Genomic DNA, 58,653 nt, shown 5'->3' with positions numbered 1-58,653 from the left:
ACTTCAGTCCACAAAGGGCCAAAATTCACTTTAAACATGTGTTGCTGTTTAAAGGTAGTAATGCCAATATGAGTCATGTTTACATTGGCCATTTGCAACTAACTTTGGAACAGCCAATGACAGACAAGTGAATTCATAAGTTAGATTGCAGATAGATTTTATCTACATTGGACTGAGTTTATCTTGGTTTTGCAACAGAATCTAAATATCTTTGCCATTTAAATTAAAAATAGAGTTCGCAATTCAGTACAGATTGAATTTTGTAATCTCTCTATAACTTGGTTATTTTGGTACAAAACTTACAAATTAAACATATGACATTTGCATTGTATAGTTTATTCCTTAAATTGTATTTCTGTTGCTTATTTTGTAAATGAGACAAAATGCTTATATTTATGACGATACAAAATATTATCAATCATAAAATGGATATGTTCTATCTTTTGAATTGGCAAGCTAAAAATGAGATATAAACTAAACACTTAAGTTTAAAGTTACAGCTAAAGATAATTTTGTAAAATCGCTGTTACAATGACTTTATAAGGAGTGCATTCATAATTTAAGTTTTTTTTGCATTAAGCTTGTAGTATAATTTGTAGCTCTGCCCTCTCAAAGATTTCGTATTGAAAGAAAATATAAGAACTTATATTTTAAATAGCATCTGTTTAAAAAGAAGGGGTCACCTATTTAAGACAGACGAGAATTTTTCTGAGGGTTGTGAATCTTTGGAACTTTCTTCCTGAGGAGATGGCAGAATTGGGGAGCCTTTTGTATATTTTTAAACAGATTCTTGATGAGCAAGAGGACTTGACAGGTCATCAGAACTGGCAGGAATAATAAAGTCAGTCATAATCCCATTGAATAGTGGAGTAGTTTTGATAGGCTGAGTGGCTTACTCTTGCTCCAGGTTCTGTAGGTTTTTATGTACCTTTTGTAACCACCGAAGGTCCAAATCGCAATGTGCAGAAGTATAGTATAACGGTGCAAGTTAATTCTGAAATGCAACTAAACAAGGCCTTGATTTACAGTGGCCACAGAAAAGTTGATGGATTCATGGGATTCATAAATTATCAGGAGGAGTATTAGAATCTAATGAAATGGCATTTGATTTTCTTGAAACAAATTTTCAACTTACATCTGAACCAGATATATTTTCAATGGAGTGGCCATACCACTGCCCAGAGCCAGGTTTGGGAAGCTGAACCATATTTTCCAGTTCAGGTCTCCTTTAAATGATGCCAGTGAGGTGAGGGGCCAAAAGAGCACCCTGCTTGGTAGCTTACCAGTTGTGGGAAGACCTAAGTTATGCGTCAGTCCACCAACACAGAGCTGCCGTGGCCTGAAGGATCTATTTGCGCCTGAATGAACAGTCTTGCTCTTTGGTGCTCTCAAAGTAAATGCCCCAAAGAGGATTTTAGGGTCCTTTCACAAGTGGTTATCAATGGTACATTCAAGTATCATTGGCTAAGCCACTCCAAATCTGTTACAAATGGACTGAGCATGTGTGGCCCATATGCAGAAAATTTCAAAATGAGAACCTAAAGCGCACACTTCCATATGTAAGTAGCCTTGCGTGGGCAAAGACAGTAGGAGGCACTTTTAATTTTAATTGCTCACAACTTTTTTTAAAATTCATTCATGAGATGAGGCCAGCATTTATTGTCCATCCCTAATTGTTGCCCATTGAATGTCCCAGTTAAGAGTCAGCCTTGTTCCTGTGGGACTGCAGTCACCTGCGGGCTAGACCAGTTAAGGATGTCATTTGTGAATCAGATGGGGTTTTTCCTGACAATTGACAATGGATTCAGGTCACCATTAGACTCTTAATTCCAGATTTTAATTGAATTCAAATTCTACCATCTGCCATGGCAGAATTCAAACTCACGCTTCCCGAAAATTGCTGACGTCTCTGAATTAACAATTCAGCAATAAAACCACTAGACCATTGCCTCCCCTGTAATGTCGCCCATCCAGGTGTAGACAAGCTGCCAGCTGGTGAAGATTGAGAAGCCTTTGATTTCCAAATAAGTGATAGTAAAGAAGGGTGTAATTTTTCATGTCAAGCCTGGGGAAATACTTCTATCTTTTGTTCCACAAAGGAAGATTTGAGACTCGGACAGCTCCTTCAGTCTTCAGACACTTGCAATGCTGCTTCTGCAGGGAAGTATTTGATGGATTGTCTTGTTCAGGCCCCAGTTTTCAAAAGATGAGTTTGGTTCTGCTGTATACTATAAACTGGTATAAAGTTGAGGCATCTATCTGCGCTAGGTGGCACTTCATCTGCTTGTAGAACTCTACAAGTTAACGTCACAAAAGGTAAAAAAATAATTGGAATCTGAACACGTAAGTAACCTGTTTACCAGTCTAGTTGGATAGATCAAAATGGACCCCTACTTAGTTTCAATTCAAGATGAATCACTTTTGCTCAATATGTACAGAATTAAAAAATTTCCACCAAGCTTGATTTATCATGTCCTACTTATTTCTTTTCTATTATGGCAATTATTTGGAATGTCTGTGATTTATTTGATATGTTTTTTTTTCCTTCATGACTGTTATTTCCATTTTGAAAGACCCTCTTTGAAAAGATGCTTCAAAATCATCACTAGTGCAACTAGAGTAAAGCCTGGAAAATCTTCACTCTTTTTGTTAGTAGTGTTTAAATTTTCATTGTATTTCGAGGAGGTTTTATCATTTGCAAATGGGTGCTAATAAAAGGACTGAGTTCAATAAATTTCTATGTTTTTAACTTATGCAGCTGAACTGAGGTTATTACCTCTTGTAAAAATGTGCAATATCAGCCAGAGTTGATACTTGTCTACTCTCAGCACTCAAACCAGTGATAGCACAGATTTGTTGCCATAATGTATGGAAGATATTTGAACAGTTTTGTTTAGTGAAAGAGTAATATTTTCAAGGCGGATGCTTTACTTCAACATAACATTTTCAGACCGCAATCACCAAACACACACACAATTTAAAAATAAAAGCCAAGCCTGAAGCATTAATTGATCTTCACAAAATAAATATTTCTATTTAAATTAGGTCTGATCTATTACAATAATCAATTTAATCTTCTATGCAGCGGTGTAGTTCAGATTTTTTAATTGAACTGAAGAAGCGTTAAACTTTTTTTGTTCCTTTTAAGTGTACGCATATTAATTATCTGAATAGTAGCAAAAGGTGTTTTTAAAGAACGATTTAATTAATGGTTGTATATTATGTATTTAATTTGATTTCAACAAATCTAATTACAATATTTTGAAAGTAAATGATGGAGACTGAACAGTTCTGCTTTCTCAACTCTGTAATTAAGAACTGTTGTATGAAATTACTAAAATGTAACTCTAAGATCATGTGAAAGTGCTGTGTATTAATGTGTTTTTATCAAATTGTGTTCACTTTTGAGAGGTTATAACCACCTCTAGATCAAAATTGAATGAAGAAACTATTTTTAAAGAGATGCCTGCTGGTGGGTAGTTGCTATAAGTGAAAAATACAAGAATTGAAGTTAATTTAGAAATGCTGTAAGAGATTGAATTGGTAAAATATGTTGCTGAAACAGTTATGATACATTTTAATCAAAACAATTGTATCAGTACTGTTAGGGATGTTGACTATAATGAAGTTATAAACTTGCAGATATTTTGAAGAAAAAAATTGTTTTATCCTAGTTTCTTTACTTCAACAATGAATACAATTTATTCACATGCAAGTGATGAACCCTAGGTTTGAAAAATAGAGGAACAGGGAAAGGCAAAACACGAACACAAACTCATACATAAACATTACTTTCTGGAAACTGTTTGCATATTTTAAATAAAGGGGGCTTCACTCCGCCCTCAACAGCAGGAGCACCTTGAAGGTGCATTCAGACAAAACTTCCTCAGGAATTTGTGAAGTTAAGTTCTGTGTTTTTATATTTTAAATTTAGATTGTTTCAATGCTACTAATATTGTATAACATTTTATTAGATAATGCCTTTCAATACAGTGATCCTAAACCACATTCAACATAATAAGACCATAATCTTAATGTGCCTAACTGTTAAGTTTTTAAAAAAAAGTTTTTCGACAATAATTTCTAGTAATGTATAACACATGGATTAAGGAATGGGAAACATAGGAAGGGAGCAACAAATTCCTTGTGACAAGCTCATCTATCAAATGGTGTAAGTTCTGTGTGATACCATGTTCCTTTCTAAACAGGTTCAGGAGAATTTGGTCCCCTCTATTCCCAACTTCCACTGCTGGGCTTCAGACATAACACTTCTGGGTTTCTGGAGGAACACACAATACTGTATTTAACTGAGAAGTGCCACTCTGGATCTCAGCAAATGAGGAGGCTATTGCTTGGATTTAAGATGATAGTGAAAGATACATTTGTATTAAACACAGAACTTGCAAAATGTTTCATGTAAGAACTCCATTAATAGGAGCAAAAACTATATTAAAAAAAAGTGCACAGAATTTACAAAAGAGGATATATTAACTTGTCTATGAGGAAGGTGGGCTATGCTTTATAATATTGTATTGAAGATATTTTCTGCTTTATCTGATTTACTTATTTTTATTTGGCTAATTGCATACTTTTAGGTGCTAAGAGGTTAAATCAATTGATTTGACTATATCCAGTGATTGCTTGCTATTTTTTCTGGAGGAATTCTGTATCTTCTAAACTAAGTATCACTTGGTTCCACTAGTATGAAGTGCTTTCCATGTGAAGCTAATTAGTTCATGTACTTTGCTTTTATTATATTAACAAAATAATTATGTTGTTGAAATAATATTACAACATGTTTGACTCCAGATAAATATATCATTTGCACATTGAAATTCCAAAGCATGTAGCAAACCTTATTTCAGTGTACAGATAGAATTGCTGAAAACATTGTTAGATGTGAATATTATATCCAGGTTCAGTTTTTCTAGTTATGATGAGTGAAATGAATGTAGTCTGAAAATTGGTTTAGACTTGATTATATTTGCATTTTTTTTGTTTGAATTGAAAGAGGAAGAAAATTCTAGGGTATAAGATGGAATCTTCCCCATTTTCAATTCATGCTTATCAAATGAGATTCTTGACGTCTGGTCACCATCACTCAGATTGACTTTTCTCACACAGCCTTCTGCTCTCTGCCTTGTTCATTAAGCAGCTGGGCTCTTCAGTGCCCTTTCTGCTTATAAATTTGGCACAAGGGGCAAACAAATATACCATGGCTCATACCTTCCATATTGCTGGTTCCATATTTAAACCCCAGCTGCACACCTTTCAGATGCTGCAAGCCAGGATCCAGCTCTCACTGTAGTCTTCTACCATTGTGGCACAGAAAGAACAGCTCTTTTCCTGTTTTGCTGACAGGCACCTGGGAGGTGCTGATGAACAGGAGAAGAGAACCGGCTTTGTGCAGTTGACCACTACAGGAGGCCACACCACCACATATTGTCAGCCTAGGGCATTGATAGCAACCCAGGTCATTGCTGTCCTAGGTTAAAAGAAACACCAAGCACTGTAGGAAGAAAGTGTGTAAACCTCAGTGCACTGCAAGGTGAAGTGCCTCCACCTTCTCTCTGCCACCTCGCATTTGCATGGCCACTATTCACTCCAACTCTGACACCATTCAGTATTTTACCAGGCTCATGAACTACACTCTCCTAATTGGGCAGTTAAGAGTTAACCACATTGCTATGCATCAGGATTCACATGTAGGGCAGACAAGGCAAGGTTGACAGATTTCTTTCCAGAAAGGGCATTAGTGAACCGGATGGGCTTTTAGACAATCAACAATGGTGACCATTAGATTGGTTTGCAAATTTAGGCATCTAATAGAATTCAAATGTCACCATCTGCATTTGGGATTTGAGCTCAGAACATTAATCTAGAGTTCTGGATTAGCACTTCAGTGAAATTATCACTACACAGACACCTGCCCAAGCTGTAAAAGTGCATGATGGTGACTGAACAACTCCCAACATCACATTCCCAAACTGCTAAAATTTCCTGCACTGCCTACTCGATCACAGAGATCACCTCACCACCCCTCCTTTGCATCTACCAATAATTACTCCTATATCCACCTCCATCAGATTCAGTGCCTGACTTTGACTTCTTGCAGGAAAAAATGGTCTACAACTGGGCAGAGAGGACTGAAATTGGCCGGGATTGAAGATATCCTTTTTCATCACTCCATAAGAGAACAAATTTATAGAAATGTCAGGAGAAGAGCATGAGAGCTGCTTTGAGGTCAGGAAATCTCAACAGCCTACTAATAAATTGAGTAAGCTTTATTGTACTGCACTGCTATCCAATTAACAACTAATCTGGACATGTTTTCATCCCTCTTGCACGATTAATTTCCTCTTTTATGCAAGTTCTCCGACAATCTAGGCATCTCCATAAGAAAGAAACCAGTGCCAGAAATCCTCAGCTTTTCCACCTTTTGAGGCTGAAGCCACTGAACCCTCAAAGGATGCCTTTACCAGCTAAGAGGCCTTCACCTCTTTTGATCAGATTCGGGGTCACAACCTGTTGAGCATATCATAGACACCTCTCTGCAACTGACTGTGGAAGAAATATTCCAGGTCTCTGGCACTCAATAGACTGGAGACCAATAACAGGTTCAAAGGTTATGGGGGCAGGCCTGGAAAACGAAATTGAGATCAAAGTGAGATCAGCAAGGATGATATTGAATGACCGAGCAGGCTTAAGGGACTTTTAGCTCTTGTTTGTCTCAGAATACATTCGCGTAGTGAGCCCTTATCAATTACAATTCATTTTCAGCAGGAGCGGTGAGAGCGAGGATCGGGGGCAGCTGGGAAGGTAAGTTTCCCTCTAAAAGGACTCAGTGGCAGTGGTGGGAGTGAGGAGCTAAGTGGAAGCGATCACCTCTGAAAAGGTGAGTGAATGGATATATATTTGGGCAGCAGTTGAATGAGTGACCAAAAGGCAGAGAAAGAGCAGGAAGACCGAGCAGGAGGGAAGAGTTCAGATGTTTGGGACATTGGGACCATTTCTTGGGGAGGTGGGACTATTACAAATTGGATGGTCTAGACCAGGGCAAGACTGGAATCAATGTCATAGTGTGTGCTTTTGCTAACACTGTTGGGGAGTGTTTAAACTAATGTGGCAGAGGGATGGGAACTAAATGAGGAGGATAGTGGAAAGGAAGGAAGGAAGTAGTAACTAAAGCCTGTATGAAACTAGATAATGAAGTTAATGAGACTAAGGGAAAGAGGAAGCATGGAGAAGATAATGAATGCAAAGGGATAGGTGGTCTGAGGTAATTAGTTTTAATGTGTGAAGTGTAGTAGATAAAACGGATTAACTTGGGGCTTGAATTACTACCTGGGAGTATTATTTAGTGCTATTACTGATACTTGGTTGAGAGAAGGGCATGATTGGCAACACAATATCTCAGGATATAGATGCCTGAGGCTGGATGGAGAGGGAAATAAAAGGCGTGGAGGAGTTGCATTGCTGGGATATCACAGCTGTGCTGAAGGAGGGCACTATGGAGGACCCAAGCAGTGAGGCAATATGGACAGCTCAGAAACAGGAAGAGTGCAGTAACAATGTTGGGGCTGTATGACAGGCCTCCCAATAGTGAGTGTGAGATAGAGGTACAAATATTTAAATAGATTATGAAAAGATGTAGGAGCAACAGGGTGGTGTGATAGATTTTAATTTTCATGACATTGACTGGGATTCACTTAATGATAGAGGTCTAGATGGAGCAGAATTTATAAGGAGCATCCAGGAAGGTTCAATAGAGCAGTATGTAAATAGTCCAACTCAGGAAGGGGTCATATGGACCTGGTGTTGGGGAATGAGCCCAGTCAGGTGGTTGTAGTTTCAGTAGGGTGTTACTTTGGGAATACTGATCACAATTCTATGTTTTGGAGTACTCGTGGACAAAGATGAGAATGACCCTGAAGGTAAAGTGCTAAATTGAGGTAAGGCCAACTATACCAAAATTCGGTTGGAGCTAGGGAATGTGGATTGGGAGCAGTTGTTTGAAGATATCAAATCTGGATCTATGTGGAGGCTTTTAAAGAGAGGTTGATTAAAGTGCAGAACAGACATATATTCCTGTGAAAATGAAGGATAGAAATGGCAAGATTAGGGACCCATGGATGATAGGTGAAATTGAGATACTAGCTAAGAGAAAAAAGAAAGCATACATAAGGTCAAGACAACTGAAAACAGACAAAGCTTTGGAAGAATATCTGGGAAGTAGGACCAATCTGAAATGAGAAATTAAGGGGGCAAAAAGGGGTCATGAAATATCTTAAGTAAACAGGGTTAAGGAAAATCTCAAAGCCTTTTATTTGTATATCAAGGAGCAAGCGGGTCACCAGAGAAAGGGTTGGCCCACTCGAGAACAAAGGAGGGAAGTCATGCATGGAGTCAGAAAAAATGAGTGAGATTCTTAATGAGTACTTCGCATTGATATTCACTGAGGAGAGGGACATGATAAATATTGAGGTTAGGGATAGTTTGATTACTCTAGGTCAAGTCGGCACAAAGAGGGAGGAAGTGTTGGGTATTCTAAAAGGCATTAAAGTAGACAAATCCCTAGGTCCAGATGGGATCTACCTCAGGTTACCGAGGAAAACGAAAGAGGATATAGCTGGGGGCTTAATTTTTGCAGCATCTTTGAACACAAGTGAGGCCCTGGAGGACTGGAGAATTGCTAATGTTGTCCCCTTGTTTAAGAAGGGTAGCAGGGATGATCTAGGTAATTTATAGACTGGTTCACCTGACATTGGTGCTAGGGAAGTTGCTGGAGAAGATATTGAGGGATAGGATCTATTCCCATTTGGAAGAAAATGGGCTTATCAGTGATTGGCAACATGGATTTATGAGGAAGTGACAAAATTGATTGAGGGGAGGGTTATAGATGTCATATACATGGACTTCAGTAAGGCATTTAATAAGGTTCCCCATGGTAGGCGAATGGAGAAAGTGAGGTCTCATGGGGTCCAGGGTGTTCTAGTTTGATGGATTGAGAACTGGTTGGGCAGCAGGATACAGAGTAGTAGTGGAAGGGAGTTGCTCAAAATGGAGAACTGTGACCAGTGGTGTTCCACAGGAATCTGTGCTGGGACCACTGTTATTTGTGATATACATAAATGATCTGGAGGAAGGTATAGCAAGTTTATAGATGATGCTAAGATGACAGAGTAGCAGATAGTGAAGGGAGGTGTCAGAAAATGCAGCAGAATATTGTTAGATTGGAGAGTTAGGCAGCGAAATGGGAGATGCAGTTCAATCAGGACAATGCGAAGTGATGCATTTTGGAAGATCCAGTTCAAAAGGAAGCTATACAGTAAATGGAAAAGTCCTGGGGAAAATTGATGCACAGACAGACCTGGGTGTTCAGATGCATTGTACCCTGAAGGTGGCACCGCAGGTCGATAGAGTAGTCAAGAAGGCATATGGTAAGCTTTCCTTCATCAGAAGGGGTACTGAGTACAAGAGTTGGCAGGTCATGTTACAGTTGCATTGGTTTGGCTGTACTTGGAATACTGCATACAGTTCTGGTCGTCACATTACCAAAAGGATCTGAATTCTTGAGAGAAGGTGCAGAGGAAGTTCACCAGGATGTTGCTTGGTATGGAGGACACTAGCAATTAAGAGAGATTGAGTAGATTAGGATTATTTTTACCAAAAAGACAGGAGTTGAGAGGGACCTGATTGAGGTCTACAAAATCATGAGAATTATAAAAAGAAGCTTTTTCCCAGAGTGGAGGACACAGTTACCAGGGGTCTCGAGTTCAAGGTGAGAGGGGAAAAGTTCAGGAGAGATATGTGTGGACAGTTCTTTACAGAGAGGGTGGTGGGTGAATGGAATGTGTTGCCAGTGGTGGTGGCAGACCCAGGCACGTTGGCATCATTTAAGATGTATCTAGACAGATCTGGGAATGGACAGGGAGCAGAGGGATACAGATCCTTAGAAAATAGGTGACAGATTTAGATGGAGGATCTGGATCGGCACAGGCTTGGAGGGCTGAAAGCCTGTTACTGTGCTGTAATTGTCTTTGTTCTAATTACCTATTATTCCAAAACCTGCTGAAGTTCACATTGAGAAGGGAGTGCCTACATCTGGGCTGGACACTCAACAGTCCTGGGCCCTCTAGAAAACCTCTTGGGATGACTGCCCAAATATTCCAGGGCAATCATGAAACAAGTTCCTACCACCATGTTAGGACTAAAGTTAGGAGTGCACTTTAACATTATGGGAGAGAGCTGAAGATTTAAAAAAATACCAAGGGCACATGGGTTGCTTGGTGACACTTCATTGTAAATAGCCTATCACTTTTGTAACTGGATCTTCATTTACACACTTAAACGTCCAGTGTCTTTTTGGCTGTTGGACGTAATTAAGTTGTAACCTTGAGAGATGAGCAGTGTCTTCAGACATCCCAACATTGAAAGAAGTAGTAGTGGCTAAGCTTTGCTCACCTCTCACAAGCTAGCAACTGCTTGACTGATGGGAGCCTAAACTTCAGATGTCAGGGATCCTCAAAGCTTCTTGAACTGCAACCATCTATTTGGTGTGCATAAACTCATAATGCCATTAGGAATGGAACAGAGTTCCAAGGTTTTGAAGGAACAGCCATATACTTCCAGGTCAGGATGGTGAGTGGCTTAGAAGGGAGTTTGCAGGTGATGGTGTTCCCATGTATCTGCTGCCCTTGTCCTTTTTCTAGGTGCAAATGGTTATGAGTTTGTGAGGTACTGTCTACGGACCTTTGTTGAATTTCTACCGTGCATCTTGTAGATGGTACAGGCTGCTGGTAGTGACTGAATGGCACCACATCTATAAATGGTCTGATTTGTTCTGGATGTCATCCAGTTTCTTGTGTTACTGGAGTTGCATTCACCAGGCATGTGGAGAGTATTTTGTCGCACTCCTGAATTTTGCCTTGTAGATGGTGGACAAGCTTTGGAGAGTCAGGAAGTGAGTTACTTGCTGCAGAAATCCTATTCTCTAATCTGTTCTAACTACATTTTATACTTTCAGTTTATGGTGGGGACTTCAATGATGGTTTTGACATTGAATGTCAAGGGATGATAGTTAGATTCTCTCTCTCTTTGGAAATGGTCATTACCTTGTGTCTGCGTGATCTGAATGTTACTTGTTACTGTCGGCCCAAGCCTAGATATTGTCCAGGTCTTTCTGAATTTGGACTTGGACTGTGTTGGTATCTGAGGAGATGTACTTGGTGCAATCATCAGTAAACTCTCAGACTTCTGCACTAATCATAGAATGCCTACAGTGTGGAAACAGGCCATTTAGTCCATTGAGTCTATACTGGTGCTCAGAGGAGCATTTCCCTCACCCCGCAAAGACTCACCCCTACCCTGTAACCCTGCATTTCCCATGGCTAATCCATCTAGCTTGCATATCCCTGGACACTGTAGGCAATTTAGCATGGTCAATCCATCTCAGTTGCACATCTTTGGACTGTGGGAGGACACCAGAACACCCAAAGAAAACCCACACGGAGGAGAATGTGCATACTTGACACTGTTGCCTGAGCGTGGAATCAAACCTGGGTCCTTGGTGCTGTGACGCAGCAGTGCTGACCACCTAGCAGCCCTGGAGGTAATGATGGAGGGAAGGTCAATTAAAGCAGCTGAAGATGATTGAGTTGCGGACACACCACAAGGAACTCCTGCAGAAATGTCCTGGAGCTAGATGATTTTTGGAGATCAATCACAACCATCCAGAATTATTTGAGGACATAACAAGCAGATTAGACCAAGGAGAATTAATGCATGTTGTCTCCCTGGACTTCAAGAAGGCCTTTGACAACGTGTAACGCAGGAAGCTGCTTAGTAAGATAAGGGCCCATGGTGATCGAGGCAAGGTGCTAGCAGAAAGCAGAGAGTGGGGACATAAGGGTCCTTCTCAGGGTGGCAGCCATTGACAAGTGATGCAAACTTAACCAGAATGCCCTCAGTTCCTTTATCTAGATCATTAATGCATAAAGTGAAAAGTTGTGGTTCCAACACTGAGCCTTGCGGAACACTACTTATCACCAGCTGCCACCCTGAGAAGGGCCCTTTTATCCCCCCTCTCTGCTTCCTGCTAGAGAGCCAAGCATCTATCCATGCTAGCACCTTTCTTCTGACACCATGGATCCTTATCTTATTCAGCAGCCTCCTTGCATGGCACCGTATCAAAGGCCTTCTTGAAGTCCAGGTAGACAACATCCATTGGCTGTCCTTGTTACTTCCTTGTTACTTGCTTGTTACTTCCCTCAAAGAATTCTCACAGATTTGTCAGGCATGACCCCCCCCCCCCCCCCCCCCCCCAAACCTTGATGAAACCATGCTGACTTTGCTCTATTTTATCATACAGTTCCAATTATTCAGAAATCTCATCCTTCACAATGGATTCCAGGATCTTACCCATGACTGAGGTTAGGCTAATCGGTCTGTAATGTTCCATCTTCTGCCTTACTGCCTTTTTAAACAGGGGTGTCACGTTATCCATTTTCCATCCTCTGGGACCCTCCCTGATTGTAGTGATTCCTGAAAGATCTACTAATACCTCAACTAGCTCATCAGCTATCTCCCTTAGAACTCTGGAGTGTCCTCCATCTGGTGCAATTGATTATTTTTAATCTTCATTTGTGGGACTTGGGTGTTGCTCACTAGCTAGCATTGATAGCCCATCCCTATTTGCCCTTGAGAAAGTGGTGGTGAGCTGCCATCTTGAATCGCTAGAGTTCACTTGTGGGTTGACCCACAATGCTGGTAGCAAGGGGATGATTATGAAACAACAGCTGTACATTTCCAAGTCAGGGTGGTGAGTGGCTTGGAGGGGAACGTGCAGGTGGTGTTCCAAAGTACCTGCTGTCCTTGTCCTTCTAGATTGAAGTGGTCATGGGTTTGGAAGGTACTGTCTAAGGATTTTTGGTGAATTTCTGCAGTGCATCTTGTTGATAATACTGCTGTTACTGAGCACTGATGGTGGAGGGATTGACTGTTTGTAGATGTGGTGCCAATCAAGCGGGTTGTTTTGTCCTGGATGGCATCAAGCTCCTCGAGTGTTTTTGGAGCTGCACCCGTCCAGGTGAGTGGGTAGTATTGCATCACACTCCTGACTTGTGCCTTGTAGATGGTGGATAGATTTTGGGGTTTCAGGATGTGAGTTACTCGCTGTTGTATCCCTAGTTTCTGACCTGCTCTTGTAGACATTGTGTTTATGTGATGCGTCCAGTTGAGTTTCTAGTCAATGGTTACCCCAAGGCTGTTCACAGTGCAGGATTCAATGATGGCATTACTGTTGAATGTCAAGGGGTGGTGGTGGTGGTGGTTCGAATGTTTCTTAGTGGTGATGGTCATTGGCATTTGTGTGGCGCAAATGTTAATTGCCACTTGTCAGCCAAAGCTTGGCTATTATCCAGGTCTTGTTGCATTTGAGCACGGACTCAGTATCTGAGGAGTTGTGAATGGTGCTGAACACTGTGCAATCATCGGCAAACATCCCCACTTCTGACCTTATGATGGAGAGAAGGTCATTGATGAAGCAGTTGGAGATTGTTGGGCCAAGGACACTAACCAGAGGGACTCCTGCAGAGAAATCCTGGAGCTGAGATGACTGACCCTCCACAACCACAACAATTTTCCTTTGTCCCAGGTATATTCTAACCAGGGGAGTTTTTGCCCCCTGATACTCATTGATTCCAGTTTTGCCAGGGCTCCTTGACACCATACTCAGTCAAATGTGGCCTTGATGTCAAGGGATGTCACTCTCATCTCTCCTCTGGAATTCAGCTCTTTTGTTCATGTTTGACCCAAGGCTGTAATGAGATCAGGAGCTGAGTGACCCTGGTGAAACACAAACTGGGCATCACTGAGCAGGTGCTGCTTGGTAGCACTGTTGATGATCCCTTCCATCACTTTACTGGTGATGTACACTGAGCAGTAATTGGCTGGGTTGGATTTTTCCTGCTTTTTGTATATAGAACATACTTGGGCAGTTTTCCACATTGTTGGGTAGATGCCAATGTTGTAATTGTACTAGAAGAGCTTGGTTTGGGAGAGTGGTAAGTTCTGGAGCACATGTCTTCAGTACTATTGCCAGAATGTTATCAGGGCCTATTGCCTTTGCAGTATTCAGTGCTTCCAGCCATTTCTTGCTATCACGTGACTTATGCACCTTCAGGCCATTCAGTTTTTCTTGTACCTTCTCCTTGGCTGATGACCACCATACTCAGCTCTGTCCTCACTCCCTTGAAATTTTGTGAAATCACATCAGTCTTCATAGTAGAAGACATGAGTAAAGTAATTATCAGGTCCTCAGCCATTCCTTTGTTTGCCACTACTAACTCTCCTGCGTCATTTTCCAGCAGCCCAATGTCCACTTTGCCTCTCCTTTGCCCTTTGTACATTTAAAGAAATTCCACAAGTCTTCCTTTTATTACTGGCTGGGTTACCCTCTTATTTAATCTTCTCCCTCCTTCTTTCTTTCTTTTTTGTTGCTCCCTGTTGGTCTTCCTAAGCTTCCCAATTCTCTGGGAATCCATCTTCACATTATATGCTTTCTCTATTGCTTTTAATGATATCCCTATGACTTTCCTAGTCAGCCATGGTCACCTCATCCTCCCTGTAGCATACTTCATTATTCTCTGGATGAATCACTGCTGAATTACTCCCAAAAACTTAATCATGATGATGTTTGCTGTTGTCTATAAGAGGCATTCCCAGGTTTCCTGGTGTGGCTTTGCCTTCCTTATGCTGTGTCAAGGCCTAGGCAGTGGGCCGCAATGGAGGTAATTGAGAATGGGCAGTTGTGTAAGTCTGGTTGCAAAGTATCTGGAAGAGTAAGTGAACATTTTTTGATCTGATCATCAGCAGACAGTGGTGTTCCTGTCATAAATTCTGGGTAACAGTCTCGATACCAGATGTGTTTGCAAACTAAGTTTATATACTGAAACTGCCAGAATTTGAACATGCACTGTCCAGATTACTAGTCCTGTATCATGATTGCTACTCAAATGCACCTGAAATGCCTGTCCTATTTTGAATCTGTAGAATCTTAAATGTCTTTATGAAAAAGATTATAATAGAAGGAATAATACATGATAACACAGAGGAATAGAACACTCAATTGGACATATGAACAATCTGCAAATGTATGTCATGGTTGCACAGTATTGTGCTTACCGGCCCATTAGCTTCCCTCTGTTGGAGTGCTGGAGTTAGGAAACTGGGGAAAGAAAAATTGCAGGCTTCTGCATATTTCTGACTCCTGACTCTCCCACATTTTCTGTGTTGCCCTTAGAGTGAAGTACATTGTGAATCGTTCAGCATCAAGCACAATAAAAGGGAAATGGCATATATACATTGGGCTAATGTACAATTTCTGCATTCTTCTGAGGCTGGGCTGGAGTAAAGTCGAGAGTGTGGTGCTGGAAAAACACAGCCAGTGTCAGGCAGCATCTGAGGAGCAGGAGAATCAACGCTTCGGGCACACCCCCTCCCCCCCAATCACTAATTCCATTCCTGACGAAGGGCTTATGCCCAACATGTCAACTCTCTTGCTCCTCGGATGCTGCTTGACCGACTATACTTTCCTAGCACCACACTCTCAACTCTGATCTCCAGCATCTGCAGTTCTCACTTTTTCTCCTGGGCTGGTGTAAAAAATATTACACCAGAATTACAACAGAGCCAAAACCATTCTTTCAGTTGGCAGGGTTGGGACCTGCTGCTGTGGTTAGTAATTACATACGCAGCAATCTGACCTGAAATCCCAAGGAAGGACCCACATCAAAAAAATGTTCTGATAAAATGGAAAGAGAATACTTCCTGAGTTTTTTTTGTTCTTACTTGTGCTTGACAAATGGAATTGGGGTTTAAAATTAAAATTTTCTTGTAATTGATTGAAATGTTTTAGCCATGGTACACTGGTTGGAAAAGTTGACACAACTACTTAAAGTTTAACAGCAGTCTTTCACTTTTATTGTTTGAGATGAATACAAGGTAGCTGCTTGCAATGTTGCCAGGTATGAAACTTCTGAAAAACACCTCTTTCTGTAGATTGTGTAGAATTATTAACTATTTATGGAATATACTGAAATAATAGAGGTGTTGCTGTGACACCAGATTTAGCTCAGAACATGTATGTTCTGGTCATAAATAAAAAGTACCCTTATTGATTTCTGTTTTGTTCCTCCAACGTAGGTAGTCTTGGCACAACATATTACAGAGTCATAAAATCTTTAGGATTCAACTTTAATATCCCTCAGGAATAAAAGCTTATGCGTTTTGTCCATAATTTCTTTTCCATAGGCTCTTATGTCGCATCTATCCTTCCCTCCTCTGTTATTGAATGTTAGTTTTGTCTGGGCAGTCTGTTTCCTATCTCTCCATAACTTTTTGTTCCATTAGTATGAATTTTGTTTGCCCAAGCTTTAATGTAAAATTAGGTAAGGTTGTGCCCCTAATCTCTAACTACGCTGATGCCACAGCATGGTGCCTAAATGTGTACTACTACCCATCACAATTTTTCCATGTTAATTTTCTAAGCCATAGCCGAGCAGCTACGTGATATTGGATATTTTAGCATGTGTGGGTTGACAAGATTATATTTGCATACAATAGGATATTCGGATTGCCATAACTCATGAGTTTTCTACTAATACTGAGGAAATGGAAACAATGGTAAACCCAATGTAATAGTTCACTGCGACAACATGCATTGCAGATGCAAGGCTGCAACAACACAAAGGTTGGGACCTAAATATTCAAGAGTTCATGGAATGATAAAAATTGAGGAAATGGCAGGGGAGCCATGATCCTATCCTTTGTTGAAGCAGGCCAAACAGGTTAACTAATCTATTCCTGCTCCTAATTCGTGCATTCATACCTTTCTGATCCGAGCTGGTGTAACTACGGGACAAGTTTGATCCCAGAATGAAACCTGACTTGATAGAACAAAGAAAATTTACAGCCCAGGAACAGGCCCTTCGGCCCTCCAAGCCTGTGCAAATGCAAGCCCACTGTCTAAACCTATCGCCCAATTTCTAAGCATCCCACCTACTCGTGCATCTGTCCAGTTGCATCTTAAATGAATCTCTCATGCCTGTCTCTACTACCTCTGCAGGCAACGCGTTCCAGGCACCTATCACCCTCTGTGTAAAGTACTTGTTGTGTGTATCCCCCTTAGACTTTTCTCCTCTCATCTTGAACGTGTGACCTCTCATTATTGATTCCCTCACCCTGGGAAAAAGGTTATCTCTATCTATTCTGTCTATACCCTTCATGATTTTATAGACCTCAATCAGGTCCCCCCTCAATCTCCTTTTTTCTAATGAAAACAATCCTAACCTACACAAACTCTCTTCATAGCTAGCACCTACCATACCAGGCAACATCCTCATGAACCTTCTCTGCGCTCTCTCCCTTTTGGTAATATGGCGACAAGAACTATACATAGTATTCTAAATGCTGATGAACCAAAGTCCTGTACAATTTTATGATGACCTGCCAGCTCTTATACTCAATACCCTGTTTGAAGCTGAAAATGTGTTGCTGGAAAAGCGCAGCAGGTCAGGCAGCATCCGAGGAGCAGGAGAGTCGACATTTCGGGCATGAGCCCTTCTTCATTCCTGAAGAAGGACTCATGCCCGAAAAGTCGACTCTCCTGCTCCTCGGATGCTGCCTGACCTGCTGCACTTTTCCAGCAACACATTTTCAGCTCTGATCTCCAGCATCTGCAGTCCTCACTTTTTACCCTGTTTGATGAAGGCAAGCATACTATATGCCTCCTTATTAGAGACCACTCTATCCACCTGTGCAGCCAACGTCAGGGTACTCCCAGATTGCTCTGCTCATCAACTTTTCCCAAGGCTCCGTTTACAATGTAGTTTGCTGTAGAATTAGACCTTCCAAAATGCATCACCTCACATTTGCCCAGATTGAACTCCAATTGCCACTTCTCTGCCCAAGTTTCCAGTCCATCTATATTCTCCTGTATTCTTTGACTGTCTCCTATGCTTTCTGCTACTCCATCAATCTTTGTGTCATCTGCAAGCTTATGATTAGACCACCAATGCCCTCTTCCAGATCGTTTATATATATCACAAGCAACAGTGACCCGAGCACTGATCCCTGTGGAACACCACTGGTCACCTTTCTCCATTTTGAGAAACTCCCTTCAATTACTACTCTCTGTTTCCTGTTGCTCAACCAGTTCTTTATCCACCTAACTAGAACACCCTGCACGCCATGTGATTTCACTTTCTTCATTAGTCTACAATGGGGAACCTTATCAAACACCTTACTAAAGTCCATGGATATGACAGCTATGGACCTTCCTTCGTCTATCAACTTGGTCACTTCCTCAAAGAACTATATTTTGGTAAGGCACAATCTTCCCTGCACAAAACCATGTTGCTTATCACTGATAAGCCCATTCTCTTCCTATCTTTCAGTAGCTTCTTCAACAACTTTCCCACCACTGATGTCAGGCTCACTGATTTGTAGTTACCTGGAATATCCCTCCTTGAAGAGGACGACAGCATCAGCAACTCTCCAGTCCTCGACACTTCACGTATGTTTAAGGATGCTACAAAGATATCCATCAGGGTCCCAGTTATCTCCTCCCTTGCTTCCCTCAGCAACCTGTAACAGATCCCATCTGGTCCTGAGGATTTGTACACCTTAATATCTTTCAGCCTACCCAACACATCCTCCCGCCTTATGTCAGCGTGATCCAGAGTAAACAAACTTCTATCTCTAATCTCAACATTCATCATGTCCCTCTCCTCAGTGAACACTGATGCAAAGTAATCATTGAGAATCTCACCCATTTTCTCAGGTTTGACACACAATCTTCTTTCCTTATCCTTTAGTGGACCAACCCTTTCTCTAGTTACCCTCTTGCTTCTTATTCTTGATTAAAAGGCCTTGAGAGTCTCCTAAATTCTGCTCGCTAAAGTTATTTCATGACCCCCTTTAGCCTGCTTGATTCCTCATTTATGATTGGTCCTACTCTTCCAATATTCCACCAAAGCCTGTTCTGTTCTGTTAGCTGCCTGGGCCTTATGTACGTTTCCCTTTTTCTCTTGGCTAGTTGCACAATTTCTGCTGTCATCCACGGATCATGAATCTTGCCTTTCCTATCCCTCCTTTTCAAAGGGACTTGCCTATCCTGCACTATCTTTGACCTATCTTTGAAAACCTCCCACATATCACATGTGGACTTCACTTCAAATAGCTGTGTCCAATCCACATTTCCCAGCTCCTGCCAAATTTGGACATATTTGGCCTTGGCCCAGCTTAGTATTCTTCCCTTAGGATCACTCTGTCATCTTTGTCTACGAGTATTCTTAAGCTTTCAGAATTGTGGTCGCTGTTCCCAAAGAATTCCCCCACTGCAACTTCTATCATCTGGCCTGGCTCATTCCCCAACACCAGGGCCAATATGGCCCCTTACCTATTTGGATTATTGACATACTGCTCTAGAAAACTTTCCTGGATGCTCCTTACAAATTCTGTCCCATCCAGACTTCTGACACTAAGTGTATACCAGTCAATGTTGGGAAAATTACAATCTCCCATCACCACCACCCCACTTGCCTCTATTTCTTTCTGTAATCTGTTTACGTATTTGTTCTTCTACCTCACGTTCACTGTTGGGAGGCCTGCAGTACAGCCCCAACAATGTAACTGCACCCTTCTTATTTCTCAGATCTATCCATAATGCCTCATTGCTCAAGCCGTCCATCGTTCTTCCTTTAGAGCAGTAGATATCATCCCTGGCCAGCAATGAAACTTCTCCCCACCTTTTACTTTCCTCCCTGTCCTGTCTGATATATCTATATCCTGGAACATTTAGTTGTAATCATGCCCTTCCTTCAACCAAGTCTCTCTGATCACAATAACGTCATACTCCCAGGCACCAATCCAATCCCTAAGTTCGTCTGCCTTACCTGCATTAAAGCATATGCGCCAGTTCCTTTGCATTCATCTGCTCTCTGCCTACTCTTCCCCTTTGCTAACTTCATGATCCTGTTCTCTACAGTCTCTAGTTTCTCACTGTCTACTAGTCTTCTCTTCTGGCTCCTAGCCCCCTGCCACATTAGTTTAAACCCTCCCCAACAGCAGTAGCAAAACCTCACCCAAGGACATTAGTTCCAGTCTGGTTCAGGTGTAGGCCATCCAATTTGTAATAGTGCCACCTTCCCCAGAACTGGTCCCAATGTCCCAAAAATCTGAGCCCCCACCCCCAAACAGCATCTCTCAAGCCATGTGTTTATCCTGTCTATTCTTTCATTTCTACGCTGGCTAGCACGTGGCAATGATAGCAATCCTGAGGGGATCCAAGATGGTGGTGATCTTTGTGGACGACGTTGCAGAGCTCCGCACTGCAGCACAAGTGGGATGAACTTTTAACCCGCCTATCCCTGACCAACGCAATATCTTGGGACTCTAGAAAGGTCAGGGATTCACAGGAAAGTGTGAGAAGTTAACTTACCTGCATTTCTCGTCATCCAGAGATGGGAGGGGGCATGTCTAGGACCGCAGCCCAGCCTGCAGGATTCTCAGACTCTATTATCTAGCAAGCCCTGGTGAACGAGCTCATGAAACCTCATGAGGTGCTGGGTAAGTAGATAGAGGAGAAGTTGACCCCAATCTCTATCATGCTGCAGAAGCATGAACAACAGCTGGGAGACCTGGAAAAGAGCATGGAAGAGGTGGGACACAGGGTCACCGTGGTGGAAGGTGATGCCTGTTCATCCAAGGATAGGATCCAAGCCCTGGAAATGCAGGTGTGTAGCTTGTGACCAAGTGGATGATCTTGAACAGGGACAAGAGAAAAAATATTTGAATCATCGGTTTGCCTGAGGGTAAGGAAGGTGAACAGTCCGCAGAATTTATTGAAGACTGGTTGCCGAAATTCCTTAACTTGGAGGCCAGCATGAGAGGTTTGAAGATCAAGATGGCACACTGGTTAACGGTGCCGAGATCAGGTTTGGGTTAACGTCCTCTCCTTTCATTAATATAAAGATAAGGAGAGAATTGTGGATGCTCCCACAATCCACGGGAAGGATCCAAAGGCTGTAATTTATGAGGGCCCTAAAATCATGTTATTCCAGGACTTCTCAGCGGTGGTAATCCAGAAAAGAAAATCATATGACGCTGTCAAGAGAAGACTGACTAAGGGAGCTTGGGATTCAGTTCTCTCTGAGGTATCCAGTGGTGCTGCGGATCATCTTAGATGGATCTGTACATCTCTTTGACACGTCAGAGAAGGCCAGAGACTTTGTGGGCAAATTAACCTAATTGGAACAATAGTATGTACTAATAGTAATGTAGTTTGGGTATGCCTTTGTTGCTTTGTAAAAAAAAAAGAGGAAATCCAGTTGGAGCTTTCTTTTCCTTTGATAATAATTTGGTTTGACATATGTTTGGCAGTGGTTGAAATATGTATTTTCAGTTTCTAGGTTAAGTTGTACCAAAGGATGTGTGGGATATTTACCCCTTTATTTTCTTTTAAGAAAATTATTTTCTTTATTCATATTGCTATTCTATGGTGTATTTACTTTCTTTTCTGCTTGTGTTAGCGGTGCGCTCTGGCTAGGAGGAGGGAAACTGGTTGGGATGGCTAGATGCCGACTTATGGGCAGTTTGGGATGGGTAGTTGCCCCTTTGGACAGGGGGTGAGTTCCACTATTCAGTGCTGTTGTTTTGATTTTTTGGTTTTTGTTTTTAGTCTTTGATAGTTTTATAGGTTTGTTAAATGTAGTGGTTTTAGTTTATGTCGTTTTTATGTTTTGATGGATCATGTGACACTAAGGCTCTGCAATTTGGTTTGATTTCCTCCTGTCTGGAATTTAAATTTTACTGCATAAGGTTATGGTTGATGACTTAGTTAAATGGTGTACCTGGAACATCAAGGGAAGTCAGTCAACAATTAAGAGGAAGAAGGTATTTTTGAGTCTTAGAAAGGAGACGGTAGATATTGCCTTGTTACAGGAGACACACTTGGATGTGAGGGAACATTTGAAACTACAGCAGAATGGCTTTGAACGGGTTTACTTTTCATCATTTAATACCAGAAGTAGGGGAGTAGGTATATTGGTTGGGAGGAATCTCCTATTTAAGTAACTAGAGTATGTTAAAGACACACACGGGAGATTTGTAATTCTTAAAGCCTTGATAAATGGGGAAGAATATGGTGTTTTAAATGTTTATTGCCCTCCAGCTCATCTCCTCAAATTTGTTTGGTAGTAGTCCTGCGATCATTACCTTTGAGGTCCTCCTCTTTAACTTTTCTCCTAGCTCCCAGAATTCTGCTTTCAGGATCTCATCTCATTTTTTACTTACTTAATTGGTGCCTATATGTGCCACAACAACTGCCAGTTCACCCTCCCCTTTCAGAATACTTTGCAGCAGATCGATGACATCCCTGACCCAAGCATCTGGGAGGCAACATACCATCTGGGAATCTTGTTTTCAGCCACACAACTGCATATCTACTCCCCTTACAATAGAACCCCTATGACTATGGTCCTACGAGTCTTTTTCCCACCCTTCTGAACAGCAGAGCCCACCACAGTGCCATGATCCTGGCAATTGTTGTTCTCCCCTGTTGAGCCATCTCCCCTAACCATATCCAAAATAGTATACCTGTTTTGGAGGAAGATGACTGCAGGGGAAACCTGCATTGCCTTCCTATTCTTTCTCTGCCTTTTGGTCACGCATTCACTGTCTCCCTCAGCAATTCTAATCTGCGGTGTGACCAATTCACTAAATGTGCTATCCATGACCACCTCAGCATCGCAGATGCTCCACAGTGAGTCCATCCGCAGCTCCAAAGCCGTCATGCGGGCAAACAAGAGCTGCAGCTGGACACACTTCTTGCAAGTGTAAGAGTCAGGGATGTCAACCACTTTCCTGAGCTCCCACATCAGGCAAGGGGCATATGTCACAGGTCTGAGATCCCCTGCCATTGTAAGCCTTAGCTTTAACTCCACTCACTAAAACCAAACAATGCACTTAAATATATAAAAGAAAAGGAACCAATCTTACCTTAATAGTTCTTTCCTTATGGTTTGAGGAGGAGTGAGGAATGGGGAAGGGGGAGGGGTGCAGTAAGGTGATCCTACACATGCAGTATCTTGGGTTTAGCTGCTGTCCAAATAGGTGAGTAGGTGAGGTCAGTGCAGGAGAGAGAGAGAGAGAGAGAGAGAGAAAGAAACCCACCTTGCTACCTGACAGAGAAGTGAACCTGCGCAGTTACTGCCTTTACTGTTTGAATTCATCACTGGACATCAGAGTGCATCTGGGAAAATTATTGCTGGCCCTCTTACGAAGGTATTTGTATCATCGATAGTCACAGGTGAGGTGCCAGAAGACTGGAGGTTGGCTAACGTGGTGCCACTGTTTAAGAAGGGTGGTAAGGACAAGCCAGGGAACTATAGACAAGTGAGCCTGAGATCGATGGTGGGCAAGTTGTTGGAGGGAATTCTGAGGGACAGGATGTACATGTATTTGGAAAGGCACAGACTGATTAGGGATAGTCAACATGGCTTTGTGCATGGGAAATCATATCTCTCAAACTTGATTGTTACTTCTTCAAAACAGTCAGGATTGATGAGGGGAAGGTGGTAGATGTGATCTGTATGGACATCAGTAAGACATTGGACAAGGTTCTGCTTGAGACACAGGTTAGTAAGGTTAGATCTCACTGAAAACAAGGAGAACTAGCCATTTGGATACAGAACTAGCTCAACGGTAGAAGAGAGAGGGTGGTGGTGGAGGGTTGTTGTTCAGACTGGAGGCCTGTGACCAGTGGAGTGCCACAAGGATCGGTGCTGGGTCCTCTACTTTTCATCATTTATATAAATGATGTAGATGTGAGCATAAGAGATGTAGTTAGTAAGTTTGCAGATGACATCAAAATTGGAGGTGTAGTGGACAACAAAGAAGGTTACCTCAGATTACAACAGGATCTTGATCAGATGGGCTAATGGGCTGAGGAGTGGCAGATGGAGTTTAATTCAGATAAATGTGAGATGCTGCATTTTGGGAAAGCAAATCTTAACAGAACTTATACACTCCCTAGGATGTCCTAGGGAGTGTTGCTGAACAAAGAGACCTTGGAGTGCAGGTTCATAGCTCCTTGAAAGCGGAGTCACAGGTAGATAGGAGAGTGAAGAAGGCATTTGGTATGCTTTCCTTTATTGGTGAAGAGTATTGAGTACAGGAGTTGGGAGGTCATGTTGCAGCTGTACAGGACATTGGTTAGGCCCATGTAGAATATTGCGTGCAATTCTGGTCTTCCTATCGGAAAGATGTTGTGAAACTTGAAAGGGTTCAGAAAATATTTACAAGAATGTTGCCAGGATTGAAGGATTTGAATTATGGTGAGAGGTTGAATAAGCTGGGGCTGTTTTTCCTGGAGTGTTGGAGGCTGAGGGGTGACCTCATAGAGGCTTATAAACTCATGAAGGGCCTGGATAGGATAAATAGACAAAGTCTTTTTCGTGGGGTGGGGGAATCCAGAAATAGAGGGCATAGGTTTAGGGTGAGAGGGGAAAGATATAAAAGAAATCTAAGTAGCAGCTATGAAAGTGTGTGGAATGAGCTGCCAGAGGAAGTGGTAGAAGCTAGTACAATTGCAACATTTAAAAGGCATCTGGATGGGTATATGAATTTTTGAGAAGATTTGTATATGGGTATATGAATAGGAAGGGTTTGGAGGGATATGGGCCAGGCACTGATAGTTGGATTGGGTTGGGATATCTGGTCAGCATGGACGAGTTGGACTGAACGGTCTGTTTTCATGCTGTGTACATCTTTATGACTCTATATTCTAACCCTAACCTTCCTGGCAACCTCCTGGTCCCAACGTCACCTTCACTCTGTTAACCGCTGCTCCCGGACTGGAGAAAGGCCATGGGCATAGATCATGATCTGTTTTTGTTTTTATTTAGCATAGCAGTCTTTCACTGAAACATAAGCGCAGAAGGTTGCGGATCAGGTTTTAACACTAAAACAAATTCATAACACCAAAGAAATAAGAATAAAATAAATCAAATCAATCTATTTAAATATAACACGGTTTGAAAGCTGTCAAAATACAAAGCAAACTGAAGTGGCACTTGTTCCCCAACACCATCACTTTACAGGTATTAAAATTCCAGGGAAATTTTCCTTCCCTATCCAATCTATATATTTGACTTAACTGGTTGTTCTCAGTTCTTGTTTTGTGAGATGTGATGCTTTTTCCTTCAACATTTGCGCAACTGAGATTTTAGACTTTAAGTTTTCATCTTTACCAGAAATTTTGAATTACTAATGCAGGTTTCTAACCAAACACTCCTAGTGTGTAAGTTTCACAACCTACACTCCTCCACTGAGCTAATGTAGCTCCTAAACTACTGTGAACAGCCTGTCTATTTTTTATCTATGGAAGACTAAATTTGCTTCTGATCCCAGTCAGGCTGTCCTTCAAACTGAACCCATAAGCTTAATAACTTGATTTTAAAAAAGCTTGCTCATTCTAGGTTATACTAGAGCTAATGGCTTGATGTTTCTTTATCTTCTGTTAAAAACTCCATTCTTGTATCCATTCAAATTTTCTGCCTTTCTTAAACAAATTTGTTAAAGAGCTGAAGTTAGGAATGAAAACCTGACAAAATCCACACGTCAACAGATTGAAAAGTTTCACAATTTTTTGAAGGTATGGAAAAATTCAAAATAGTCCCCACTTTTCACTTTTCTAGCTGTTACATGCTCTTGCTCCACAACATTGTCAAAGTAAATTACTTCTGTTTTGTCAAATTCACTCAGCCTGATTTATAGACAAATTGGTTCTTTGCCGCTGATTTAACAGCCCGGCCAAGTTGTGTGGATGTTCTGCCCAGGTTTGATTTGTGTAGACAGTCACACAGTCCTTCAATGGCTTTATTAGTTAGTCATTGGAACATTGCTGGTGCATTTTCATTCCAAACATTTGCATTGATAAAGTTCATCTCGTGTAAGAAAAGCTGATATTTATGTAGCTTTATTGGTTAATGAAACTTTTCTATCCTTTAAGAAAGTTAATTTTGGTAAGAAATCAATTGTGTCAATTTTTTCAATGCAATTTTCCAAAGTTAGAATAAGACATGGGTCCACTTTCGTTGGCTTGTTGGCCATAAGATGTAAAAGCAGAAGTAGGCCATTCAGCCCATTGAACAGCTCTGAATTCAATGAGATTATTGCTGATCTGACAATTCTCAAAAACATTTTTTCCTGCCTTTTCCCCATAACACCTTGATTCCTTTACTGATTAAACATTTGTCGATCTAAACCATGAATTTAGTTAGCAACCCACCTTTTGGCATTGTGATAGTCAATGGACAACTTTTGTGATCTATTGGTTTCCCCAATGTCGTGATAAGCAATCTCCATTGACTGTGACTCAATTCCACAATATCGTTATCCATAATGATCATTATAGCTTTCCCTACTTGACCTAATTTCCCTGGTTTGAGTATGTAAGGGTGTTCCTTTTTTATTTCAGTAATGCACCCCTGAAATTACCATAATGAACAGCAAAGGATATTTTCCTGGTCTATTCTCACAAATTAGATTATGATTGTGTAATAGCTTTTCTGGAAGATAAAATATTGTGCAGACTAACTTTTTGAGCACTTCCATATAATCCAATCTATTTTGCTATAGGATCAGTTTTTGAATTTTAAATTTGATTCATTCTGCATTTTTCTGATATTTTAGATTCACTCCCTTTCTATTTCAGTATCAGAAATATACCTTCTTCCTGACTATCACCTCTGTTGCAATATCTATCATTTCATTATGACACATTTAATGTTTCTTTCTCCTGTTTGGACTACTCATTACATTATTGAGTTTTAGTTTGTTTTTTTTTTAAATGATACCTAATGCACCTTACTTTTAATAGTTCCCCAAAGACTGTTAACAAATGTTAGCATCTTGTCTCCAGCAAAAAAAAATAAAGCTTGGTGTTTTCATCTGCTCTAGTTTTCATTATTTTTGAGCACTCCTCAAAGGCTTCTTGGCCAACTCACTTTGGTTTGGCTAGTGCTTTAGTTAATTTCTCTCTGAAACTTGGAACTTAGGCTGGACACATAGCCTCAGAGCTTTGGTTTATTAACTTTTTTAAAATCAAGTGGTCCCCTCATCCTGTATTCGGATATCAAAGGATTAACCAATGGACTTATTAGGGGTGGAATGCAATGGACAAAAACAGAAATTGCAGGAGAAACTCAGCAGGTCTGGCAGCATTTGTTCAGCAAAGACGAAGTTAGGTGTTCTGCAAAGTAGTTACCCAGTCTATGTTTCATCTCCCCAATGTAGAGGAGGCCACAATGTTCACAGTTCCAAGTAACAGTTTTCATTGCTGAACACACCACCTGCACCCCAGCTGCAGAATCTGGGACAACACTCAGAACAACTGGATGGGAAAGAAAAGGAAAAACCTTTTGAAGGCACTTTGGTAGCAGGTGACAATGCACTTTACGCTAAGTATCGTGTTTGGATAATTTTTTAATGTTTTGAATTACGTCTGTGTAGTTAGAATCTGTGAAATCCCTAGATAACTTTGCCAGCATGGTGGCTAACTTGATGTCAGTATAGGATGTACCATTGATTGAAGTCTATGCTAAGAGCCTGTTGCAGCATGTGGAAGCAAGATGAAGAAGTTGTATATACAGTAATAGGTTCTGCTGGCACTATTGCCTCTCATGGTGTAACATCATTATTCCTTCCCTGGCTGCTGTATGCATAATCATTGCTGACAAATTGATTCACACGAATGGGTATCTCCAGCAAAAAAAAATCAAATCGTGTTTTTATCTGCTCTAATTTTCATTATTTTTGAGCACTTTTCATTTGCTGCTTGACCAACTCCCCATTAACTTCACACCTCCCCATCTCCCATCAAAAGCCAACTGCTCACATTACCTCTTCTCCCAGGCTCTGGCATTTGAGGTGACAATTTTAGCCAGGTGTGCTAAAATGCTGTTCCTTTCTTATTCATTGAATCCTTACTGTGTGGAATCAGGCCATTCAGCCCAACAAGTCCCCACTGACCCTCTGAAGAGTATCCCACCCAGATCCATTCCCCTACTACTCTACATTTCCCCCGACCGATGCACCTAGCCTACACATCCCTGAACACTATGGGCAATTTAGCATGGCCAATTCACCCAAGCTACACATCTTTGACTGTGGAAGGAAATTGGAGCATCTGAAGAAAACCCATACAGACATGGGGAGAACATGCAAACTCCACACAAACAGTCACCCGAGGCTGGAATTGAACCTGCGTCCCTGGCACTGTGAGGCAGCAGTGCTAAACCATTGAGCCACTGTGCTGGGTGATGCCTGAGTGTTTGTGGATGAACACCCCTTCCCCCACATTACCCCATTCCCGTTCACACCTTACCATATCTCCCACTATCCGCCCCATTTGAGTTCCGTAACTTGAGAGTATGACCTCCAGTTTCTCTATGTCCCCTATCCTGCCCCAGCCATATTCTGTTTGTGTCTTGTTGCCGTTGCTCTCAGCAAAGTGGACCCATTTTCTCCTTTTCACAGCTAACATTTACAAAATGTTTTTCATATTTTTCCACCATTATCATACCTTTTGTATTTAGCTTGGGGTATGCTGCTCATCTTTTCCACTTGCTCATCTCCCGTGGTGGCAGGGTGACTCAGTGGTTAGCACTGCTGCCTCACAGCACCAGGGACCTGGGTTCAATTCCAGCCTCTGGTGACTGTGTGGAGTTTGTGTGTTATGCCTGTGTCTTCATGGGTTTCCTCCCACAGTCTAAAGATGTGTAGGTTAGGTGGATTGGCCATGGTAAGTTGCCCATAGTGTCCGGGGCTGTGCAGTCTAGGTGGATTTGTCGTGGGAAATGCAGGGTTAAGGTAAAGGGGTGGGTCTGGGTAGGATGCTCTTCAGAGGGGTCAGTGTGGCCTTGATAGGCCAAATGGCCTGCCTCCTTACTCGAAGGATTCTTTGATTCCCACTCTGCATACGCCAGCATAAAAGTCCTAATTTCCAACTCCGTTCAGTTCCAAAGAGTCACACTGGACTCGAAATGCTAACTCTGTTACTCAGTCTGTAGATGCTTGCTTCATAGACATGCTGAGTTTCCCCAATACTTCCTGGTCTTATTTCAGATTTCCAACATCTGCAGTACTTTGCTTTGCAGATAAATGGTCAGGGAGCAAGCACAATACATGAACATAGTGCCTGTTCCAGTGTATAAAGAGTCCTTCCAGCAACCTTTTAATATTATGTGTTGGTGTGCCTTACAACAATGGTTTGTGTTTCCTAAGGGTACTGCAAGTGAATCAGAGGGGAGAGCTGGAGGTTGGCAAGCATCTGATGCCAGTGTCTGTGGCTCAAGGTTTGCGCAGAGATGGTGTGCATGCTGCTGGCTGCCAGCTGAGGGTGTGTCTGTACATGAAACCTTTAACTGAACAACCAGCACCGGGGGAAGAGTGCCTCAATGGTGGAATATTTAGCAACTGAAGGTCAAGATTAAAAACAAACTTTTGAGATGCAAACAACACACTTGGGGAAACTTGAGTTAAAGGCTCACCCACCTCCTACAAACAAGGTGTTGTACAATAATCATACTTTTCATAGATGCAGAATCAAGCCATATGATTAATCAATTCCAACATTTGAATCAGTCAATATTACCATCAGCTTGGATCACAGCTGTTAGATAATTTTTAATAGGACACAATTTGTTTCAACAAGACAATTTATTGCTAAGTCAATGTATGAAACCATATGATATTAAAATCCAAACCTAATGACAAACATTCTATATTGGAAAAAATGGCTTGCGCAGATGTTAGGTTTTGGAAGCAAAAACCATGGGTTTGTGTTGCACAAGGTATTGGGGTAGGGGCTTTTTGCAACATATCCCCATTGAGAATCATGATGTTCCTGCTTGTGTACTATTGCAGTAGGCAGGAATTTGTTGACAGAATCTACTTTTTCAGTCAACAAATTCATTGAAGTTGAATGAATTGAAAATGTATTTCTGGTTTCTGTCTTCCCAACTTAAGGGATAGTCTTTTTGTACAAATCTCTCAGCAGTCCACAAGATTGGAAGCATACAGTGAGAGGGAAATGAGAGAACATGAGGCAGTGTTGTAGATCCTCTTTATTCTACTGGGTCACCATTTGTTTAACATCATCAATCTTACCTGGATTGAGGCAGATTCAGTAGGTGGAATAAATGGACCCATTGACATTGATGTGGCATTTTATGCTGTTAAATATTAATCCTTCTTGATACATTGCTGTGATCAGAAGGTGATCATGTTGTGCCTCAATCATGGTCATGATATTTTCTGTTACCCAAATAAATCCTGTTACTTTTTCAATAATCTCATCCACTTGCTACTGAAATAACTCTAGGCTAACTGGTAGACCCAATAGTAACTATAGAAAGAATATAATGCAAATCATAGAATCCCTACAGTGTGGAAGCAGGCCCTTCAGCCCATTGAGTCCATACTGACCCCCTGTACAACCTCCCACTCAGACCGAATTCCCCTTCTCTGTCTTTGTAACCTTGTATTTTCCATGGCTAATCCACCCAATTTATACATCTCTGGACACTGGACAATTTAGCATAGCCAATCCACCTAACCTGCACATCTTTGGACTGTGGTATGCTAAAACATTGCGAAACCTTGTGATTTTTCTGTTAAATGTATAGAACAGTGTCCATGCTTCACACCTACCTTGAAAGAGCATTTGCAACAATCTTCAGGGAGAAGTGCTGACTGGATGAGATAAAGCTCTGTAGGTTCTCCTTGATTTTACCTATCAGTATTCTTTAATAATTCTCTTTTGCTTTCCTAATTTTCTTTTTGAGTCAACCCTGCACTTTTTAAATACCTCAGCTTTGGTATTGAGTCCTCAGAGTCTGACACAAGATTAGATTACTTAGATTAGATAAATTACAGTGTAAGTAATCTTCGGCCCAATGAGTCCACACCCACCCTCTGAAGATCAGCCCATCCTGACCCATTCCCCTACATTTACCCCTTCACCTAACACAATGGGCAATTTAACATGGCCAATTCACCTGACCTGCACATCTTTGGACTGTGGGAGGAAACCGGAGCACCTGGAGGAAACCCACGCAGACACTGGGAAAATGTGCAAACTCTGCACAGAAGCTTTCCTTTACTGCCATTTTGTTTTGTTTTTATTGTCATTCAGGCAGTTTCAGATTTGACTGTCTGCTCTTTGTGGAAGCTTATTTACTTTGAAACTCCCAATGTTATATCTGCCACTGCTCTTACACTGAGTTGCCTTCCAGTAGTTGCTGAAACTGGCAGTTCACTTTTTTTAGCTAAGTCATTTCTGAGCTTAGTAAAAATGGCTTTACCATCATAACTCTTGATCGATCTTTGTCCATTTCAATAATCATATTAAAACTGAATTGTCATCAATCCCATCAAAATGTGCTCTCACTGCCTCTCCTACTGGCTGCCCAGTTTCACTTCCTAAGACCAAGTCCAGAATCACACTCCCTCTTGTTGAACTTCCTATATACAGACCAAAAATGTTCTACTAAATACATTCCAAAAATTGTATTTCCCTTTATTCCTTTTGCAATAAACCTCTGCAGTTAATATTGGTTAATTAAAATCTCTGCCCTGATTTCAGCAAATTGCCCACATATTTGATCTTCTCTGTCCTGATTGATTGGTTTCAGATCTCTACACAATCGCATTAGGCTGCCCCTTTTTCTGTTCCTTAACTAAATTCCTCCAGCCCCATTCAAGGATCCTTCCAACCTATCATTCTTCTTCAGAGGTATAATTGTTTCTTTGATGAAAAATTGCCATTCCCCTCTACCTTTGTATTTCCATCTTTGCTAGTTACTCACTGTTAGCAAGTACATTGAACTGGCATTTTTTTCCCCCATCTAAGCCATGTTTCTGTAATGGTTACGGAATCATGCTGCTGTGTTTCTTTGACTTCAGCTCATCTGCTATTCCTTGCACCAAATTTAAAATTTTCTGACATTCATTTCCTTGGTCTTGCATTCATTAATTTTCTGTCTTCATTTTCTGATTTTTTTTGTCCCATCTACACAGGTTCACATTCCCCTGCTGGTTTAAATCCCACCTGACAATGAACAAATCTCCCTGCAGGTATATTTACTCTGCCTCTTAGCAGCCCCACATCCTCAGAACCACTCCCAATGCTCCAAGGAATCTAAATCCCTCTCCCTTGCTCCATCTGTTTTAACCTATTTCAATACAATAGGAGAGACTCAGAGATTACTACCTTTTTGAAAGTTTATATTTCCCAACTCATTAAACTCTGTGCGGGCCCTTACCCCTTTTCCACCTAAATCGTTGCTATGGATATAAAGGACAATCTCTGACAATTAACCACCATCCCCCCCCCCCCCCCAAAAAAATTCTGTACTTGCTGATTTCCATGATCCTACCCATCCTGGGATCACATCTGAGGCCACAAAAAATGGTTATCTGCTCCTCTCACTATAGATTCCCTATTGCTTTCCCAGTCTTCCTGTGCTGGAGTCACGCACTTAACTCTGTTGTATCCCCCTCAGTATTCAGAACTCAATGCTTCTGACTCACCAACTAACACTAACTCTTGATTCCATGTTTCTTTGTGACTGCTTGGTCACTCTTTCAGTCTCCATTTGTATTCTTGAGCTTTGTGCACTTCTACCATCCACAACCTGGGAGCAGTTAAAATATCTTATTACATTTAGTAATGTGGTTCCATACCCCCTACTGTTTCAGTAAACCTTGAAATTAAAGGCTTTCTTTTCATTCCTGATATGGAAGCTCTGACCCGAGTACCCTAGCCTGACCCTTCCCTTGTAGAACTTCCAAATGAAAACAATCCAGCACTGTACAATCGTCATCACCAAATTTCATCACATCTGTTCATGACTTATTCACACTTGCTTGGGGCTGCTATTAATAATGTCCAACTAACAGGTTATGCAGGTGATTTTACCAATATTGCTGACTAAGAAATCAGGCAACAAATTAGGGGTTTGTTCAAAGTTTTATTAGAGCTTGCTTACGTGTAATTGCTGGGGAAGAATAAAGCAACTGAGATTCTGAACCTGTAAATAAAGATTCAAAACTGATGAATGAAGTATTGCTATTTATCATTGTGCAATTGTAAACTAGAGACTCTTTCTGTAAACAGACTGTGATTAAACCTTCTTTAAAGCCATTTACTTTTCTACTCAGCTTACAACACAACTTTATTGAATCTGGTGCTCTTCAATTCAATCAGAAAGGCACTTTAAAGCCAACAATTTTCTTGGTGATTAAAAGGAGGAAGGACATTCTTGTCAAGCAATTTTCTTAATCAGCATCAGCTTCCATGCACATGAAAGAGCATTCTTGGACTGAAGTGTAGGTTCAGTCTTCAATTCTCTGGGTAGTTTCGCTGATTATCTGTAATTGAAAAGAACATAATTTGCAAATGTTAGTTCTCAAAAGCTGGCACAAGGTAAATGCATTATTTACATTTTTTTTGGTGAACTTCAATACTAACATCTCCGCCTCTGCTCTCAATTGTTTTGATGACAACATTCTTCCTTGACATTTGAACATCAGTTGGCTGCTGCTCATACATGGCATCTGCGAAAACAAAAATGCATGGTTTCAGTCAAAATATCTACCCTGCAAAGACTAAGATACTTGCTTTCTCTTTTTGGTTGTGTTTACAAAAGCCTTCAAAACCACGAATCTGCATTTGGTTGAGAAGAACAGCCAGGCATAATGACTGGTCCACAATTTTAACAAAAGGCAGTTCTTTGATTTTTTTTAAAAAAGCAGTCAATTATCATCAGGTTGGAATACGAAAATGTTGTCATTGAATTTACTATTAATCTTTTGGGGGTCGCTTTTCATGCTGATTTCACTGTTAACATCTTCGACTTACTTCCATAGTTCGCTCTCAGTTTGGCACATTCTGAGTGACAACATATGTATTATTACGTCTATTTAATGTGTCTCCATTCCATGCAACATGTCCAATGAATTGTGCAACTATATAAATGAAAAGTCTTCAGTTTGTTGGTTTCAGGTCATTACTAAGTATACTGAGTAGAGGTGAGGACTGTAGATGCTGGAAACCAGAATTTAGATTAGAGTGGTGCTGGAAAAGCACAGCAGGTCAAACAACATCCAAGGAGCAGTAAAATTGATGTTTCAGGCATGAGCCCTTCATCACGAATGGAGGCAGGGAGCCTCCAGGGTGGAGAAGTAAATTGACCTCAGCCAGGACATGTTACAATTAGCTTCCTTGTTGTCAGATTAAATAGGGGGAAGTTGACTATGCTTCCTGTTTGGACCCAACTGAAATTTTATCTCTGTGATTGCTGGATGGGGACAGGTTGGGGCTTGGCTGTGATACTTCTGTGGTGGTGACAGTCTCCTGCTCTTTGTGAGTGCCAGTTTAAGCTGGCATGCCAAGCAAAGAAAGTAAATTAAGATTACAACAAGGTTAAAGTTATAGATAGTTGTCCTAACCTATCACCACCCTGTGAAGAGGAATTAATTTCACTCCCATACATAAAATAATTAAATACTGATAGTATCTTTCCAAGTCAAATAGTCTAGATAATACGGTACGTTAGTCGGCAAAAATCTTAATTTCGACTTGCAATTTTCCACCAGAACCATTTCTGATTCTAAATAAAATCAGTTAAAAAGAATAAACAACTTGTATTAAATGTTATATTGTGCAGTATATCTTGTAAAACAGTCACTCGTTACACAAGTGAAGCAAAAAATATTTCTTGGATCAAATGTCTATGAAGGGATACTGTAACTGCAGAGCAGGCAAACCTACTGGTTTCATTCTAAACAGAACGCACTGAAAGTTCTTCATGGTGGAAAAAGCATGCCCAGAAAAGGTGCATTTATCAAGCTCAAACATTTACACATCTATTTTACTATGATAATAACAAATATAACCTACCAGCAAGACTCAGAGAACCAAATGATTGCAGAGGCATAGAAATCCTAAGGAAGAGAAGAATTAATAATTACACAAAGATGGATACAGATGAAGGTGGAAATTTTCTCTTCTCAAATAGCCAGTTTCTCCTGGAATAAATTAAGATCTTCTGTCTTCATTTCTCAACATGGAACTTTCTTCCAACCTCTCCTCTCAAAATGTCTCCAGATGGAATAAAGAATAAGATTGATCTGTGGAAATCTTATGGCTACAGTCAGCAACAGATGTGGTCATTTATTCCAAATAAGCCAATAAACCCTACTTCCCTATTTGCACAGAATGTCTTAATGAATGGTGTGTTTTTTTATCTTTGTTTTCATGTTATCTTTGTTTTCATCATTTGCAAATCATCATTTATTAACCGTCCGTAGTTCCTCTGAGGAAGTGTAGGTGGATATGCTCTGACCCTATTGTGCCTGACTAAGCCGAGAACTTTATATATTCAGATAGCAGCTTTAACAAAAAATAGTTCATACCCAATTATACAGATTTGAAAAAATCTCATGGTGAGGAATCTCTGTATACATGCAAAATGTATGTAAAAAGCACAACGATTTCAATATATCTTTTACACTGCAGACACTGAGTTGGTTTTCAGAATGCACTCGTTTAATCTTTGCTGCTTATACCAATATTCACAAAACAAAGAAAGCAAGTAGATCAGTTTCTTTGAAAATGAATAAATATTTGATTGTGTCAACCATATTCAAAACGTGTGTGTTGCAATGGACTTGTATGTTATGTTTTCACTTGACTTAAAATGTATGTTTTTTTTTAAACATTTACACAAATGCCTTACCTGTTTTCCTCACCCTCCAGCAATTTCCTGTAGGTTGCAATCTCAATATCGAGAGCCATCTTTACAGTCAGTAGCTCCTGGTATTCTTGCAAATGACGGGCCATCTCATCCTTCAAGTTACCAATCTCATCTTCAAGGTTGGCAATGGTTTCCTGGGCATTATTTGCCTCCAAAGCATAACGTTCTTCCATTTCCTGCATCTGGCGCTCAAGAGATTCATTCTGTTTGAATGGAAATAAAGTCATAGATTGATACAGCTTGCATCCAGACCCTTTGGTCCAAGTCGTCCGCACCAGTCTGACAACCCAATCCCATTTGCCAGCATTTCACCTATTTCCCTCTAAATCCTTCCTAATCATGTACCTATCCAGATGTGTTTTAAATGTTGTGATTGTGCCCATCCCGACCACTTCCTCTGGCAGCTCATTCCATACACCACCACCTGAAAAAGCCCTCTGGTCCTTCTTAAATGTTGTTTTCCCCCCCACCTTAAACTTAAATAACTTTCTAATGTTCTTACTTCTGTTTACTACTTATAAATGTAATTTGAGAAAACTTTGTGAGAAAGTTATTGCATTATCTCTATTTCAATAATTCCGATTCTATTCTAAGTACGTATACATTCATAAAACAAGCTTTGAATAGGGTTTATTTCACAACTGATTAGGGGTTTTGGGAGATGAGTTCATATTTCTGCCTCAGCCTAAGATGATAACTTGTGACACTTTAGACTCTTGGATATTCCCTGTACTTCACTGTATTTGAAAAACTACAGGTGATCAAGGCAGTTCACGTTCATAACCGTAGAATAAGGGTTTATTTGTCTGCAGATTTTAACAATAGCTTCTGATCATCTGTGGCACCATCCATCGTGTGTTAATATAAAGAATCAAAAAGTTGAATAGAATACAGAAATGTTTGCAAGTACCATAAATTTAAACTTGGATAATAAGAAACAAGAAAAGGTTAATGAAACTGATCAGGAGAGCTAAAAACATTAAAATAGTATGGTACATTAAAATTCTACTATCATTGTATGTGAGGTGATTAAACTATGAGGATAAAACCAAAACCCCTAGATGTGTAGTTTGCTGACATCAATCAAAATACAACATGCTCTATTCTGAACAGTGGTATATTTGGGTTGATACAGTTGGACTTTGATATTCCTCTATATAGCTCTAGAGATAATTTATTTCTCGGGCAGTACTGAAAGCAAGAGAAGCAGCAAATTTTTATCCAGTTCCAAAACTCCTTATACTGCCCTGAGATACTCAGCCTTCACTGGGTTAGGAACCAACATTGTAATGTAAATGAGATGAGAAAGCACATTCCTGGTCTGCCAAATTAAATTTTCTCAGCCTATTCAAAGGAGAGCAGCAACATTTATTCCTTAGACGTAGAAAAATAAACACCAATTATCTGACAAGTCAGCTGAGGGACCTCATTAACCTGTCAATACAGGTTAGAAGAAGGAAGTGGTTGCAGGTAAGCTACAGTGGATGTATGAGGATGGTATAAGATGGACAAGTATGGCATACCGTGAGGACAGGTCTCCTCACATGAGTGGCTAAAAGCAACAGAAGATGAATAAAAAGTTGGCCATCACATTTCAAATTTAGCAACACTAACTTCATTCTAACAGTACATAATCAGCTGTGAAACATCTTCAGATATCCTAAAAGATAATGCATAAAAGTACGTTATTTTTTGTGAATACAAGGTGCACTTAAAGTGGCATCCGGAAAGCTGGTATTGAATCTTTCATTGAGACATTCAGTACAATAGCTCTGAACAGCAAAGACTTGAAACCAAGGCAAAAAGAGCAGTTCACTGGTCCTTCTTTTACAAGAACCTGAGAAAGGTCAAAACCTTGAACTCTTCTGGCTGTGGGTACTGCATCATCTTAATTGGTTTTGAAATATTTCATTACTGTTGTAGTAATTCTATTGTGTGTGTTGAACACTTCCAATTTTATATTTTACTAGTTTGGACCTGCAACTCTCACAATGGGACTTAGTTTTCCAGATTTAGATGTTCCTTCCTATTCCTATACTGCATATGTACACCTGTATATGTACATTCTAAAATCAACATTCTTTATTAAAGAGTGCCTTGTTATTGCTGGTGGATAAAGCTCACAGTTTTACAACTGCATATATTTTGCATAAGGTCGTTCTTTTTCATATTTTCAGTACTTACCGTTCCCTTAAGTGCATCAATATCGCAGGTCAGTGTCTGGATTTGTCTGCGGTAATCACCATTCTCTTGTTTCATTGTGCGAAGAGCATCATTATTGCGAGCAGCAGAATCATTCACATCCGCCAACTGTCCCAAAACACAAACCTTAATGAGTGAATGGAGTACTGACCTTAAAGTAGTGATCTAAACAAAACTGAATTAATACTTTTTAAAAAAAATTAATGTTAGCTTGAGCAAAAGAATCACTAACTTCTCCTGAATGCTTTTGGAGTAGTTGTTGGAAGTATGGATTGGATAGAGAATTCACCCGTATCCCTCTCTCCACAGCCAATCATCAGAATGGTTAATAAGAAAAGTACTGGATGCAGTGATTGCACAAATTGGATTAGGCATGAAGATAGGAAACATAGTCAGTGATGTCTATTAATAAGAATGCCTATTTATTATACTTGTTCAGAATGAGTTCAACCTGCCAATCAAATAGGAATATATGAGTAATTGAGGACAGACAGCTGCATAAATATGGGAATGCATAAGGTTTGAATATTCATCTGAGCCAGAGGCGAGTACAATAGACATAGCTGGGAGATTTATGAAAAGCACTCTATATTTATCAGGAATAATAATCATGGATTCCTTCAAGGATGAAAGTGTAAACAAGCCAAATGGGACATGTGAAGAAGCGGCAATAGAAAAGAGGTGGAGCTGGGGAGAAAGCTTTAGGTTCGAAGATTGTTGACAGGTGGTTTGTCGTCCAGTTTGTTATCATGACCACTAACTAATGCATTTCAGAAAACATACCTTGGACTTGTACCATGCCTCAGTTTCAGCAATGTTCTTAGCAGCAAGCTTATCAAACTCAGAACGAACTTCATGGAGTGCTGCAGTAAGGTCAGGTCTGACCATATCCATCTCAACCTTGACCTGTGATTCTTGGATTTGAGCTTGTAATTCACTAACTTCCTGAAGAAAGAAATAAGATTCAATGAAAATTGGGTAAGTTGCTGCATAAATAAAAGCAACTTCTAGACAGCTTTACCAGCACAATATGTTGAAATTAAATGATAACTATGATCCATTCTTATCTCTTCACGAAACTAAAACAGAAATTACTGGAGAAACTCAGCAGATCTGGCAGCATCTGTGCAGTCAAAGCAGACTTAACATTTAGAGTCTGATGACTCTTTATCAGTAGAGTAACTGGATTCGATGTTAACTCTGCTTTCTTCCCACAGATGCTTGTTTCAAACCTCCGATATCCACAATTCTATTGTATTTTACCTCTTCGTGTAGTTTCTTTAAGAACATAATTTCTTCCTGCAGTGATTCAACTTTACGTTCCAGATCTAAGCGTGCCAGACAGGCATCATCCACATCCTTTCAGAAACAGGAAAACAAAACACAAGTTAATCAAAGAAATTATTCTGAGCTACTGCTCTTACCAACTTCACTTCAATACTGAACTGTAATATTTATTATTATTATGGTTACATGCCTTGTATAAATTGATATGTCAGTTCATGTTACATTTACCTTTGCAATTACATGAAGAGAATCAATCTTCTTAATGAGGGTTAGACATTATAAGACATCCTTAAGTCATGTGTGACAAAAGTCATAAGGCACTGATTTTGAAATATTTAATTATGATCTGGTAGCATTATGACATTTGTTTTGTCCTTTAAATAGAACTGTATTCAATAATAAATTTCACTTCAATTTAAATTGCACATATCGTTACATCATTATCATTGGAAACTGACACTTAAAATAGTGAAAAGTAAACATGTAGCCAAAACAAGATCAAAATCTCCAAAATAAAGTATACCAAACGTAAAGAATGAACGAGAGACAAAATGCATTTTTGACAACTGCTAACAATGTTTGATTTTGATTTGGATATTAGAAATGTATTAATTTTACCACTCAATTTGCATAATTCAATAGCCACAATGTTCACGAAAATCTAGATACTGTGAATTTGACACAAGCTTGATTTGTTAGTGCACTACTGTTCTTCTGTTAAGTCTTAATCAGAAATATATCAAAAGTACAGTAAATGAACAGGCCATTCAGTCCAACCAGTTCATACTGACAGCTATCCTTTATGTCATTGCAACTAAAACCAATTTGAACATAAATCAGACTTAGATGCATAATCTAAAATCTGCTCAAAGGATTGGCACCTCATGAGAAAAAAATACAAGACTCCTTGAGCTTTCTTGGTTCAACAGAGTCATTCATGATCTGTCAATGACAAGGCAACTCCACTGCTATAGAAGGGCAGTTGTTGTTAACCCGTAAAGATTTTGGATCATGAATCAAAAGAAACCTCAGTTTAAATTCCAATAATCTTTTATATATTCTTACTCTGTTGATAGAAAAAATGTTTCTGTAAAAAAGTTTCAAATACAAACTTTTATTTATAAATGATGTTTTCGAATTCTGCTAGGAGTTAAAGTTTTCATTCCACAGTTCCAGATAAACAATGCAATATTTCATGCTGAAAATGCAATTGGTCCTCAATTTGAAAGAAATAATGGTAGTAGAAAAATACATTTTATTATTTAAAGCAGCTTTAACCTCTTCAAAAAATTTTGATGATCAAACAGTTGCTGACATTAACTAGGGCTTACATTTTGATGTGGCAATTTCAGTGTGGAACATTATGACAATAAAGAATTTGACCCAATGATAAAAAAATTCCAAACTTGTCTAATTAAACATGACCGCTAGGTTTATTTAATAGCAGGTGAGTTTGGTTTTTCAAGTATCTACTGCATTCACAATGTTATTAACAATGGGTCCATTATAAACCAGCATTATTGTCTTCTCTTTACTGTTTCCTGAACTATACTCAGAAGTGCTTTGCGGGCAACATTCCTCAATCAGTTGCAACAAGGATGTTGTGTACACTTAATTGTCGTATCTTTGTTGTACAAATTTCAAGGATTTTTGTTGTCACCATCAGAAGCGTATTAACAATGCAAATCAGAAACGGCAGTCTTTTTTTCTGTACATTTAATCAATCTTTTCAATTTTTAATGTTTATATCCTACAAGGGGGCTCACAGCACCAAGGACCTGTGTTCGATTCCAACCACAGGTGACTGTCTGTGTGGAGTCTGTACGTTCTCCTCATGTCTGCGTGGGTTTCCTCCGGGTGCTCCGGTTTCCTCCCAGAGTCCAAAGATGCGCAGGTTAGGTGAACTGGCCATGCTAAATTGCCCATCGTGTTCAGGGATGTGTAGGTTAGGTGTATTAGTCAGGGAAAAAGTAGAGTAATAGGGGAGGGGAATGGGTCTGGTTGGGTCTTTGGAGGGTCGGTGTAGACTTGTTGGGCCAAAGGGCCTGTTTCCAAACTGGAGGGATTCTATAATTCTAAATATGTTATTTATGAATATTATTGACTAATTAACAATGGGAAACAGATATTTGGATCAATTTTCACTGTATTCCAGTAGATTATTATTAGCTTGTTACTAGTTATAATTTTGGGACCAAGAATACATATTCTTTTATTCAATCAATCCAGTTTATTTTCTATTAGCTGATTTTTAAAAAATGTTGCAACTCTGTACTGTTGCTTCAGTGTCATTGAGCTGTCATTATTGCTAATGCATCTATCCTAATCCACTGTTTTCCAGCAACACAAAGGATTCTATTCACTTAATTATTTTACTGGCATGCACTCAGTTCACTGTAGCTGCATTCCATGCAAATCCTCACTGGAGCTCACTTTCTATCAACGAACTATAGTAAACAGCTGCTTCCTTAGAGTTATTGTTATTAACATAGTTCTTTTACATAGTTATGGGTTACATGGAGCCTTATGCCTGCACAGTGAAGAAACCTCATCACCACAGGGGGAGCTATATGAAAGCAATATGTTGCTTTTGACAGGAAGCAAAGCTGAGCGAAAGATTCAGGCTTACAGTGCCACACCCTGCAGACGAGTGCAAAATGTCTGGTTATGGGTCTCTGAAAGATTAAAATGCTGTTCTTTAATTAACACAATCATTAAAAAAACTATAAAACAGTTCAGCACAGTCAAAAGGCCAGTGGAAAATTGGGTACTGGCTGCTTCAGTAATTCTGCCCAGATGAACTTCAGATACAGAGTGTGCTATCATGCAGAGTTAGAGACCACGCACTTCCTCAAGAAAAGAGAGAAAATTGCAAGGCACATCAGATCAGGCTGCTCTTTTGGATTTTCCAGAGGGTGGCTCTGGAATACAATCAGCAAAATTCCCTGCTGACTCAGGGAATCAAACAGTAAGAATTGTGCTGCTATGACAAAGCTTTGGTTCCTGCTCCATTGTGAATGAATACGACATGGGATGATTTACATATGCTAGGCAAGGAAAAAAAGAATCAATCACGATGACTCAGTGCTTAGCACTGCTGCTTCACAGCACAAGGGACCCAGGTTAGATTCCATGTGGAGTTTGCACATTCTCCATGTCTGAGTGGGTTCCTACAGGTACTCCAGTTTCCTCCCACAGTACAAAGACATGCAGGTTAGGTGGGTTAGCCATGCTAAATTGCCCATTGTGTCAGTGACACGTAGGCTAGGGTGCATTAGCCATGGGAAATGCAGGGTTACAGGGATGGAGTAGGGAGGTGCTCTGGGTAGGATGCTGTTCAGAGGGGACTTGATGGGCTGAATAGCCTGCTTCTAAACTGTAGGGATTCCACAATTCCCACTCTTGGTAAAATTCCAGCCTCCAGTGTCAGCAGCTACCAAAGCTGGGACCTCTCAACTCTAGAAAGACAAGTACAGCACTTGCATGGGATCACCATCTTTACAACACCATTCCTTTACAGTTACTGGGTTAAAATCCTGGAACTCCTTTCCTAACAGCACCCCTCCACCTCAAGTAGCACAAGAAGTCAGCTCGCTACTACTTTCTCAGGGGCAGTTAAGGATAAACAATAAATGCTGCAGCACCCACATCTCATGAATGAACATTTTAAAAATTATTCATTTCAAAGTGCAGAGAATTGGATATCTTTGATAAGGACAGATTTAAGTCCAACTGTGAACCCTCCTCTACCAATGCCAAGCAAACCCTAGCACAGTTGGGATCATTGAGAATATCTGCAGGATTGAGTGTAATGTCAATTTACTATGTAATTCTTCACTAACTTCAGTGGAGACCAAGATCAGGTGAGGTGTAAAATCAACTTCCCAACTGATGATGTAGGTTACAATGACCCGTGTTTGGATTCACTATGAGCTACTTGGAGAAAGTATGGTTAGGAGTGATTAACTTCAGAAAGGCAAGCAGCAAGGAAGAACAGTACAGTTATAAGTTGAGATCTATGAAAAGATATATTGGCAAAGCTAACAAATAATCAAATAAATTAAATCACTGAAGTATCATTGAACTACTTTTGCAATGCCCTTCTAAACATTAGGCGACAGTAATTGTTATTTTTTAAAATATTTGTTATGAGTTCTGAAACTGCAATTTTGCAAATAAAAACACAACATCTTGTATTTCTCAAAGATATTGGAAAGAGGCACTTTAGGTTCATGGTTCTTGAGTAAGAAGAGCGTTGGGTGTGTCTCTCGATTTTGCCCTTCTGTACTATGGCCAGAGGGGGTGTCATTGTTGCCTAGTCTCCAGGGGGTATCTGCTGTATTAATAGTATAACCCTATATCAGTAATTTCCCAATATCAGAAATAAACATGAGATTCAAATTAATGTTGAAACGATTCAACTGGTGACATCATAATACTTCATACAAGACAATTGAGTTACTGTTCATACCTGTCTGAAAGCTGCCAGATTGTTTTCAGCCTCCTCCCGCTGAAGAATTTCATCTTGCAACCTGCAAATAATGATATCAAGTCACTTCCACTCCTGCTGAAAGTGCAATGTCTGAACCCTGAACATTTGCTGGTAGAAAGTAGAGTTTAACAATAGTCTCCTTTTTGTCCCTTATATTTTGATAACTCTTCTCATGCCTTGCTGTTTTAGTTGAATATATCAAAGTAACTGAAATTGATTATTGTACAATTTTAATGAAAAGGTGGAGTTACTGATTAGATCTCAATAGTACACAGTAGAAGATACAAATTGGAAGCAAATCAGTTAAACCTGATGCTTCCTTCTCCATGATGCTTTTTCAGGTCAATAAGCTGCATTTACACTGTTAAGAGCCATTCTAATGTGAAAGCCCCAACAATCTCAATCTTGAATGTGACTAGCGCCAAATTTCTTTTTATAATTTCTGTAAACGAAATGGTGCTGAACTGTAGCAACTTATACACATCTCACTGTATTTTCATGTGACAATAAATTGCTATTCTATTCTAAATGTGGCAGATGAAAATCTTTTGGAAAGTCAGGAGGTAATCCAAAAGACCTAGAATGCTCCCATTGTCAACCTAGGGATGTTGTTAGATTCCTAAAGTGGGAATGATTCAGATTCCTGACCTGACAGTGATTTATCCAGTGATCCAAGCCCACCTCAAATTGCTTCACATCCACACAAAGTCAGCAGCCCATCAACACCACAAAGCCATCAGTTTGGAAACCACAAATAAATGAAGTATTTATCTAATACTCTAATCCCAAATAGCCTCACCGCTAAAATAGTTGTGGGGTCACAATCCACCAATTTGATGAGTTTTTTTATTGTTCAAAAACTACATTTAAATTGTTATTTGAAAACAAACAATCAAGGCTGGACGAATTAAGAGTGGATTGAAGTTTTTCAGGCAAATTCAGGTCAAATTTAAGAGAGTGAAAGCCACACATAAAGTAGACCAGAGGATGATAAGTCGGTGAGAAGTGAGGAGTTGAACAGTTAGCTGTGCTGCTTTCTGCACGGATGCTGCAGGCATTCAGTTAAGAAAACCCACTACAATGTGTTGGGCGGTGCAGCATTAAGCCAGAGGAGCACATCTGAAGAGTTGTGATTTGTTTGTGTTTTGTTTCAGACTTTCAGACAATCACAATCTGGTATCTCCCCGCCCGCAATTTGTGAGAAATGAGGCAACTTGCAGAAAGACGGAGAGTTGTCCCGCGTGTTCCCAGCTCCCCCTAACCCCACCCTGTCCTTTTTGTAATTAAGAGGTGAAACGGAGCACAGCAGAGAACCAGACTTACTTTTCCCTCAGCTTTTGGAGATCGTCGACCAGGTTGTCTCTTTCCACCTCGATTCTGGACTTCTCGTTGTTGATCTGGTCAATCTGCTGCCGCAGTTGCCTCAGCTCCAGTTCGTACATGTCCCCAATCCTGGACCGGGGTTTCCCTTTCAGCTGTTCGAGCTCGACCAGCAACATCTTGTTCTGGTGTTCGAGCCCTCTCACCTTCTCCAGGAAGCCGGCCAGACGGTCATTCAGCTCAATCATCTCGGCTTTCTCATTGCTGCGATTGGTCTTGAACTCCGAGTTCATGGCTTCCACCAGGGAGAAGTTGAGGCTGTTGCTCATGGCCGCTGAGGGAGCGCTGCTCCTCAAACGCCGTGTGCTCTGTGCCTTGATCGGTACCGTGTAGCTGACCCTGGAGTAAGAAGGAACGATGCTTCGCCCCGGTTTCACAGACGAGTACGAGCGAATACCCGAAGTGGTCCGGATGGGTTTTTCTACGAACATCTTGCGGTAGACACTTGTTTTGGAGGTCATTTTGTAATCCTTTGTCAGACTCTGTCCTCTTCTCTGATGGATTCTTCACCAAGTAGAACTCCTCGGCTGTAAGAGGGGGATCGCCAGCAGACGCCTGATATTTATATGGAGCTCGCGGTCTGCTCTCCTGGGGGTAGATGAGGCGAGGGCTAATACCATGATTGACAACACAAGGACCAACCAGCAGCTGGGATCGACCCATAGGGACCACCACTCAACTTCAGACCCGGGCAAGGGCAGGGCCACCTACCCCTGAAAATGCTCACGTACAAATGTTAGATTGCAATACGTAATTTCTCTCTCCCTCTCCCCATTGAACGTGTAAATGAAGTTAATCTTCTAGAACAGAACCGTTAATCCAGGCTGTTCCAGCACCAATGACTTTGAACGAGTTACTTTATTCAGACACAACACAGTTAGTTGGACTCTACTATTCAAAAAGTGACTTAGGACAATATCTTATTGGGGTTTATTTTGAAGTGAAGTGTGATGCTTCTCTAGTAACCATGTTTGATAAAACGCATTCGGAGGGACCAATTTCGCCAGAGGTCAGTGTAACATTGGGTGGAAAGGCATCTCTGACTGTAGCTTTTTCGATAACATTTGTTAGGAAAGCAAAATGCCCGTTTCTGAACCACGAACGCAAGGCGTGAATTGATGGTTGCACAAGTCTTGGTTTCACTGAGGGAATACAACAAAATCAGTGCATCGTTGGCGATAGCTGTTCGATCGGGCTCGTGAACAAAGTTGGCAGAAGGGCGTGTCTTGTCACACTTTCAATCTTTGGAACTTTTTTACATCTTTTTGAACTGGAAAACTTCAAAGCAAATTTTAAGTTAAAAGTTCATCTGGAATCTCAAAGTCTCCCACGTGTTTGATTGCACCGAGAATTTTATTTTTCTAAAAGAAACACGATGCAAATAGAGCAGTTTGGAAAAAGCCTCTTCTCCTTCCCCTCCATAGCAGCCATCGGAAACGCCCTGGCTGAGATCATCCCGATGATTTAAGTTGCCCCTGTTTAATCGATATAGTGGTTTGGAAAAAAAATTTGCAAACGCTAAAGCGAGTTAGATTAGTTCTGGAAGTTTCTGAATTTGGGATTAATTCCAAACAACTTTGTTTTTTTTCGAATTGAAAAGATTTTTATCTGGGAGAGTGGGCGTTTCCCTCCCACCAACCGTTACATCGACTAACGCTAGAAAATGGACCCGCACTGGGAGTTCCTTTTATTTTCACTCGGGTGAGCTAAATGACAATTTGTCAAGCTCGTTACATTTTACAATCACGCAGGCGACTATTCAGCCCAACATGCCCATGATGACTCTTTCGTGGAGCTACCCAATTAGTCCATTACTTTGCCCTTTCTCCCTAACCTTGCATTGTTTTTACCCTTTACAATATAACTTTCGAAAACTACGAATGAATCTCCTTTTAGGGGTGTGGGCCAAATCAGAGCACTTTGCTTGGTGAAAGAACTCTTTCCATCTTCCTTTCCCCACCCCTTTTCCTCTTCTGTTGATCTGCACCCTGGTTGTTTTAATAAGACAGTCTGTCTTTATAAGACTGTGTCTGATTGACGCTTGCTGTGTAATGCTGGGACCACAACTTTTCACTTTATACATTAATGATCTAGATGAAGGAACTGAGGTCATTCTGGCTAAATTTGCAGGTGATACAAAGATCAGTAGAAGGACAGTTAGTATTGAGGAGGCGGGGAGGCTGCAGAAGGATTTGGGCAGGTTAGGAGAGTGGCAAAAAAGTGGCAGATGGAGTACAACACAGGAAAATGTAAGGTCATCCTTTTGGTAGGTAGGATAGAGATGACATATTTTCTAAATGGTGAGAAAATTCAGAAATCTGAAGTGCAAAGGGACTTGAGAGTTCTAGTCCAGGATCCTCTTAAAGTAAACTTGCAGGTTGGATTGGTAGTTAGGAAGGCAAATACAATGTTGGCATTTATTTCAAGAGGACTTGAATATAAAAGAGGATGTACTTCTGAGGCTTTAAAAAGCTCTGGTCAGACCACATTTAGAGTATTGTGAGCAATTGTGGGCCCCTATACGTCAGGAAGGATGTACTGGCCCTGGAGTGGGTCCAGAGGAGGTTCACGAGAATGATCCCAGGAATGGAAGGCTTAACATATGAGGAAACATTTGAGGACACTGGGTCTATATTCGATGGAGGTTAGAAGATATGGGGGGGATCTAATTGAAACTTACAGAAAACTAAAACGCCTGAACAGAGTGGACGTTGGGAAGATGTTTCCATTGGTAGGAGAGACTAGGACTAAGGGTACAGCCTTAGAGTGAAGGGAAGACCCTTTAGAACAGGGATAAGGAGAAACTTGTTCAGCCAGGAGTAGTGAAACTATGGAATTCATTGCCACTGAAGGCTGTAGAAGCCAGATCATTGAGTATATATAAGACAGAGATAGATAGGTTGTTTGATTGTCAAGGGGACCAAGGGTTATGGGGGAGATAGCGGGAGAATGGGGTTGAGAAACATATCAGCCATAGTTGAATGGTGGAGCAGAATAGGAATACAGCAGCGAGCAACTCACCTCCTGACTCCTGAAAGCCTGTCCACCACCTACAATGTTTGTATAGCTCATCAATTGGGCTAGTGTATAGCTCAGTGTATAGCTAATGTGATTTTAGATGAGTAGGTAGCACTAAAATTGGGAGCTTTATTCAACCAGAAAGAGAATGGTATAATAATGCTTTCATGATCTCCCATACCTGTAGCTGGTCTTTCTCAAACTTTTTCCATGATGTGTTTTATACCATCATTTTTATTATTATATCTAGACACTTGCTCTTGACCCTATTTTAAACATTCATTGTAATTTGTTTATTATGCTTTGTTTGATCTGTAATGTTTGCCATCTAAAAGATGTACTACAACAATCCAACAAAACTCCTTCAATAGTACCTTTCCAATCTGCAACCTCCATTATAAACTCAGAACTGGGGATGTTTGCTGGTGATTGTGTAATGTTCTGTACCATTCACAACTTCTCAGATACTGAAGTAGTCCATGCATGCAGTAAAGTCTTGAACTCTGATTTCTCCAGTTTCCTTATTTCCCCTCCCCCCACCTTGTCTCAGTCGGTTCCCTCAACTCAGCACCGCCCTCCTAACCTGCAATCTTCTTCCTGACCTCTCCGCCCCCACCCCACTCCGGCCTATCACCCTCACCTTGACCTCCTTCCACCTATCACATCTCCATCGCCCCTCCCCCAAGTCCCTCCTCCCTACCTTTTATCTTAGCCTTCCTGGCACACTCTCCTCATTCCTGAAGAAGGGCTCTGGTCCGAAACGTCGAATTTCCTGTTCCTTGGATGCTGCCTAACCTGCTGTGCTTTAACCAGCAACACATTTTCAGCTCTGATCTCCAGCATCTGCAGACCTCACTTTTTACTACAGTAAAGTCTGGACAACATCCATAAATGATAAATGTTGAATAGCAAGTAAAATTCGTGGCAGACAAGTGGCAGTTTATGACCTTCTCCAAGACCATATTTAACCACTAGCCCTTCATGTTCAGTGACATTACATTCATTGAAGCCTCTACTTTTAACATCCTTGATGTTAATATTGACTCAAAATTGAACTGGACCATGCATATAAATACTGCTGTGATGAGAGCTGATCAGAGTCTCTTTTTGTTGTAAGAGCTGAAAACGTGAATGAACTTAAGACTACACAACCAATTACTATGAACAGTTTTGATGTGGAGGAGCCAATGTTTGACTGGGGTGGACAAAGTTAAAAATCACACAGCATCAGGTTATAATCCAACAGGTTTATTTGCAAGCAATAGCTTTCACAGGTGGTTGTGGAGAATAGTCTTACGGTCTTATTCTCCACAACCACCTGATGAAGGAGCAGCGCTCTGAAAGCCAGTGCTTCCAAATAAACCTGTTGGACTACAACATGGTCTTGTGTGATTTTAACTATGAACAGTAGAGCATAGGCAGGTTAGAGGAGGGTACATCAACAGTTATTTGAACCTGCAAGCTGTAGTCTGAACTGATAACTAAAGCTGAATGAGGCTTTGCAACAAACTGAATCCATTTTAATTTATATGTATTAGAACATAGAACAATATAGCGCAGTACAGGCACTTCAGCCTTCGATGTTATGCTGGCCTTTTACCCTACTCTAAGATCAGACTAACCAACATACCCTTCTTTGTACCATCTTCCATGTGCCTATCCAAGAGTCACTTAAATGTCCCTAATGTATCTGACTCTACTCCACTGCTGATAGTGCAATCCACACTAGATTAGAGTGGTGCTGGAAGAGCACAGCAGGTCAGGCAGCATCCGAGGAGCAGGAAAATCGACGTTTTGGGCAAAAGCTCTTCATTGGGAATAGAGGCAGTGTGCCTGCAAAGTGGAGTGATAAATGAAAGGGGGTGGGGTGGGGAGAAAGTAGCATAGAGTACAATGGGTGAATGGGGATGGGGCTGGAGGTGATAGGTCAGAGAGGAGGGTGAGGGAAGGTAGCAAAGAGTACAATGGGTGAATGGGAGTGGGGATGAAGGTGATAGGGCAGAGAGGAGGATGGAGTGGATAGGTGGAAAGGAAGATAGGCAGGTAGGACAAGTCATGAGGACGGTGCTGAGCTGGAAGGTTGGAACTGGGGTGAGGTGGGGGAAGGGGAAATAAGGAAACTGGTGAAACCCACATTGATGCCCTGGGGTTGAAGTGTTCTGCCTCTAATCACACAACCAGGTTATAGTCCAACAAGTTTATTTGGAAGCACTAACTTTCAGAGCACTGCACCTTCTTCAGGTGGTTGTCCAAAAGCTAGTGCTTCCAAATAAACCTGTTGGACTCTAACATGGTGTTGTGTGAGTTTTTTTTTTAAACTTTGTCCACCCCAGTCCAGTGCTGGCTTCTCCACATCATATCTTATATATTGCTTCAGGAACCCTTCCGAGACACAATTGACAAAAACTGCTCCATCCAAACTATTTGAACTACGTAGGTTCCGATCAGTATTAGGGAAGTTAAAATCACCCATGACAACAACCCTGTTACTTTTGCACATTTCCAAAATCTGCCTCCCAATCTGCTCCTCTATGTCTCTGTTGCTATTGGGGGACCTGTAGAAAACTCCCAATAAAGTAATTGCTTCTTTCCTGTTCCTGACTTCCACTCATATGACTCTGTAGACCAACCCTCTTCGACAATCCCCCTCTCTACAGCTATGATACTATCCCTGATTAGAAATGCCACTCCTCCGCCTCTTCTACCTTCCCCCCTTTTTCTTTTGAAACATTGTAACCCTGGAACATCCAACAGCCATTTCTGTCCCTGTGATATCCAAGTCTCTGTAATGGTCACAACATCAGAGCATCCAAATACCGATTCATGCTCTGAGTTCGTCACCTGTATTCCTGATACTTCTTGCATTAAAATAGACACACTTCAACCCATTACACTGTCTGCACCTTTGACCTATCAATTGCCTATCGCTCCTCACAGACTCTCGACAGGTTGCATCTGGCTGTTTACTACCTACTCCATCATCTGATCCATAGTTCAGGTTCCCACCCCCCTGCCAATCTAATTTAAACCCTCCCTTACTTACCAATAACAGAATAAGAACAATATGGTGATTAGCGCTGGGGATTTTTATTAATAAGCATGTAAGTTTGAAAGCCGTAACATAGCAGACAGCCTCAGATAAGACTTAAAAATATGCAGAAGTACCATTTATATCAGGTCCCCAGGGGGAATAAAATCAGTGCAGAAAGAGTGAATACTTAATTTGTGAGCCTGTTCAGGCAGAGAGTTATTTCTAAATTGAACTTTGAGGCTGCAAGGTCATCAAGACAATCTTGGATACCATTCCTGCACTGCATAAGAAAAAGCTAATGAAAATAACACAGGACACAGTTTTAAAAAAAAAGTTAAAGAAACACAGTAGCTACATTGCTGAATCTCCACACAGAGTAACTTTATAGTAACATGACTACTATAATTCCAATAGATATTGAAAAAAATATGCAAAGGGTACAATAGAGAAAAGACTACCAAATACCCTGGCAGGAACTGGAAGGCCACACATTTCTAACTAAATCTATGCATTTTAAATTAAAGATGGAGTCATGCTTTTTTGATATAATTGCTACAGAATCAGATAAGCAAGTGGTGTGAATAAAGATAGCCACGAGAAATGAGAGTTTGCACAGAGATAACACTCCAGGCTTATCTGAAGAGGAATAGAGAGATTAACCCAAGGGAAATAACTGAAAATCAGATTCATGCAAAAGTAAACTTTAGAATCCACATTCTAGAGCTGATATCTCACAGGAATATAATGATTAGTTTGTCAGTAGATATCATAAACAAGGACAAACACTGTGATTGTTTATAGGCTGAGCTGTCTGAGTGATTAATGGAGGTAGTTAAAGTGTTAATGCTTATAAAAACTTTCTGAAAAGACCTCATGGAGAAATGTATTTGTCAATCAGCAAATTTCTTAAAGGTGGCAGACAAACTGATGTGCTTCTAATTAAACCTGTTGGACTATAACCTGGTGTTGTGATTTTTAACTTTGTACACTGCAGTCCAACACCGGCATCTCCAAAGCATTACAGGTTGACAGCAACATCTTCAACTATGATATTCAATTACCTGTTTTAGTACAGTGGCCAGAACACACAATGCAAGCAATTGCATGGCAAGTGCATTTGGTTACACCTACCACAAAGCCTGCTATGCTGTAAGATCGTTGCAAGCCATGTAAAGCAAAAGGTCACTGTCCTAACATTTGTGTAACAATCATATATTTTTACTTTCCTTTAGTTTGCATTGTGCGTTAAAATTGGGAACACACTGCTTAAAACCAAAGACTATGAAATGAGTTGCTTCACTTTGAAAAACAAGTTGCTGGAACTCTTTGTGAGCCACAAAGTGGTTAATCTGTGGAGCTCATTGCCATAGAAAGCTGTGAAAGCCAAATCATTGAGTGTATTTAAGAGAGAGAAAAACAGGTTCTTGATTAGTAAGGGGATGAAGGGCTATGTGGAGAAGCAGCAGAATGGAGTTGAGAAACATATCAGCGAATGGCCTAATTCTGCTTCTATATTTTATGGTCTTATGGTATAATTGTGTTTACATTGTTGTTCAAAAAGTCGGGGGAAAATGTTTGCGATCCAATGTCATAGTGAGTGTAGGAGGAGAAGTTGTAGGTTTACTGCCGAGACTTATTGCTCAGAGGGTGAAGGGTTTATTCCCAAAATATCGACTGTCCTGCTCCTCAGATGCTGCCTGACCTGCTGTGCTTTTCCAGCACCATTATTTTCAAGTCTGGAATACTATGTAGGCCAGACCAAGTAAGGATGGCAGAAAGAATAGGCTAAGGCTTTGCTATATCAACCTTCACCATTGCTCAGATACCCTATCTCCACCCATTTGACGCCATGCATGAAGAACACACTGCCTGAGCAGACCAATTCCCTGACATTGCACTCTCTCTCCAACATTTGTCAATATTTTTAGGAAAGGAACATAGAGGAACATGGAAAAAAAAGAAACGGCAGCATAGAAATGCAAATAACAACTATAACAGGAAGGAAATTTTACCCTGCACTTTAAACGGTCAGCACTTCCTTTTGTGACTTAAGGTGAAATGCAGTTCCTAACCTGAAGGACTATCAATTCATAATGAGGATATGGACTCAAAGTAGTGAAATATTAAAACCAATAATTAGAGTTGAAGCATCCTGCTTAAGTGCTGGAATACTAATATAAGGCAAAACATCTTTACAATTCCATTTCACCTCTCGTCTGTGATTTGTATCTGTTCATAATTTGGAGTGTAGGAGCTTGAAGGGTGACCTTATAGAGGTTTATAAAATCATGAGGGGTATAGATAAGGTAAATAACAAAGGTCCTTTCCTTCAGGTAGGGGAGTTCAAAACTCAAGGGCATATTTTTAAGGTGAGAGGAGAATGATTTAAAAGAGACCTGTGGGCAACTTTATCACACAGACGATGATTCGTATGTGGAATAATCTGGCAGAGGAAGTGATAGAAGATGGTGCAATTACAACATTTTAAATACATTTGGGTAGGTACATGAATAGGAAAGATTTTGAGGAATGTGGGCCAAATGCAGGCACGTTGGACTCGTTAATCTGGTCGTCATGGACTGGTTGGACTCCATACTGTGTGACTCTATGACAATTCAGCATAAGGCTCTTGTCTAGTCTTGTAACTTCTCTGGAGTTTAAAAGGAGCACATATTTTCTAGTATTATGCTGTTTCATGTTTACCTAAAACTCCTGGAAGAATACTTGCTAGAACGCTGGGCAGAAGAGTATTAGGATAGCTACATTGGAAGGGGAGAGCGATATCAGGTTGAATGTAGGAAGCTGCAAAAATCAAGTGAGGACTGCATAGAGCATCTGTTTCACTTACAAGAGAGTGGAAAATATGATTAATGTTGGTGGTCAAGTATTAAGTATATTGATTAGGTCCCCTGCTGAAACTAATTGTGCGACTTCCCAGATTTGCTATCACATAAAGCTAGCCTGCAGCTCTGAAAGAGAAATGCATTTTTTTAAGGTGATTTATGAATATTAGTATATAACTGGGGCAACAAGCAACACGATTTAGTTAAGAATAGCCCAATTCTCCGATGGATATCTTTGTGTGGGAAATGGAAAGGAGCTCCCACTTTCAGGTGCCCTGCAAAATTAACCAGTAACACTACAGAGAGGTGGTTGGCCAGTCAATGAGAGAAAAATAAATACTGGCATTTAGATAACACCTTTCACAACCTCAGAAAATCCAAAGGCCAATGAAGAGTTCTTGTAAAGTATGAATTGTGGCAGCCAGGAGTAACATGGCTAATTCCCACAAATAACAACATGGGATCGGATTATTTGCTTTTTGTGAAGTTGACTAAGTGATGAATGTGGCCAGTATGCAACAGCTATTTTCTCATTTCTTCTTCAGATTAGTGGCACCCGGTCTTTTATTTCCACATGCAAGGGCAGCCAGGGCCTTAGTTTAGCGTTTCGTTCAATAGTTAGCACATCGGAAAGTACTTCAGTACTGCACTGGAGTAAGAGTATGGATTTTGCACTCAATTCCGAGAGTTAGAATTGAACAATCAGTATTCTGAATCAGAGAGAAGTTTGCTACCAACTGAACCTGAGCAGCAAAAGATTTCATTCCTGATTGTAGTGCAGGAAGACCTTTAATTGCCAGTGTGGTACAGATTGCCAATGCAGTACAATAGTAGCAATTTCATGGCAGAGATTGAAAAAGATTAAATAAGTTCTCTTAGACTTTTATCACTCAAATAACACTTAAAAAGTTGTAATCACATTATTGCTCATACACTTTGCTATGTGTAAATTGACTAACAAATTTCTTGCAAAAATTTCATTCATAAAACTTCAATTACAACCAGACATATCACTTTGCCTCCTCAGTTTGTACAGCTGCTTCAACAACTTTCTCCTCTTGCTGCTGTCTTCTTTAACCTTTCACACAAAGTAAATTTGTTTTATAATTTTCAGACATAGTGATTGAGCACCCCTCATTTCTTAGTCAAAACTATCCAGGAGGTGATCTCAAGAACATTGTGTTACTTTGCAAACTTGTGATATCAATTTTGATAATGATTATGATTATAATATTGCACCAGTAATTGAGAACTGGGTCAAGGAAGGCCAGAACTGACCATGAACCATCTCTGGTTACAAGTTGTTCAGAAAAAGATGAGGAAGGAATAAAAGATGAGGGGCAGCATTTTTGTTTCAGGAAGGCATTTCAATATTAGAAAAAGCGGATATTTTAGTGGGTTCAGGACAAAATCAGCTTGGATAAAGCTAAGGAATAAGGGGCACAATTACATTTGCTTGGTGTAGTCCATAGATCAGTAACCAGTAGAAGGTTGTGGGGAAATTACAGAAAATTATATGCATCATAGAGTAATAATAGGGGACTTTAATTACATAAACATATACTGGGATATTGGCAGCATAAGAGGCAGAGAAGGACAACCATTCCTAGATTGTGTTCAAGAGAATTTTCTACAGTAATCTGTGCCCAGGCCAAAAGAAAGCACTGCTAGACATGACTGTTGTGAATAAGGAGGGCCAAGTAGATCAAGTGACAATGGCAGAACATTTGGGAGACAATGATCATTGTATCACGCGGTTTAGGATAATGGTGGAAAATGGCATTGGTCAACCCAGCATAAGAATAATCAGTTAGTGGAGAGACCCAGTTTCAATGGGGCTAGAATGGAGTTGGGCTGGATAGAGCAAAACTGAAATGTTGATGGAAGAAACAGTGGTTGTATAATGCACTACCTTTAAAAATGATTTGGCACAGTCAAGATGTATTCCCTTAAAAGGGAAAGGTGGGACAAACAAATTAAGCACCCCCGGATGACAAAGGAAATAGAAGATATTGTTTAATATATTTCAGTCACATCACACTGTAAACCTTTGCTATAAATTCTGTGTCTAATGGTTCTGCTCCATCTGATGAAGAAGCAATGCTTTGAAAGCTACTGTGCTTCCTAATAAACTTGTTGGACTATAACCTGGTGTTGTGTGATTTTTAAGTTTGTCCACCCCAGTCCAACTCCGGCTCCTCCAAATCATTGTTAAAAAGAGGTTGTAAAGATTGGCCTAGCAATTACAGACCAGTCAGTTCAATTTTAGTGGTGAGGCAACTTTCTATAAGCAATTATATGGAGTAGAATTGATATTCACATGGAAAAATGTGGATTAATTCAGAAAAGCTAGCATGGATTTGTTAAGGTAAAATCAGGTCAAACTAACTTACTGGAGCTTTTGAAGAGGTGAAGAGTAAGAGTTGATAAAGCTAACAGTGGTGTATATGGATCTCCCAAAGGTGTTCCATACAGTGCCACCCAACAGACCTGTGAGGAAGGTTCTAGGAACTCTACAGACTTTAGTATTTATTGGGACTCTTGTTTTCGCTGACAAATACAAATGGTGTAGATTTGATCTGTAGGTGACAATTTCAAAGATTGCAGTTGACACAAAACTGAGGAGAATTGTAAGCTGTGAGAAGGTCAGTGTAGAATTTTTAAAAAATGACAAATTGGATCAATGTGTGGATAGGTGGCAGATATAGTTCTATGTGGAGAAGTATGAGGTGTAATACTTTGTGCAAAGAAAATAGACAGATAGTGTAAAGTGAAGGGTACAGTGCTAAAGGATCTGCAGGAGCAGAGAGCTCTTAGCATTACATACACAATTCATTTAAGTTTGCAGGACAGGTAGAGGGAACCATTAATAAAGCATGTAGTATTTTCAGGCGTACTAATTACTGTTATTAACAATACAAAAGCAGGGAGGTAATGCTGACCTTATGTAGGTCACTAGTTAGACCTCAGGTGAAGTGATGTGTATATTTTTGAGCTCTACACTTAGGAAGGATGCAAATACATTGTAGAGAGTGCAGATGAGGTTTACATCAATTGTCCTAGGGATGAAACATTTAAATTTTGAGGGTGTTTTGGAGGAGCTAGGACTGCTTTCGCTGGACTAGAGGAGATGACTGAGACAAGGTTCGTTGGAGGTTTATGAAATCAGGTGGACAGAGTAGATAGAGAGGAACAGTTCCTGCACATAAACGGACACAGCTTTAAAGTATTACACTTTTGTGAGGTGAGAAAAAACAACTTTTTCACATAATTAGAGCCTGGAATGCATTGCAAGTAAAAGTGTTGTGGAGGCATCGAATAGAGTATTAGATGATTATTTAAATAGAAGCGATGGAGAAAAAATAGAAGATTGGCAGTGAGCTAACATGCTCGGAGAGTTAGTGCCGATGTGCTGGCTGAATCGTGATGGCAAATCATTGATGTATTTTGTGAAAGGTGGCGGCGCCAGCATGGTGGGTAGTGTTTGGATTCCTGAGTCTCTCCCTCTCCTCTCTCTCTCCTTTTTCTTTCTCTTTTGAATTTCTTTCATCTTATGACATTGTGGGGAAGCCAGAGTTGTGTCAGTGGGGCATTTGCTGGAGTTCTTGCGGTTCTTTGCCCAGAGTGAGAGTAGGTCCAAAGCATGGACTCGGCAGGTTGTTGGCTACAGCAGAGGTGGTGACCAGACTGGGAATACCTGGCTGTGGTAATCCTGAAGTGTGGACTTTTTGAGGCCTGGGCAGCCTTGCAGAGGAGAAAATGAGGACTGCAGATGCTGGAGATCAGAGCTGACAATGTGTTGCTGGAAAAGTGCAGCAGGTCAGGCAGCATCCAAGGAGCCGGAGAATCGACGTTTCGGGCATGAGCCCTTCTTCAAGAAGCCTGCAGAAGGATTCCTGAAGAAGGGCTCATGCCCGAAATGTCGATTCTCCTGCTCCTTGGATGCTGCCTGACCTGTTGCGCTTTTTCAGCAATACATTTTCTGCCTTGCAGAGACCTTGCAGAAGCATTAGAGCTGTGTTTGAAGATCTTTTGCACAGAAGATAAACTCTATGTAATTTCTTTTTATTCTTTTTGTAACTCAAAATTGCACTATATTAGAATGACGAAACACTTTTCATAATATCTTTCTAGATATACATGACAATAAGTAACTTAAAAAAATTGTTTTAAAAATACTTCTGAGCCCATGGACTGATCCTTATGGGGTTGCACTAGTCACAGCCTGTAAATGTGAGGATTTATTCTAGCTCTGTCTTTTCTGTCTGCTAGCCAACTCTTAATCCATGCCAGTACATTACCTCTTATCCCACATGCTGTCAATGTTTTAAACCGACCTTTCCTTGGGAAAGTTATTAAAAGCCTCTGAACATTGAAGTATACTATGTCGATCAATTCCCCTTTATTAATTCGTTACAGCCACAAGAAATGCGCCAACAAATCTGTCAAACACAATTTTTCATTCGCAAATCATGTGATGTTCCATCAGGATATTTTTATCCAACTGTCCATTTATTG

At 40.5% G+C, this 58,653-nt stretch overlaps 1 protein-coding gene across 1 annotated transcript; it reads right to left on the bottom strand.

Annotated features, from left to right (window-relative positions):
• Positions 1-33,075: 33,075 nt before the first annotated feature.
• On the bottom strand, positions 33,076-45,748 carry LOC132815780 (type III intermediate filament-like). The gene is made up of 9 exons (XM_060824972.1): positions 45,187-45,748; positions 43,843-43,903; positions 39,348-39,443; positions 38,868-39,029; positions 38,067-38,192; positions 35,865-36,085; positions 35,027-35,070; positions 33,596-33,681; positions 33,076-33,495 (listed from the first exon to the last, which is right to left on the bottom strand). The coding sequence occupies exons 1-9, from the start codon at positions 45,702-45,704 to the stop codon at positions 33,460-33,462; spliced, it is 1,350 nt and encodes a 449-aa protein (XP_060680955.1). The 5' UTR covers positions 45,705-45,748; the 3' UTR covers positions 33,076-33,459.
• Between the last annotated feature and the right edge of the window lie 12,905 nt (positions 45,749-58,653).

This window comes from Hemiscyllium ocellatum, chromosome 5 (assembly GCF_020745735.1).
Source record: "Hemiscyllium ocellatum isolate sHemOce1 chromosome 5, sHemOce1.pat.X.cur, whole genome shotgun sequence".
NCBI lineage: Eukaryota > Metazoa > Chordata > Chondrichthyes > Orectolobiformes > Hemiscylliidae > Hemiscyllium > Hemiscyllium ocellatum.
Note: the sequence above shows the minus strand (reverse complement) of the source record. Positions and strands in the feature narration are given on the sequence as shown.

Coding starts and splice junctions, on each gene's coding strand:
- LOC132815780 (XM_060824972.1), bottom strand. CDS start 45,704: ATGACCTCCAAAACAAGTGTCTACCGCAAGATGTTCGTAGAAAAACCC. Junction 39,444..43,842: donor ATCTGGCAGCTTTCAGACAG/GTATGAACAGTA, acceptor TGTTTCTGAAAG/GATGTGGATGATGCCTGTCT. Junction 33,496..33,595: donor TTGAGAGCAGAGGCGGAGAT/GTTAGTATTGAA, acceptor TTTCAATTACAG/ATAATCAGCGAAACTACCCA.